Source organism: Camellia sinensis, chromosome 5 (assembly GCF_055761805.1).
Source record: "Camellia sinensis isolate YWXY chromosome 5, ASM5576180v1, whole genome shotgun sequence".
In the NCBI taxonomy this organism is placed as follows: Eukaryota; Viridiplantae; Streptophyta; class Magnoliopsida; order Ericales; family Theaceae; genus Camellia; species Camellia sinensis.
In genome coordinates, this window is record NC_138965.1 from 30,590,017 (window position 1) to 30,662,105 (window position 72,089).

General features: G+C 35.6%; 1 protein-coding gene and 1 long non-coding RNA gene across 3 annotated transcripts; both read right to left on the reverse strand.

The window, feature by feature from the left end:
• Positions 1–34,598: 34,598 nt before the first annotated feature.
• LOC114300498 (pectin acetylesterase 10) lies at positions 34,599–44,379 on the reverse strand. 2 transcript variants are annotated; one of them, XR_014329302.1, is made up of 13 exons: positions 43,838–44,370; positions 41,933–42,015; positions 41,115–41,244; positions 40,842–40,915; positions 38,207–38,293; positions 37,990–38,114; positions 37,812–37,872; positions 37,108–37,161; positions 36,904–36,981; positions 36,645–36,750; positions 36,375–36,520; positions 34,979–35,246; positions 34,599–34,862 (listed from the first exon to the last, which is right to left on the reverse strand). XR_014329302.1 is itself a non-coding variant. In XM_082868490.1 (12 exons), exons 1-12 carry the CDS (start codon positions 44,025–44,027, stop codon positions 34,755–34,757), a joined length of 1,242 nt encoding a protein of 413 aa, XP_082724616.1. In that variant the 5' UTR covers positions 44,028–44,379; the 3' UTR covers positions 34,599–34,754. The 2 variants fall into 2 exon arrangements, 1 of the variants encoding a protein (XP_082724616.1); XM_082868490.1 differs by lacking the exon at positions 34,979–35,246 and having other exon boundaries at positions 43,838–44,379.
• Positions 44,380–52,257: 7,878 nt separating this feature from the next.
• LOC145790066 (uncharacterized) lies at positions 52,258–53,958 on the reverse strand. The gene is made up of 2 exons (XR_014328708.1): positions 53,862–53,958; positions 52,258–52,426 (listed from the first exon to the last, which is right to left on the reverse strand). It is a non-coding gene; the product is annotated as an uncharacterized LOC145790066 (long non-coding RNA).
• Between the last annotated feature and the right edge of the window lie 18,131 nt (positions 53,959–72,089).

Below are 72,089 nucleotides of genomic sequence, written 5' to 3' on the forward strand. Positions count from 1 at the left end.
AATGCAATGCAAAATAAGGCTCAAAAGAGGCTATAACATGAGGTATGCAAAATATTCCACAAATGGCCAAAGACCCTTAATGAAACATGTTAAGAAGGTCAAAATAAGACTATCTCTAGGCCTGTAAATCGACCAAAAACAAAAGCATGGTGGGCTAACAAAACATGCAAGAAAACGGTATTTACGAAGGGTATTGAAGCAAGTGGCATATGGAGGGCTCAAAAAGGGTTGAGCCCTTAATGAGACATGAAAATGAGCTCAAAATAAGGCCACTTTCAGTTATGGCCGGAGCTCAAAGCAAAAAGCATGGATGACTTGCAAAAGATCCAAGAAAAGGGCCAAAAAGGGGAAATTGCAACTTACCCTTGAAGACCAATTCTTTTGTTGCTTCTTGGGCCAAATTTGTTGCCTCTTAGCTGCTGGAATTCCTCTCCTTGCTCTTGGAATGGAGTGGTGGTGGTAGAGCTTGGTGTTGTAGTGTAAATGGTGGTGTAGGACTTGAAGCTTTTTAGGAAAATGAGAGAGATGGAGGAGGATTTGTCTCTTGAGACTTGAAGAACCAATTTTCTAACTTCCTAAAGGGGAGGAGAGGTTCTCTTTATATAGAGAAACCAAAGGGGCAAAGCTTCTCTTGGAAGCTTTGACCAAAAGGGCCAAGCTTCTCTTAGAAGCTTGGAGCAAAAGGGCTAAGCTTCTTGGAGAAGCTAGGCAAAAAGGGTCAAGAGGTTCAAGCTTCTTGGAGAAGCTAGCCAAAAGGGTCAAAAGGTTCAAGCTTCTTGGAGAAGCTAAACAAAAAGGTTCAAAATGGTCAAGCTTCTTGGAGAAGTTTTAAAAAAGGGGTCAAAAGGTTCAAGCTTCTTGGAGAAGCTAAACAAAAAGGTCAAGCTTCTTGGAGAAGCTAAAAAAAGGGGTCAAGCTTCTTGGAGAAGCTAAAAGAGGTTAAGCTTCTTGGAGAAGCTAAAAAAAAGGTCCAAAAGGGTCAAGCTCCCTCAAAAAAAGGTCTCGGTTAGGAGAAGTGGCCGATTGATCAAAAATAGTGGCCGGCCATGAACTTTTAGGGTCCTCCCAAGTGTGTAGATCACAGATATGTGGTCGAAAGTTGGCAACACTAACTCCAAGGTGTTCAACATTAGCCCGGAAGTTGGGAAAACGGGCGCCGGGAGGCTCCGGAGGAGAGATAACTGGTTGCTGCAACAATTGCTGGCCTCCTACCCTTCAGTGACCTTCCCTGTGATAAAACAGAGGTACCTGCCAAAAATGAACGAAAACCATTGCAAAACGAATGTTCCGGGGCCAAAACACGCAGTTCGAGGTCCCGAAAATGGGCTGTTAAGCACCGAAAGTGGCATTCGACCTCGAAGTGGGTTTCTCAGCCCCCAGTGTCCCTCAAAAGGGAGCAAATAGGAAGTATGCCAAAAATCAGAGCAATAGGAGATGGTTAAGCGGTCCCGAACCGAGGCACACGGCCTGACGGCTCCGAAAACCGGGAACCGGACTCCGAAATGGGAAAAATGGCCTACGGCCACCAAATGTAGCCTACGGACATTGAGAGATGGTCTACAGGACCTCTCCCTCCCCTCAGGAAAAGAAACAGAGAAAACCGAGTCTGGTTCGCAAACCGAGACAAGGCACAGAAAAGGGTTCGGGAGTCCGGAGGCAGGGCTCACAACTCCGAAACTTCTGAACGAGCACATCATGCAACATCACCAAGCGCTCAATTGGTGACGTCTGAGTCTTAAGGTCGGTCAAAAATGGGGTGTCTACAGTTGCCCCTCTTTGACAGAACTCGGAAGTCACAAGTGACGGGAGTGAATGTCAAAGCCCAGAGACGACCCATTTTTGACAAGGCCGAAGACTTAGACAAACATACAGGATAAACAGAGATGCGCCCACAGGCATGCCCGCAGGCAGGGGGCAAAATGCAAAATGATACGCAGAAATATTTTGAAAGTTGGACTTATACGCTACGCGAAGCCGATTTGAAAGTTGGACTTATACGCTAAGCGAAGCCGGTTTGACGAGTGGACTTATACGCTATGCGAAGCCAATTTGAAAGTTGAGGATTCATGCAATGCACTGTAATGTAATAACTGAAATGCAATGTAATAGCTAGGAAATGAAGGTACCTCACAGGGGCAATTGGTAATGACTTACCTCATGCTGTTGGGGATCTCTCGCTTATTCTTGGTTGAACCGCAGGTACTACTTTTCTCCCTGACTATGGTCGCAGCTTTCCCTATTCTCCAACAGGGTGACAGACTAGGTTGGATCAGTATCCAGAATTGAGGTGCATACAGATGCTATCTCAATCTATGGGGCTGCCATACAGATTTCAAGCCGAGGATATACCCCTGGGTATTTAAACCAGACTTTAGTCTCGGAAATCCCGAACCTTTGCGTTCTAGGCATAAGCCATTCGAACTCTAGTTTCCACCGTCTCAGTTGGTCTCCTAGGAACTCACCGCAAACACAGGCAGGTGGCTATACCAGACCATGACGAGTCGTTCGGGCACGACTAACACCAAAGGAATTGGACCTTTAGAGAATTTAAGGTCTCCTAGACCGGAAAGTGCACGAAGCGGCGCGAATAAAGATGCAGGATTTAAGGTCTCCGCATACCGGAGGATTTAAGGTCTCCTAGACCGGGGAGTGCACAAGACAGTGCGATGCAGAGTGAATGCACAAAACAGTGCTAAACAGATGCACAAAATAGTGCGATGCCAAAGGTGTACAAAACAGTACGAGCAAGGTGAATGCACAAAACAGTGCGATACAAATAAGGTGCGCAAGATAGCGCGATACAATGCACTAACAAGTACAGGTGAGATGCGCAAGATAGCGCGATGGAATGCATGCAAAATGCAAGTAAGGTGCACAAAACAGTGCAATGCGCAAGAAAGCGCGAGTGATCTGAAATGCACAGGACAGTGCGATACGCTAAACAGCGCGATTGATTTTGAAATGCACAAGACAGTGCGATACACTAAACAGCGCGATTGATTTGAAATGCACAAGACAGTGCGATACGCTAAACAGCGCGATTGATTTGAAATGCACTAAACAGTGCGATACGCTAAACAGCGCGATTGATTTTGAAATGCACAAGACAGTGCGATGCGCTAAACAGCGCGATTGATTTGAAATGCACTAAACAGTGCGATACGCTAAACAGCGCGATTGATTTTGAAATGCACAAGACAGTGCGATGCGCTAAACAGCGCGATTGATTTTGAAATGCACAAGACAGTGCGATACGCTAAACAGCGCGATTGATTTGAAATGCACAAGACAGTGCGATACGCTAAATAGCGCGATTGATTTGAAATGCACTAAACAGTGCGATACGCTAAACAGCGCGATTGATTTTGAAATGCACAAGACAGCGCGATGCGCTAAACAGCGCGATTGATTTGAAATGCACTAAACAGTGCGATACGCTAAACAGCGCGATTGATTTTGAAATGCACAAGACAGTGCGATGCGCTAAACAGCGCGATTGATTTTGAAATGCACAAGACAGTGCGATACGCTAAACAGCGCGATTGATTTGAAATGCACAAGACAGTGCGATACGGTAAATAGCGCGATTGATTTGAAATGCACTAAACAGTGCGATACGCTAAACAGCGCGATTGATTTTGAAATGCACAAGACAGTGCGATGCGCTAAACAGCGCGATTGATTTGAAATGCACTAAACAGTGCGAGTGAGATACAACCACAAGATGCACAAGACAGTGCTAGTGAGATACAAAGTGTAAGTGCACAAGATAGTGCGAGTGAATGCATGTTCTATGCAAATGAGGTGCATTTTCTATGCAAGTATGGAAGAGTGCATTTTCTATGCAAAAGATACGAGCATTTTCTATGCAAGAAACATGAGCATATTCTATGCAATATTGAAAGCAAATTCTATGCAGGATCGAAAGCAAACATATTCTATGCATGAATCATAACGATGTGCGGCACGCATGCGACAACAGTGTATATGAAAATGCACATTCTATGTAGTAGAGGAGCATCAAATATGTACTCTGGTGCCTCTGATTTACCTCTTAGAGGACTTTGCAACACACTCAGCTCAAAAGGGGCACACCCTGTTCATATTGGCGGGAGATAACATCTGCTGCTGCTGCTTTAATTGCCGTTCTGGCTTGAAGCATGCTAAGCTTGGAGTAGAGGCACACTCATTCTTCAGGGCACTGGCAAGGCCTGAAGAGGTACATATGGAATGCAATCTCAGAATTTTCTGAAGGTGAAACACACTCAGATGCTCAAAATTTTCCTTATTTTCTTTTGCTTCGTAGTCCGGAACTTATATAGCTTCAGATAGGTCCTTGTTTTGCTGTTCTGACATAACCTGGGTTGAACCCTGCAGTTTTATGAAAGAATGAATCTCGTTTTGCACAGATGTGGAGAACGACACGGCACTCGGAGCGCAAAACGATTTTATTTTGGAATTGATAAATGAGCTCTCGACCGGGTATCGAGCCTACGACTGAACACAGTAAACGACTCAACAAGGAAATAAAAGGCACACAACCTAGACACATCGAGTAACACTTGAAACGACTCAAAACAAGAATCGAGATAAAAACAAAAAAGACACGACACTCAGACGTGCACGGGGAGCCTGTTTCACCGGGTAGTGTTTCCCACCCTTTTTTATTTGTGGTTCTCACATCACTTGGCCCTCAAGCTTTGTTTTTCTGAAAAAGCCCTCTTCTCACTTTTCCTCTCATCGCACATCTCTCTATTCTTCATTCTCTCATTTTTCATCCCTCCCCTGGGTGGTTGATGGACGAACAGCAAACTGTGGGCTCGTGCCCCTAGCATTCTGCTAGATTCTCTTTCTTCCGCTCACAGCTAGTGAATTCCTCCCACGGAAGGGTTGCGCTACAACTGGGTGTGTGGCAAATCCGCAGCTAACATCAGTTGATGATGCTTTGCTGGGGAGCTTGGACGTGATAAGATCTGCCCAGATAAGGGAGTGGAATATCTTGTCCCAGTCCGGTTCGTGCTTCACACTTGGCTTGATACCTCGTTGCTTGGAGGATGAAAGAGCTTTCAGCCCTTTGTTGTTAACTTCAGTTGTGCCCTATTCTGGCAGGTAGAGTGCCCTTCTTGGCAAGTATGTTGACAATGGGGAAAAGACAGGAAGCCTGACTCAACTGTGCCCGTAGTTCATCATTTTGACCATTTTTTAGTTTTAGTTTTCTCCTAAAAAAAAATTGACCAAAATGAGAGTTAGATTAACATGCTTGTTCAATTTTCTGATTTAAAATCATGCAAGTTAGGCTATAAGCACTGAAAATTTTCCTCTTTTGGGTCCAAGAAATGGTCCAGTTTTGAAAATGGAATACTTTTCGAGAAGATTAGTCAACCTCAGTAAAAAATTCTCAAAAACTATTTCGCAAACGGCCACTGCTGAACGAGCACGGAACCTACTCTTGAGATGCACAACCTTGGATCCATAGCAATGAAAAATTGCCCCTTGTCTGAAGGACACTGCATGGCAACGGAAAGTTGCCCCTTGTTTGAAATGACACTGCGGCGTTTTGAATGGCAACGGAAAGTTGCCCCTTGTTTGGACGGCGCCACGGCGCATTGAATGGCAACGGGAAGCTGCCCCTTGTCTGAATGGCCTTGCAACGCATCGAGTGGCAACAGAAAGTTGCCCCTTGTTTGGATGGCACCGCAGCCCATTGCAGTCAGTCCTCAGAGTGACGAACACAACCAGACTCTCAGATACAGAGAAAACGAAGATGATCAAAACCATTACATGGGCACAAACGAATTGGAAGTGTTTATGGCTGGACTTCAGAATGAAGTTGCCTACGTATCCCAAAGATGGGAATCAAGCCTTACGTAGTTCGGGGTTAAGGTACACTCGGGTATTAACCTCTCATTTTTAGGCTCTAACTTTTGCCAAGGCGCCCGTTGCGGGTTTTCGACCTTGCGAGCTTTGTTCTTCTTTTCTTTTCAATTCTTTTCATTTCTTTTTCCTTTTTTGATTTTTTTGTTCTTTTCTTTGCATCTTTCTTTTTTTGTTCTCTTTTTTTCTTTTTGCATTTTTTGCTTCTTCTTTTTTTGTATTTTTTTCCTCTTGCTCTAACTTTTGCCTGGGTCGCCCTTCCGGGTTTTCGGCCCAGCGAGCCTCTCAAGGGTAAAAGTGTAACGAGTCCATGCCAAATGGTTTTGAGATCCTGGAGTCATCTGAATCCAGGAGAATGGCTGCTGCTTTGCTTTGTAAGCTTCTTCTGATGAGATCTGATCTTCTTGACCTGACTTTCTTGGCCTCTTGTTCGAGAGCTGCTTCAAATCTGGCCACACAGGCCTCACGTCGTAGTTGACCGTTGAACCTTCTGAATTCAAGTTTAAGGTTTGGAAGCAAAGGGGTTGAGTCTCGAGGCTGAGAGCGATCCTAGGCTGCACGATCTCAAGAGCGATTCCACACAGGTCTTCGCAAGACCGCGCAAAACATTTTGTTTTTGAAAGTTTTTAAGAAAGCGACAAATCGCTCGCGCTGAAGGTAGTGTGAAACCATTCTGGATCAAGCCAGGGTCCTTCTCAGTACTCACGCTAACAAGCATGATTTCATTCATTAAGGGCTTAGCACGCCTCTCTTTCTCTCAAATGATCAAAGTTTTGCAAATCCCGAGGAATTCCTTCCTCTTCGTTTTCACCGCAGTGTTCAAAAAAAAAGTTTTGAAAAACTTAGGTCGATACAATGATTTTGGGGTGCAGAAGAGTAGGCGAAAAGTACTGCCATTTCATTCAAACTTTCTGGCACAACTGGCGCACGGCAGAAGCGAACATAGAAGTGCAAAAATTACTGCTGTTTCATTCAAATCTGTTGGTACAACTGGCTCCCTGGCAGAAACATACTCAAAACAAAACGAAAAAGACAAACACAAAACAAAATGGTGACGCCCTAGGTAACACCCCCCGGAATCACCCGACTCCTGTACAACAGGACTGACTCGATACAACAAGACAGATCCAAAATAAAAAAGAGACTGACTCAAAACAAAAAGACAGACTCAAAACAAAACAACAAGACTGACCCAATACCCGAGTCGGAAACCGGCATTCGCCAATGCTCAAAATAGTGCATGCCATCCACCATATCTGGAGTAAACTGAGCGCTGCCCGCAGGTGGTTCATCCCTCCAATCGCATCACATTATCCCCTACAAGTTCACTGATCAAGTGCCGATAGACTTTGCAGGACCTGGTGCGGGGATGACCCCATTGTCAAATAGATCCTGTACTTCATGGCGAAGACGGAAGCAGGCGTTGGTAGTATGGCCAGTTTGTTGATGGTACGCGCAGTACTGGGTAGTATCATGTGTAGCCGGAAGAGGGTTCGGGAGAGGCTGAGGCTCAAGGGGTTTGAGATGGCCTTGTCCAACAAGGATTTGGAGAGCTTTGGACAAAGGCATAGAGAGGGCATGGAAGACCCTCCGACCTCGGGGTTGGTATTTCAAGGTTTGTGGATTTTTGCTGGACGCACCAGCAGGGGGATTAGCAGATACTGGCCTAGTTTGCTGATCTCTTCCGAGTGGAGGATTAGAGATAGCAGGATCGTCTCTGGTATGATAGCCCTTCCCCCGATGTTCCTTCTGATTCGGACTGTCTCCAACCTGAGTAGCGAAAGTGTCATCCACAGCTTTTGCAACAACTGCGAGGACTTGCTCTTTGTTCAGCCCCTCGGCTTTCAAAGCCTCAATATCCCACCGAAGGTGTTCATGGGGACCAATGCCTGCCCCTACTTTGCTCCTACTAGTCGCTTCCACTTTGTCAAGAGATTGGCTTTCCTCAAACGCAGCCCGTCCCAACATCGGGGAGTCTTTCGACATGAGGTTCCCGGTATGTGGTGTGGTCGATGATGGAGCCAATGTCCCGGAGGCCAGATCCGTCACGGTTCTTTGAAGATCTTTAATTATTCCCATCAACTCAGAAGTAGTGGGTTCACGGGTTTGAAATGGTTGAGGTTCGGGTGTACCCATCATGCATAAGTCCATGCTTTCTGGGATAAACACCTCGGGCTTGGGTAGATGGGCCGGGGTGATGTATATGCTGGGGTCAAAGGTGGTTGGCAGTATGTGGATGTGATTGAGATAGGCAGGAGATGTTTGGTCATTAGGGTCTGAAGGTGGAGCTATCGTCCGGTTGTCGATGAGATTTTGGACCTCATGACGAAGGCGGTAGCAACGGTCGGTGCCATGACCGCGTTGCTGATGGTACATACAATACTTGGCGGGGTTATGTCTGGCAGGGAGTGGATTTGGCAAAGGTTGAGGACTAAGGGGTTTGAGATGCCCTTTTTCCATCAAGGCTTTTAGTGTGCTAGTCAGGCTCATATAGAGGGGGGTGAAAGTTCTACCCTGAGTTCGGGCTGGGCCAGCTGTTTGTAGGCTCGGTTTGGCAAAAGGGTCGGCTGTGGCGACCGTATTGATTTCGGTGGGTTTGGGAATAGCGCTACTACCAGCGTTGGTACTCCTTGAAATCACCTTCCTTGTCAGTTCCCTTGTCCTGGGAATGATCCCGCTGTTGAACGCATTCTCGACTTGAACCCCTAGTTCATGCAAACTTTTGAAAGTGAATAGTGGAGCGACTATCAACTTTTGCAACATATCATGCTCGAGGTTTCGGACCATCATCTGCACTTGATCCTTCTCAGAAGGGCGACGATCTGTCATTTGTGCTGCCTTTGCTCTCCACCTTGCAATGAATTCCACAAAAGGCTTTGTTGGGTTTTGGCGAGTTGCTTCAAGCTCTTGGATGGTCATTTCAACTTGGGTATTGTAGGAATACTGATCGACAAAGGCCTCAGCCAGTTCTTCCCAGTTTTGCTTCACTGTATCCTCCAATTTGGTATACCAAGTGGCTGCCACACCCGACAGGGTTCTTCCATACAAAGAGAGTTTCTGTGGCTTAGTCAGACCCATCGGCTTCAGGACATCTAAGAAAACTCGGATATGTACCATTGGATCTCCAGACCCGTCGAAACGGTCGATATATGGCATTTTGAATCTGTCTGGGAGCCGGATGGAAGCCTCGGTGTGCCCATCCTCAATGCCAGGAATGGAGTTAAGGCCCTGTGCCCTTTTGAATTGCTTCTCAAGGTTTGCAATTTTCACTGCAGTCGGATTGAACTCATCAACATGAAAGGGTTGAGTTTTCTCATTAGGCTGCACCAGGGGTCTGAGCACCTGAGCTTGAGTCAACCCTTCTCGAGGATTCAGACACTGCAAGTCTTCAACTGGCGGAATTGGGTCAAAGTTCGGCTGGGGTCCCAAAGCTGGATGTGAGGCAGATGCCCCAGATGGGCGCTGCGTTTCAATACTGGTCTCAGCTTGCATGGCAGTTCCCCGATTTAGCGCTGCTGTCACGGCCGCAAACTCTTCCGAACCTTGTGCCATCACGGTCTGCTGAGTCCGAACAAAGGTGATGCGACTGGCGACTGACGGATTAGATGAACAGATGAGCCCTGACCGGCTTTTCTTTACCTTGCCTCAGCGAAAGAACACTGGTTGCCCTTGAATTGAATTTCTGACCTAACAAAGTCTATCAACACGGATCCAATGTACCCGGGGGATATCGGAGCCTTCTGAAGCTATAGTTCCAGGATTACCCTAACAAAAGAGAAAACGTGCAGCATCTCAGCCTGATTTCACCTGAACAGATATGAGCATAGTTGAATGAGTGTGCTCTCTATTGAATTCTGCCCAAAATTCTGCCGGTGAATTGATACCCTCAGGCAAAACTGATTCCCAGATACTGATTGATGCCCGCAGGCCTGATGCCCAAACTCATACACTGATACATGCATTCCTGTAGAGACGCACTCTAAAGCACATAACAGATAAGTGAGAGCCAAAACACCCCTATGTTGGGGTAGGGTTTCCCTGTCCTATTTTGTCAGGAGCTAGGGTTTCATTACGCACGCAGCGGTTTCAAACAACCTATAAACGGGTACGCAACCTGTCCTAGTTTGGAATGGTCACTATGGATCCGAATATGCACTAGGTCGAATGGTCAAAAAGGGTGCCCCGGTAAAACCGGGGTTTGTGTTCCCATACTGGCAGAGCCCATAACCGGTCAGCCTTATGGTCATGCCTTGACAAGACAACCCTCCGACAAATCGTTCAGGAATAGCAGATGGCAAACACGGTGTCCTAGGCGCACCAATGCAAATGCAATGCAAAGAAGCACACAAGTGTAGTCAAAAACAGATATCATGAGTTCGAGTCAAGTTCTCTAAATCCCCAGCGGAGTCGCCAGAAACTGTAACAAGCCCGCGGGGGACCTCGCTACAGCTCGGACTCGACTTTCGCAGTCACGGTTCTAAATCTGAACCAAAGAGTCCAAATCCGGCAAATCGTTTTAGGAAAACTGATTTTTGAAAGAAGTGCCAAACATGGACTGCTTTGCCAGATACAGAGTCGCCACCTAAATATTTTATTTTGGGAAATTTAGGAAACCCTGACTCGGTGCCAAAAGGCCACGTGTCCGTCATCACCAAAGTTGCCTCGGCTTGGGAACTTGGGTACGATTGGGGAAGGTCACTTCGTGAGCACCCCCGCTCGCCCGGTCATAGACCGGCCTCTACTAACCATGATATCAATTTTTGAAAACATTGTGAGTTCTTATACCGGTTATTAGCCTAGGTTACTATGTGATGCGCACAGCATATAAGTATAGACCGGGTCGCCCGAATTGGAACAAAACATTTCATGTTTGCCTTTTTTGAAAGAGGTTTTGCTACCCGCAGGTAGGCTTGAAACATTTGATGATTTACTCCAATTCAGATAACCCGACCTTCACCCACAGGCATTCAGGCAGTTATATCATATAAGCACATAGCCTCATGGTAAGCATGCTATCATGGCATTCACTCACACGCATGCAAGGATGCTAAAGCATAAAACTCACCGAGTACTCCAAGCCAAAATAGAAACTATATTAGAAATCATGCATGATCCTAAGTGTACAGAAATGCCTAATGCAACACATGCAAAATGCAACTATAGCAGGCTCGGTTATTCTAAGATGACATATGGAATGCTATAACTACCATGTATTCAATTTGGAATTGAAAGTACAATGCAGTTAGTATGATGCGCCGAGCCCGATGCATGCAATACAGATGAATGATGCAAACATGCTGTCATATTGTATGCTAATTGAAATATGCCCTAATCTAACCATCAAAAGCGGATAAATAAAAGGGAGAAAGACGTGGGGTTGGAAGACATACATCACACTCACCCACACTTATTACAGTTGTGCCCTCACTCGGAGGGTCCAAATAAATAATACAGTCCAAATATTACAGTCCCGAAAATATTACAAGATTCTTAATTAATTAATGAATTAACTAAGAAAACAAGTAAAACTGGCGTGCAAGCCAGGGGCTGCCTTGCTTCTGATGGATGATGCATGTCCGGATTGTCTTGCGCGGAAATCCACCGGAATGCCCCGATTAGCCTTTGTTTACACCTGTTCTTGAAATGCGTGCCAAGTTCCAAAAAGTTGCTGATTCCTCGTTTTGCTGCAACAGAGAGCAGAAAAGGGGCATAGCAATGTATTTGCACAAATATATGCATGTCTCGATCCTCGTGCCACCAATCACGCATACCGAGGCATGATGGCCGAGGAGTCGAAATGCACAACTCAATATAGGATGAATGCACATGAAACTACAGCTAAACCCTAACACCATCATGGGTAATCTGGAGTGTCGGTGACTGGGGAATTGAGACACATTCCGTCACTCGGAGTACGAAATGTACCTCGTTTCCCGCGCCCAGGCTAACTCATATTCCGAGCACGATGCAATATGCATGATATGCATGAAATGCAACTAAGATGCAATCCTAACATACACAATGCTATGAAAATGAGATGCCTCGAAATGCGTGCACGCGGGCACGCAAACCGAGGCGATGATATGTGTCTCGAAATGCGTGCACGCGGGCACGCAAACCGAGGCGATGATATGTGTCTCGAAATGCGTGCACGCGGGCACGCAAACCGAGGCGATGATATGATGTGATGAAAATGAGATGCCTCGAAATGCGTGCACACGGGCACGCGAACCGAGGCAATGACAGAATGCTATGAAATGACATGGAAACATGATATGGACTTATACCAACATGAGTGAGCCTCAGCCACACTCATATAAGATGCCGGTTGATGAAAATGAAGTGCCTCGAAATGCGTGCACACGGGCACGCAAACCGAGGCGATGATAAGATGTGATGAAATGACATGAAAATGACAAATGGGCTTATACCAACATGAATGAGCCTCAGCCACACTCACATAGGATGCCGGCGGATAAAAATGAGGTGCCTCGAAATGCGTGCACACGGGCACGCAAACCGAGGCGATGATAAAATGCGATGAAATGACATGAAAATGACAAATGGGCTTATACCAACATGAATGAGCCTCAGCCACACTCACATAGGATGCCAGCGGATAAAAATGAGGTGCCTCGAAATGCGTGCACACGGGCACGCAAACCGAGGCAATGATAAAATGCGATGAAATGACATGAAAATGACAAATGGGCTTATACCAACATGAATGAGCCTCAGCCACACTCACATAGGATGCCGGCGGATAAAAATGAGGTGCCTCGAAATGCGTGCACACGGGCACGCAAACCGAGGCAATGATAAAATGCGATGAAACATGGCAAAAATGATATGCAAGCATGCTAATTGAATTTCAGCAACAAAATAAGGGGGAAAACAGTCCCGAAATGAAGCGAAATGACATGAAATGCAAGGAAATGTCCCGAAATGCGAATTTAGGCACCCGAAATGGCCTATAGCTATGCAATGCGTGCACAATATGGACATGGAATGTAAAGACAGAAGCAAGGCAGCCCCAAAATTAGCATTTTACTAGTTTATAGCATGGCCAAACAGTGGACAAAAACAGGGCAAAACAAGCATGCAAAAATGGGGAATAAACATGAGATTAAGAAGCAACTCATAGCTAATGTCCTCGAACAGGTTCGGGCCCTTCTACAATATTGAAGAGGGGCCAAAAATATGCACATTTACAGAACTGTAAAATCCTCAAAAACAAACATAGATAAGGCTAAGCTTTTATGCAAGAAAACGGACCAAAAGGTGGCCAAAGAGGCAAGTGGTATATACAATGCTCAAACTGAAAAATTCCCTTCTACAACATTGAAGAGGGACCAAAAATAAGCATATTTCCAGAACTGTAAAATGGCCAAAACAGTATAAAAACATGCTAGAAATGCAATGCAAAATAAGGCTCAAAAGAGGCTATAACATGAGGTATGCAAAATATTCCACAAATGGCCAAAGACCCTTAATGAAACATGTTAAGAAGGTCAAAATAAGACTATCTCTAGGCCTGTAAATCGACCAAAAACAAAAGCATGGTGGGCTAACAAAACATGCAAGAAAACGGTATTTACGAAGGGTATTGAAGCAAGTGGCATATGGAGGGCTCAAAAAGGGTTGAGCCCTTAATGAGACATGAAAATGAGCTCAAAATAAGGCCACTTTCTGTTATGGCCGGAGCTCATAGCAAAAAGCATGGATGACTTGCAAAAGATCCAAGAAAAGGGCCAAAAAGGGGAAATTGCAACTTACCCTTGAAGACCAATTCTTTTGTTGCTTCTTGGGCCAAATTTGTTGCCTCTTAGCTGCTGGAATTCCTCTCCTTGCTCTTGGAATGGAGTGGTGGTGGTAGAGCTTGGTGTTGTAGTGTAAATGGTGGTGTAGGACTTGAAGCTTTTTAGGAAAATGAGAGAGATGGAGGAGGATTTGTCTCTTGAGGCTTGAAGAACCAATTTTCTAACTTCCTAAAGGGGAGGAGAGGTTCTCTTTATATAGAGAAACCAAAGGGGCAAAGCTTCTCTTGGAAGCTTTGACTAAAAGGGCCAAGCTTCTCTTAGAAGCTTGGAGCAAAAGGGCTAAGCTTCTTGGAGAAGCTAGGCAAAAAGGGTCAAGAGGTTCAAGCTTCTTGGAGAAGCTAGCCAAAAGGGTCAAAAGGTTCAAGCTTCTTGGAGAAGCTAAACAAAAAGGTTCAAAATGGTCAAGCTTCTTGGAGAAGTTTTAAAAAAGGGGTCAAAAGGTTCAAGCTTCTTGGAGAAGCTAAACAAAAAGGTCAAGCTTCTTGGAGAAGCTAAAAAAAGGGGTCAAGCTTCTTGGAGAAGCTAAAAGAGGTTAAGCTTCTTGGAGAAGCTAAAAAAAAGGTCCAAAAGGGTCAAGCTCCCTCAAAAAAAGGTCTCGGTTAGGAGAAGTGGCCGATTGATCAAAAATAGTGGCCGGCCATGAACTTTTAGGGTCCTCCCAAGTGTGTAGATCACAGATATGTGGTCGAAAGTTGGCAACACTAACTCCAAGGTGTTCAACATTAGCCCGGAAGTTGGGAAAACGGGCGCCGGGAGGCTCCGGAGGAGAGATAACTGGTTGCTGCAACAATTGCTGGCCTCCTACCCTTCAGTGACCTTCCTTGTGATAAAACAGAGGTACCTGCCAAAAATGAACGAAAACCATTGCAAAACGAATGTTCCGGGGCCAAAACACGCAGTTCGAGGTCCCGAAAATGGGCTGTTAAGCACCGAAAGTGGCATTCGACCTCGAAGTGGGTTTCTCAGCCCCCAGTGTCCCTCAAAAGGGAGCAAATAGGAAGTATGCCAAAAATCAGAGCAATAGGAGATGGTTAAGCGGTCCCGAACCGAGGCACACGGCCTGACGGCTCCGAAAACCGGGAACCGGACTCCGAAATGGGAAAAATGGCCTACGGCCACCAAATGTAGCCTACAGACATTGAGAGATGGTCTACAGGACCTCTCCCTCCCCTCAGGAAAAGAAACAGAGAAAACCGAGTCTGGTTCGCAAACCGAGACAAGGCACAGAAAAGGGTTCGGGAGTCCGGAGGCAGGGCTCACAACTCCGAAACTTCTGAACGAGCACATCATGCAACATCACCAAGCGCTCAATTGGTGACGTCTGAGTCTTAAGGTCGGTCAAAAATGGGGTGTCTACACAACCCAACCTAGTTGACTGGAGATCTCAAGTTCTAGATTCAAAGGGACAGCCGAGTTATGTATGACTCACAAGGATCACTGGGGAGTTAAACTCCTACCCATTTCTATGATGAAATAGTGATGTCGGTAGCGTTTTAGATTAAGTAATACTTTTAATGATTCTTATATCTAGGAATACCTGGTGGAGTATGGCAGGATACTCTTTACAAGAATCACCTATATGAGTATGAACTGGGCCGGTTCTATGAGATTTGTGAAGGGCTACAATTCCCTAGAGCACTCATGAAACACTAGATTGTTTAGGGCCAAAATGAACACAATAGTGAGAACTAAACTGTATCTGGTAATATACTGTGTGAGTTCTATTGTCTTGGTTTACACAAAGGGCTAAACAGTTCAACATATCATGTTTACTAGTTCGCTAGAAAATTTGATAGTGTCTTACAAGGGAAGATTTAAAACCAAAAGCTACCTATCTTTTACAGAATATTTCCAATTTCTGTATTCTTTGTAATTAGATCATGTTGTTACATTTTCTCTCCATCAAATTTCATTCATGTGGGGGATTGATGGAAAAATATAGTTTTTATAGGCTAATTTTGGGCAAACTTTGAGCCCAAATTTGAGTGGGGCCCGCACATCTTTTGTGATGGATCCAAAGAGGTGATGTGTTCCTTGTTGCATGGCAAGTCACACGGTGCAAACGGTTTGTCAAAACCATTTGTGAGTGAATGGGAAGTTGATTTCGTTTTTAAGTTCGTGGAATGGACAATTAAAGAAGTAAAATGTATGTTTCCTTGAAATGGTTGTTCCATATTGAACTTAAAGAGAACTTGTGTGTGTATATAAGTTCTAGGTGAGAATACTTGGGTTGGGCACCAAGAGGCACCCTAAGTTTGTAGAAGGGAGGAGTTATGGACAAAGTAGGCTTTGGCCTAAACCATCACATAAGCGCGCGCGCCGCCACTGCAGTCCCACTGAGTTGAGCCGGGTGCGGGTTATGGGTTGGGTCCTAGCTTTAATTTTTTGGACAAACTTTATTTGAATTTTTCCAAAAATTGTTACAGGAAAAATTTGAATTTTGCACCAATTTGAATTCAATTTTTTTTGCTTCCAACCAGTGTGTCTTTTCCAAACCAGTCCAAGCAAATTTAGACTATTTTTTAACTTGTTTTAACAGATTGCACCGAGACAGATTTTATTATTCTTAGACAGATTTAAAACTACCTAGCAGTTTCCAACCAATCAAACTAGTTTTAAACAGATTTTTGCAGCCGTTCAGTTTGAATTTGCACCTGTTCGGATCGATCCAACATTTACTAGTTTGCCTATAAATTCATAATCATTTCAACAGATTTGCACATCCAGAAAATTCATTTCTCTTCTCGGTTTTGCTCTCTTTTTGCATTATTCTTCATATTAGCTTTTAGAGAAAAATTCTGAGAGTATAGAACACAGGTTCTAGTTTGCCGTACAGATTGTTTGGAGTGCTACTATAATCTGTGTAAGATTATTGAATCCTGAGAAATAGACGCCATTTATCCGTAAGCTCTGGAGCGGGGCGAATTTGTCTTAAGGACACAGTGTCACACACTCGACTTAATCAAATTCGTACTTATTGGTTTTGGTAAATAAATTTTGTAAGTAATTTATTTTTATTTGTTTGATTTGGTTTCAAGCTATTTATTTTACATAGAAGATTGTTCTAAAAAAGTCTTGGTGCTCGAATTTTTTTAGGGCCTCCTATGCAAAAAATCTCAACTTGCTCTGAGATCGGATCTAACAGTTACGCTTCATGTACCGTTGAGACGGGGGCTTGCTGTTTCGACAGAGCAATATCTTTAACCTATTGTGATTGTGGCTCAAGGACACTCGGGTGATGTTCATTAGGTTGCACTTCAACATTAGGATCTTTAACCATGTCAACTGGTACATCTGATAAGGGTAACTCTTTTGTTTGCACTTGGACAACCGACAAGCTTTGGCGATGAAGGAATCCGAATGTACCACCATCATTAAGGCTGTGACACAGATTATGATCAATAAAAATAACATTTCTACCCAAGATCAATTTTTTCTTTCGCTTTAGAGGCTTTTTTAGAAAGGCTCCACTTGTGTCCTCTCCTATCCCCACTACTATTATGTTCATACGGACTTGTGCTTCCTGATGGACCCCACTTACGAGAATCAACTCCTATGCCACACTTAATTAGAAAATCTGATGGAAACCTAGGAGGAAATTTAGAAAAAGCACTGCCATTCATACTAATATCTTTATCCATAGCTGCAAAATCCCTATTCTGAAAAGTTTGCTCGACCTTTTCCCAATCAAAACGGAAATCATCATCTAGCGTATCATTGATAAGAGCAATTTCAAAGGGGTCCAAAAACAAAACCCTATAATCTTGCAACGAAATTGCGAATTGTCATGAGTTGAATCGCTTTCTATCACAATACCTTTACCTTTTTCTGTCCTTGATAGCCTTTTAATGATCGGAATAGACTTGAGCAAAAAAAAAAAAATTCACAATAGTAACAAACCTTCCAGAAGCACCAAGAAAGACCCAAAAATCGACCAGCAAAAGAGGCCTCAAATAGTAAAGAAACTACACAACAACTTGAAAAACACCAAACAAATAGAACCCTAAGTGCAGAGAAGAACCACAACCCACAAACTTCTTGAATGTTGCAAGTTAACAGAGATTTCAAAAAAACCAAAGCATAAACCAGGACTAAATTTGGACTAAGAACAAAGAAGGGGAAGACTGGTTCTTCGCTAGAAAATGAGGTCGAATACGGCTCATAGCACAGCTAATAGATAGATCATACCTTTGCAACTCCCCTTTCCTGGAGAGAGACGCGATCTGATGAAAATGAGTGATGAGTGGTTCTAGAACTCCCTAGAAGTCGCTGGAGATAGCGCCGAAAATTGCCCAGACCTCATGCATTTTCTTTTTGACCCGTAAACCTTTGTGATTCTATATTTCTATAACAACACAATCACATTAGCGGCAACGACAATCTCTAAAAAAATAAAAATAAAAAACTTCACTTTGTCTCACGTTTTCACATAATCTGAGTTTTTTATCACGATTTTTGCTACGGGTTCTCACAAGAACATCATCTCCGATCACAAAGGTTTGAAAATATAGTGGCTCTGTCATAGCAGTATGAAGATTTAGGCAGTTGGTTTGTTAAGTGGCTCTGTTTTTTCTCTAATGGTTGTTGTTGTATTGTGGTTTTGTTGTTGAGTCGTTGGTGTTGGATTAATTTTGAGTGGTGTTTTGCTTTTATCTTGGTGGTTTGGTTGGTGCCTTACCAACCTTGGCTTTGTGCTAGCAAATGATTAGGTGTATATGGGAGTGCCAACCTAGTTCAGATTGTCATTGGGTGTTGTGATGCTTGAGCACTTACCTTTCTTGATTTATCACTTTGTAATTCATTTGTATTCATCAATAAAATTTGTTTTGCAGATCAAAAAAATATATATATTATGAAAATATGGGTCTTGTTTGTTTCATATACTTTATTTTTAATTTCTTTGTGCATATTTGGAATGTCCTTTTATCAAACCTAGAATTTTAAAAAATTTGGGACTTTTGTTAATTTGGAGCTTTTGTGATGAATTATTCATGAATTGTTTACTGTAGATGTAGTTCTCTTTCAATCATATTTTTGGATGCTTGTTTGAAGGCTAAATTATGAAAATAAATTTTGTTCAATTTTTGGGGTGTTTGTTTGAAAGCTAAGTAAATGAGAAAATTAGTTTGTTGATTTTTGGAGTGTTTGCTTGAAGGCTAAGTTAATGAAAAAATAATATTTATTAAGAGTGTAGATGCAGTTCACAATTTTACTCAATTTGATTCACATGCATTATTGAAAAAAGGCCAAACTAAAGAAGAAGAAAATTTGATTTATAATCAGTTACAGTCGATATTTGTTTGAATTTGTGAAATTTACTAATGTATGAATTTATAAAAGTTGAGAAATACTAAAGATTGATTCTCATGAATTTATAAAAGTTGAAAAATACTAGACTATTGATTCTCATGGAGCATGACCTCATAATGTTCATAATTGTTATGAGATAACAATGGTTTAATTTGATTCTGAATTTTCTGCTTGATTTTTTTTTTTCTTTCCAGATGTTCAACATCAACATCTACTGGTATTGATGGAGATAGGGGCGAGACCATTGAGATGAGATTTAAAAGCAAAAAATATAATTGCAGTGTAATTGCAGTAATTTGGGTGAAAGAGTCCGAGACACCAAATAAAGGAAGACTTTATTAGGCATGGTGTAATCCTGTAACAATCAAACATATTAAACATGAAACTGAAAGAAGAGCAAGACAGTCAGAGGTTTATAGCTACCAACACTCATGAAGTAGAGAACAATCCATTGAGTTTGAATATTGAGGGAACTGAATGTAATATTAATATCCTAAAAATGTTGATTCAGCCCACTCTTGTATTTTGTGTTGCAATGGTAACAAAATGAGTAGTGAAGATTATGATTAATTTCATTTCATATTCGTGTTTGTATTGTAATGGAATGTCTTGTATTTTGAATTGTAATGATCATCGAAGAATATGAAATTCCTTATTTTTGTCAAGCTCTTATTGATATTGTTACTAGCAACTCTTTATTGACTTTTTATTTATTTTTAATGACAAACATAACCTGTTAATGGGCTTGGTTGATATCAGAAATTAAAGAACCAAAGAAATTTATTCATAATAAAGAAAAAAAACATTCTTCATGGTAATTTACTCATAATGTGAAGGAAAAAAAAATTCACATTTCATAATGAAAAAAAACTTCAACGTTTTATAATAAACTGTAATAATTGATAATGCTTCAATGTAATAGTTCAACTATATAAGCCAACACCAAAATCATAGTGCTTTAACAAAACAAGTCTCTCAAATGTAATATAAACATTCTCAATGAACTCTAAAAAAAAAAAAAAATCAACAAATGTCTAAGCAACCCTGTCATGTAGACATTTTCAACTTTTACCATTTTTGTCATTTTCTGGATTGTTAGCCTGTGATTGTGCTATGTCTCATTCAACATTTTTGTGAAACTTAAATGTTTGAATATTAAAGATGGAGATGGATGATGATGCCCCTATCAAAAAAATAAAACATATTAATTTTTCATAAAACCATGTAAATAAATACACACTAGAATATTATGTATTTGGTATGACAAGTTTTCTTGAAATATGTTTTGTTGCTTCAAACCTGGACCCAATATTTCAGATTCCTGCAGTATAAGAAGCAATTAGACAATCCAACTATAAATAAATCATATAACTATAAAGTTAATGAATAAAATAAACTTCTTACATTCAGTTGAATACTCTCTTGTGTACCAAGATCAACAAATCCTATATTTGAAGGTGCACCAAACTCGGATTGCTGCAGAATATAAAATTTGAAAGTTAACAAAATAATAGCTTCTTTTTTTTTTAATAGTAAATTAACTTATTCAAATAATTTTCACACCTCTATACTTCATTGGATGTTGATGGTCTTTGTCTTGGTCTTTGCTCCTTTCTTCTTGTTAACAACTTTTTCAACTGTAGACTGTTTCCTTTTACATGGTGGCCTCCTTTTTTGATGTAAAATGACTGGATCAAATATGGTTCTACTCTCCTTTGACTTTGAAACACCATTTCCATAGGTGGTTGAATCATGATGATTATTTACAAAACTAGACTTATTATTTCCACAATCAATTTCAACTTCTTCTTCGAATTTCCCTTTTTGTTCAAGTAATTGTTCGACCACCATATCACACCTATTTTCACAATTATTAGTTGCCAAATCAGCCACATCATTGAAGACATTGAACATTTTATTGTACCGGCGTCTTTCAGGCAACATTGAAGAGTTATTATAATTGATAATCACTTTACTATGGCACCTTTTCACATTTTTGTTACATCTTAAAATGTACTTGTCTGATATCTTATGAACTCTTTCTTTCATCAACACCACAATTTGATGCATGCACACTATTCCCTTAAACTTAAACAGCTAACAACTACAATTTGTGTCAAAGTTTTCTTTATCAAAATAGACAATGAAAGTTGCTAATCGAAGGTTCTCTCCAAATAGAACATCTTCACTTCATATATAGAAAAATCAGAACCTTGTGTATACAAAGATAAATTGCAATGAAACTGTCCTACAACCTCATGTTGGAACTTTTTAAATTTTGCAATAGTGTAAGCTTTTTGAAATTGCTTCTCAAATGGATATTGAGTTATGCATGTGATGTATGAATTGAGAGAATTAAATTCTACACCATTTTCATTTTCCACCTTCTTCGCCAAAGCATTCTCATATATCTCCACAAATTGTTTCAAAATTGTTTTCGAGTTGATATACCCATCAAAGAATGCGTTTATGCTTTTACTTTCGCTGTGTGGTTGACATATGCATGCAAACCAAGACTTAAATAACCATATAAGTGTCTCTATGTTTTCATGTGAAATGAGTCCACAACCTAAGAATGTCGACTGTCCATAATGTTGATCCCAATAAATGGGGTAAAGGGCATATCATACTTATTTAGCAAGTATGTCATGTCAAATGTGATCACATCACCAAACTCTTTAAATGCAGCCCTACTCCTTGCATTAGCCCAAACACATTTAGTAATCTGCCCTCTTCATCCAAATCCAGGACATAAAATAATTCTGAATTATCAGCTTGTATTTTCACAAAATAAGTGTACATTGCAGTGGCATCTCATTTCTCGAGTTTCAAATGATGAACTTTGTCCATATGATTCCTACAATCTTTCTCTAAATATGACAACTTCTTATGCCCTCCAGCTTCAAGCACAAGTGAAGTAAAATTTTTGTTCATCCTAATCTATGCAGTATTATTTAATTTGAGTCTCCTTTTCAGGTTCAACAATCCTAATTTGCTTGAAAAAACGAGAATTGCTTGGACTCATTTCATAGTTATGCTCAAGTCTTAAGGATCGCAGTATCCACATTCCATCGCCTTGTAAATTTGTGGGCGTAGTTTAACTATATTGTTTGTTTTGATTTTTTTCCTTTCCAGCACAAGTACAAGCAATAGTTATATATTCTTTTCTCTCCATCACTTCCCTTGTACAATATTTCTTAAACACTGCAAATCCATTTCTCTTCCCATATCTTGAATAATATTTATAAATTTCATCACTTAACTTAAATGTCATTGTAACATCCCGTATTTTGAGGTATTAATATTTAGTGAGTGGTATTGATGGTTTATTATAATAATTTAGTGGTGAGATTTTTAGATAGAAATCTAAAAATAAAATTATTTATTTGTATTTATCACATTTCTTTTATATCTATCTCATTGTTATTTATTCTCATTTGATAATGAATTTATCAAAAAATATTTTTAAAATTTCCCCATCACATGGAGAAAATAAATAAATAATTAATTAATTATAAAAAAAAAAAACAAACAAACCATAGGCAACAACCCACGGTTCCTGACTTGTTACACCAAACCCACCATTCTATCATTTCATCATTTCATTTACTTTTAATTTTTTTAATTTTTTTTTCTCTCCTTTATTCCTTTATAAACGAACAGAGTGAGGGGGCTCCTCACATTCCCTTCTTCTTCTTCATTCATTCTCTCCATCGGCTCTTCCCCTCTCATAAATTGTGTAGAGTAGAAATATTAAGTTTAGATATGAGAATGTTTAGAGTGAAAATGAGTATTTTATAAAATAAATAAATTAATTAAAAGTTGTAGATTTTATTAAATTATACATACTTTATGTCTTAGAAGTTTGATCAAAGCTAGTTTTGGAGATCCATGGAGCAATTTCAAATTTGATAAATCTAGAAATCCCCTAGATGTTGATTTGTGATTATGTATCAATTTTAAGCAGAGTATAACAATCTCAATCAAACAATCAAACAATCAAGACAAAGAGACACAACGATTTAACGTGGAAAAAACCACAATTGGACACCTCCAACTGTGATAAAAAAAACCACGGGCAACAGCCACAAGAACAATCCACTAAGAATATTTAAAGGAATTACACAGGTATACTCTCAATTACCTAGCGAATCCACAACGCCTAATTGAACCAACCTTTATGTGCCTCTTCCAACCCCATCTTCACCACGGAATTGTCTTTCTGATGAGCCACTCTGGATTCCACCACAGCTTCAGGCTCGAATTCTTCAGAATACACAACTGAAGAACAACACTCTCTTTTGTAGAACAAAACACAACCTTTGATGTATCTCTTTAGACCATGAGTTTGAATACTCAATAAAACATCAAAGAAACTAGCAAAATCTCTCCAGATATAAACCTTAAGATCCAAAAATAAGATCTGGAGAAGTCCCTCTAGTGTTGGGAGAAATCCAACTATTTATAGAAAACCAAAGCAATCCTAGTTTCAGAAGAAAAACAACTCCTTTAACAAATCTGGAAATCTGGGATCGCGCGGTCCGCTCGAGCGCCCTTTTCCCCGCTCGAGCGGAGACTTCAAATTCTGTGACTTCATACAGGCTCCACGCTCGAGCGTCGGTTTTGACGCTCGAGCGGCAAATCACACTATCCAGTACTTTTGCAGGCGACTGCAGAGATGCTGAGAGCTTTCAATCCCCGCTCGAGCGGGAAGGCCAAAACTGGAAAAACTGAAAAAATATAACATGATCGGACAGGCAACTTTTAATGCAGTCATAATCAGCGAAGTGGCAATCTTGAACGCTTTATCATCACAAACTTCTCTGAATGGCACAATTCGGGTTGGATTCGCATCTAAACACTCATAGCCTCACTGAAATAAAAGGTACGAAAATAAATACAACTGAAAGGAGTTTTGTCAAACGGAATTGCCAAGAAATAAAACCTAACAATCTCCCCTTTTGGCAATGCCGTGACAAAACACACCTAACAAATAAAATCCTAAACACCCCAACCCATTACAGCCAACAAAAGCCAACTTCTTTCTCAAGGTCATGATCTGCAAAACAGCTATTAGTGCCACAATCTCCAAAACAACTATTAGTCCCACAAGAGTATATGAAAGAGTATATGACACGATTAACTTGAAACATGAGATGGAAAACATGAATAGATGAAAATTAAGACTCATGAAAAACAACTCTCAAACAACAAAAGCAAGATCATAAACCACACAAGCAATGATATGACGATGTAAAAATCAGGAACATACAAGAAGGGCAACTAGTGCATAGCAACATGCAAAACATATAGCCAATCTCCCTTATCAAACATATCAAAGTGTTCATGCTAAACAACTTTTGCAATGCAAAACCAAATTCCCTTACCAACCCAAATCAAGATGAACCAAACTCCTCCTCACTAAAAGCAACCACAAACACTGAAAACAGTGAACAAGAAGAAAACGACAAAAAATATAATATGGTGGAGCAAGCAAGGAATTTCAGATTTGTACCTTAAAACACACAAGATTATCCAAGAAGCGCAATTACTAGTAAACACAATGTGCACAGTCTGTAGAAAATTCCTCATGAAAGAAAGTGATGCATTATGTGAAAAGCATAGATCCCATGATAAAAGTGTGTGTGTGACTCTTGGAGTTCGACAAACACTAGATTCAATCCTAGTAGTGATATGAAAGCTGGACCTCCGACAAGAGAATCTAAGCACAACAAAGGAAAGTCAAACCACTAGGAATCAAGGGGTATTTGGTGAGTAAAGGCGGAGGCTCCCCCTCAATCAATGAATCTTTTTTTTTTTTTTTTCTTTTGCACATTTTTTTTTTCTTTTGCATATTTTGTCTTCTTCTCTTTCTCTTTCTTTTTCTTTTTCTTTTTCTTTTTCTTTTGCACAATCATTGGTGGCTGACACGCTCAAGAGTATGGAAACCGAACCAGAGAAGCATGGATATAATAAGGATGGCCTGGTTGGTGACTCTGAGGTAGCCTTTTCCTCATGGCTAGACTGCAAAGAATTAAGGGGAAAGCCATGGAGATGCAAAAGGATGGTAGGTGGTTAAGAGACTCAACATCACCCATGATATGCTAGTATAGGTCAATTCCTCTAGAAAAGCAAAAGATACAATGACAGAAGTCCATAGAGAAAAAATAATCACTAAGGCGGAAGACTCCAAAATTTGCTAATCCAAGAGTGTGTACAGAATGAGACATACTAATCAAAGAACACACACTCCAAAATGAGTAATGACCACAGAAAGCACACACATATTAACAGGTAATAGGTTTTCTCATCAATTCCAATATGTACCAAGGACCACTCAAAAATTTCAACCTTGCAAAACCATACTAAGAAATTTTTTTTTTCTTTTTTTTTTTAACACACACAAAAAAAAAAAAACCTAAAGCTAAAACAAATAAACAAATTAACACAAGTCAAGTTTTCTCACCCAAATCTTTTTGATCTTAACAAAATTAGGTCTAGCGGTCTTGGTAAATGTCGCGGTGTTGTGAACACCCTCATGAATCTTGGTATTCCGCTTAGACATGTAAGGCTGTCTCCTAACCCAAAAAGTATTCGAATTTCTACCCTTTTGAGACACTTTCCCATGCAACTTATAACAATAAGGGCGAATATGACCATGCATACCACAATGATGACAAACAAAAACAGGGTGTACCTTCTTTTCTTTTACCTTACCAACTCTAGGCAGTTTGAGAAGTCTTTCCTCTTGTTGAATTTTTTGTTCTACCTTTCCTTGAGTCCTTGTATCATGAGATGTTGAAGCATTCTGTTTTTGCTCTTTCTTACCACCAAAGCCAATGCCACTCTTGTCACAACTCATTTGTTGAGACCCAATGATATCCTCCAAAGTCTTTGATCCTTTGTTCCAAAGACCAATGGTAGCCATAGCACACTTGAGCTCTTCCTCTTTCTTGACCATTAGTTCTTCCAAAGCAACTTGTGACATCTCAAGAGATTTAATCTTTTCTTCATACATAGCATGGGTCTGCAGTAGCTCATTCCTCTCCGTCTCACAAGTCAACAGTTTTGCACAAAGAACTTGTTGATCATCAGCTATCTTGATGGCATTGATCCTAGCCTCGGAAATCTCCTCCTTAAGTTTGACATTCTCACATTCACATGCTTTGAGTTTCTTTGTGAGTTTGTCATTCAATTTGAATAACTTAAGAGACTCCTGATACAACTTTTCATAAGCTTGCTCAAGCTTTTCATGATCACTTTCTGAGGATTCATCATCAGTGATATTCTCAACCGACATCTTCGGAGAATCTGTTTGTCCTTCAGCTTCGGAAGCCGCCATGAAAGCCAGAAATTGTTTATGACCCTCTTCACCGTGATCTTCATTGTCACTTTCATCTTTATCAGACTCTGATTCATCATCCCAAGTGATAGCGAGGGCTTTCTTCTTCCTCAAACGAGTAGGGCATTCTGAAGCAAAGTGGCCAAATCCTTAGCATTCATAGCATTGGAGTCTTTCAGAGTTCTCTTGTATCTTTCCTTTCTCCTTCTTGGCTATAGGATTAATTTTGAGTTTATCTTTGCCTTTAGATTTATGAGAATGAGTAGATTCCAAAAGATTAGGATTCTTTTTCAAAAAAGATTTTTTAAATTGTTTAACAAAAGCAGCCATAATCTTGGAATCTATATCACAATCCTCATCAGAATCCTCTCTAACTTTATGAGCACTACTAAAAGCAATATCTTTTTGTTTCTGTTTGAAATTCCTGTGTGCCTCATAAGTTTGGAGATTTCCAACCAACTGATCCAGCTTGAGGTTGTCAACATCTTGAGCCTCCTCAATAGCCGTAACTTTTGGTTGGAACCGATCGGGCAAGGATCTCAAAATTTTTCCCACAACTTTGGATTCTGGAATTTTTTCACCTAAATTGAAGCTGGAATTTACAATGTCACTCAACTTCGCATAAAATTCATCAAAGGTCTCACTATCTTTCATTGAAAGGTTTTCGAAACTAGATGTGAGCCTTTGAAGTTTTGAACGTTTCACAGAAGGAGTGCCCTCATGAATAGTTTGTAAGATATCCCAAGCCTCTTTTGCGACTTCACAATTACAAATACGACTAAATTCTTCAGGTGTGACAGCGCAAAAGAGAGAATTGATAGCTTTACTATTCCAGCTACTATTTTGGTAATCAGTTGTGTCCCACTTATCAATTGGTTTGGGGATTGTAACTCCATCAACGATAATTGTTGGTTCAGTCCACCCATTCATGACGGATTGCCAAACTTTTTCATCAATAGATTTTAAAAAAGATCTCATCCGAGCTTTCCAAAAAGAATAATTGGATCCGTCAAGTAGGGGTGGTCGAACCATAGAGTTTCCTTCACGAATTGTATCCATTATCACAAATCAAACAAGATCTCGTTCTAAAAGAAATTTTTTTAAAAAAAAAAAAAAAAATAGAACGACCTGCTCTGATACCAATTGATAAATCTAGAAATCCCCTAGATGTTGATTTGTGATTATGTATCAATTTTAAGCAGAGTATAACAATCTCAATCAAACAATCAAACAATCAAGACAAAGAGACACAACGATTTAACGTGGAAAAAACCACAATTGGACACCTCCAACTGTGATCAAAAAACCACGGGCAACAGCCACAAGAACAATCCACTAATAAGATTTAAAGGAATTACACAGGTATACTCTCAATTACCTAGCGAATCCACAACGCCTAATTGAACCAACCTTTATGTGCCTCTTCCAACCCCATCTTCACCACGGAATTGTCTTTCTGATGAGCCACTCTGGATTCCACCACAGCTTCAGGCTCGAATTCTTCAGAATACACAACTGAAGAACAACACTCTCTTTTGTAGAACAAAACACAACCTTTGATGTATCTCTTTAGACCATGAGTTTGAATACTCAATAAAACATCAAAGAAACTAGCAAAATCTCTCCAGATATAAACCTTAAGATCCAAAAATAAGATCTGGAGAAGTCCCTCTAGTGTTGGGAGAAATCCAACTATTTATAGAAAACCAAAGCAATCCTAGTTTCAGAAGAAAAACAACTCCTTTAACAAATCTGGAAATCTGGGATCGCGCGGTCCGCTCGAGCGCCCTTTTCCCCGCTCGAGCGGAGACTTCAAATTCTGTGATTTCATACAAGCTCCACGCTCGAGCGTCGGTTTTGCCGCTCGAGCGGCAAATCACACTATCCAGTACTTTTGCAGGCGACTGCAGAGATGCTGAGAGCTTCCAATCCCCGCTCGAGCGTCCCTTTCCCCGCTCGAGCGGGAAGGCCAAAACTGGAAAAACTGGAAAAATATAACATGATCGGACAGGCAACTTTTAATGCAGTCATAATCAGCGAAGTGGCAATCTTGAACGCTTTATCATCACAAACTTCTCTGAATGGCACAATTCGGGTTGGATTCGCATCTAAACACTCATAGCCTCGCTGAAATAAAAGGTACGAAAATAAATACAACTGAAAGGAGTTTTGTCAAACGGGATTGCCAAGAAATAAAACCTAACAAAATTTATGGTGATGGAATTAATTATTTTAAGGTAAATTCGGGTTGTATACAATATGCTCTATCTAAATCTCTTTGCAAAGAGTTCTCTATTTTTAATTATTCTCAATTTGTAATCCATTTAATTATTGTGGTTATTAATAGATTTTGTAAAATCATTTGTTATCGAATCGTTGATATTCTGATCATTTGTTAAAATTCTCTACAAATATTTATGTGTTAAAATAGTGATTTGTTTGACTGAATGACATGGAAATACTCTGTACATAGATCGAGTGAATCTTACTAATTTGTTTACACCGCCCGGATAAGCGTGGAGCTTGGGTGAGGTGGGTGAATAAATGAATTTGTTCACTGGTCATGTACTGAATAGGATCGGGTAATTGGTCCTAGATAAATTATCATATATCTGCTTGATTTGTTGTGCAATTTGGTAAATTGCTTGATTATCGTATCGTTGATTTAATGTCATAAATTGTTGGATTCCTATTAATTTATTCTGTACCCGAGCCTTGTATTCCTGTCGTATTGTATACTTCCCGAATTAATTTATTTTTCAAGCGCGAAGAAGATTTTAGTGGAGATCAAAATTGAGATTAGAATGATTTATTAATATAGAGATTTGGAACCTACCACTGCAATTATTAAATTGTGAGATAGTTGTAATATTGTTTATTTCAAAGATAAATGTATTGTAGAATATTTTAGAGAATACGGTACAATTTGGAAACAATTTTTTAGTTATTATTTTTGGGAGCAAAACTTGTATATATATTTTTTTAGGCTATTTAACGACCAAGAGTGGGGCGTTACAGTCATTCCCATTTTAGGATCCTCAATTTAGGTTTGGGGATAGTGCTGTGCGAGGTGGGCAACAGTATCTATTGTGCGCCAAAAACTAAGGGTGGGTAAGAGTCGATTACAGCGATGAAACCTCTAATTCGTCATCCGTCCGCCGGATTGGCAAATTGGAGAAAATCAATCCGCATCCGTCTGCCAATCCAGCAGATGTGGATTAAGCGGATTAGCAGATTGGCAGATGGATATAATTCAGTTTGGCAATTTAAAATTTTATAAATTTTCAACATAATTCAACTTATGCACTTCCTAAAAAAAAAAAAAAATAATAAATAAATAAATAAAAATTTACAATCAATGACTTAAATTTATAAGTTGTTAGGTTTTATTCTTGGCAATCCCGTTTGACAAAACTCCTTGAGTTGTAATTTTATTCGCATTTTTATTTTAGTGAGGCTATGAGTTGTTAGATGCGAATCCAACCCGAATCGTGCTTTGCAGAGAAGTTTATGGTGTTTAATTCTTTCAAGATTGTTATTTCGCTGATTATAACGGGGATCGAGCTGTCCGGTCAGCTCGCGGGGGTCCAGGGGGCAGCGCCCCTTGGCTTGTCCGCTTGAGCGGACATTTCCCCGCTCGAGCGAAGAATGCTGAGTTCTAGAAGTTTAGTTCGCCTGCAAAAATACTGGATGTTGTTTTTTCCTGCTCAAGCAAAACTTTCCGCGCTCGAGCGTAGGTTCGCTTGAGCGGCCAATCTGACGCTCAAGTGGAGATCGCAGGACAATTTTCTATAAATACGTGTTTCAATCCAAATCTAGGATTACTTCTCCAGATCTTCTTCTTGGGTTCTAGGGTTTATATCTGGGGATATTTTGCTAATTTTCTTTGATGTTTTGATTGAGTATTTAACTCATGGTTTAAAGAGTATACATCAAAAGATTATTTATTTGTTCTACACAAAAGAAAGAGTTGTTCTTCGGTGGATTCTGAAGAATTCGAGCCTGAAGCTTTGGTGGATTCATTTAGTGGCTCATCGTCAAGACAATTCCGAGGTGAAGACGGGGTTGGAAGAGGCACATAGGGGTTGGTTCAATTTGGGCGTGGATTCGCTAGGTAATTGAGAGTATACCTGTGTAATTCCTTTTATGTCTTTTTAGTGGATTATTTTGTGGCTTTTGCCGTGGTTTTTTATTACAATTGGAGGTGTCCAATTGTGGTTTTTTCACGTAAAATCGTTGTGTCGATTGGTCTTGATTGTTTGATTGAGATTGTTATATTCTGCTTAAAATTGATACATAATCACAAATCAACATCTAGGGGATTTTTAAATTTTTCATAAGTGAAAGTCCAAAAGAACAGGAGGTCTAAAATAATTGATAAGGGTACTAATAGCAGCACTCTTTTTTTTAATCATGTTCACCAGACCAGTAATATGAACACTGATTTTTTAAAAAAGCAAAGACAAAAACAACTAATAATAATAATAAGGGCAAATTGCATTAAAGCTCCCTATAGTCTGGAATTTATGTCATTTTGATCTATGGCTTTTTAATTATGACACATTTGATTATGAATCTTGAATCTTGTTTCAAATAAGAATAATTGAATATACCATTACTCAATTTTAAGGCAAACTTGTCAATTTAATAAAATATAGACTAATTTGACAAAAATAAATGTTAAAAAACATATTTTTAAAATTTTAAAATTATTTCTACACACCAAAGATAAAATTATATAAAAATTTTACACATTTATTTATTTTTTTTACCATCTTAATTTTTATTATGTGTTTAAATGATAATCATATAATGGGTGGTTGTTAGGATTTTAATGTGTAATCGATATATTTAATATATGAAATATTTTTAGTTTTGGATTTCTTGATTTAATGGATTGGTTTAATAATGATATCAAAGTTGTCGCCATATTTGACTTTTGAAAAATTAAAGGTAGCGTTTGGTAGAGTTTTAGAATTATTATTTGAGAATAGAGTTGTATTTTGAGTATGTGAGTTTTGAAATTATGATTTGCGTGTAAATGAGTTTTAAAAAGAGTTTTGAATTGAGTTTCAAATTTTTGATGTGATATATGATATTTGATTTAAAAACTTACGACTCATAACAAAATACACAATTCAAAATTATATTCAAAGCTCATAAAAAATTAAAAAATATTTTTTATTTCAAATATAAAAATAACGATTGTCAAAAAATAAAAAAAATATATATAAAAAAAAAAAAACAACAACATTGTTCCGAACGACCGGGGGACGTCTGGGAGGATGATCAGGTAAGTGAGTGTGGAATCAATTTTCAAAAACTCTAAACAAACACCACACTCAAACCAAGGGGTGAAATTGTGTTTTGAAAGCCTTACCAAACATATCCAAAAACTAATTTAATGAAAATAAAAACAACCACTCCATTATATAGTCATCATCCAAACACATAATAAAAAATAATTTGATAAAATAAATAAATATGTAAAAGATTTATCAATTTTACATAATTTTATCTTTGGTATATAGAAATAATTTTTAAAAATTTAAAAACATTTTTTGACATTTATTTTTGTAAAATTAGATTATATTTTTATCAAATTGATGACTTTACCTTTAAAATTGAACAATGATATATTTAATTGTTCTTATTTTGAACAAGATTCAAAATTTAGAGTCAAATGTGTCACAATTAAAAAATCAAGGACTAAAGTGACACAAATCCCAAACTATAGGAACATTTAGTGTAATTCGCCCTAATAATAATAATAATAATAATAATAATAGCAACATGATTAGTATGAAATTAAAAAAAATCAACGTCTTGACAAATTAAAAATAAATAAAACCTATCAAAGACGACCATAATTAGAATAATACATGTGGTGTGGTAAGTGATTTTCAAAGCCCTGCAGGCTCTACTATAATTATTTTGTTTGATCACAAATTTTTTTATAAAAAATCATAAAAAATGTTGTGTTCTTCTCTGTTCATTTCATTTCAACCCAGAACATTTACAATTGTTACTATGAATGACAAAAAAAAAAAAAAAAATGATATTGTCAAGTTATTTTGTATGGGTTTTATGTAGAGAAATTGAATATAACTCGTCTTTGGTTCATAAGTTGTGCCAGTGGACTAACTAGAGACCTCACTCCAATAATTCAATCGTTCATTTGTGAGACCTTATGTTTAAATTTTTATGAAAAAATAAAATAAAATAAAATCAAAAGATAAGATAGTCTAAAGATTGGGTTTGTTTAAGGGATTGAATTAGGAGATGATTGGACAGACTGAATAAGAGGGGATTAGAATTCATCGGACGTGAATCCTGAGACTGTGAATTCTCGGACTATTTGGTTGGATTGCATATGTATCCCATGTTTATTTTCTCATGGGATTATCTGGAAATGACTATTTTTACTGAATCCAATGTTTGGTTGGACGGATTAGATAAGATAAATGAGCAAAAAATTATTTTACCCATTTTCAATTGTTTATTAAGAAATAGCAATATTAAACATAACTTTAATATTTTAATTATTTTTAGCTAGATTAAATAAAAATTTATTTTATTTTATTTTTTACACAATTAAATAAATTTAATTTTTAAAAATTAAATAAATAAAATATCAATAAAAATATATGTTATTTTTTAATTAAATTTTTAAATAAATTTATTTTAAAAAATAATAATAATTAAATAATGAAATTAAATAAAACATCTATTGAAGTTTAAATAATGAAATTAAATAAAATATAAACAAAATTTTAAAATAAAACATCAATAAAATATCTATAAAAAAAATTATTTTAAAAAAATTAAATAAATAAAACATCAATAAAAAGTTGAATAAAATAAATTTATTTTTAAATTGAGACATTTAAATTTTATTGAATTTTATTAAATATAATATATAATTAAATAGTAAAAGATTAAAATGATCATTTTATCACCTAATCTCAACAGTAAATAATCCCACGGTAACCTCACTCTATCAATACTAACCCAGTAATAACTCTTTTCCTCATTACAACTTCACTCACCCATTAGTATTCAACACCTTTGTTGTCTTAACCTAGCCTACACGTCACCTCCTCCATATAGCGTAAGTGTGTTCAATCACATAGTCGATGTAATAACTAACTCTCATATCAAATGATATGAATCTCTTAAACAAAACTCACTCTTAAAAATTGATCAATTTCTAAGGTTGAATTTTATGTGTCACATACATATAGACATATGTATGTATCCATGTCTCTGAATGTGTGTTTGACAGTAATTGTAATATGCTTGCTTGATAAAAATATGGCCAATTGACTAGCTAATCCAATTTTTTTCAACAATGATTTTGTTAATTAAATACATTATGTTATATTAAAATTATTTGGTGACATACAATTTATTTAATAAATATATAATATTTATAATAATAAATTAAACACAGTATCAAAAAAATTATCAACAACACGCCACCGTATCAATAAAAAACAAGTACAGTGACTGGAAACAAGTACGCCAACCTTGCTCCTTAGTGGTTGCAAATTAGATGCCTTTGTTCCTAATTGGGTCAAGAATTTAAAAAGATTTGGACACTTCCTTCAACGTTCTTTGCCAACAAAACAGCAACAAATTAAATAAATTTAGAAATAATTTTTGAATTTTTTATTTTTTATATTTTTGTGTTTTTAGTGAATTTTTAAAATATTTTACTCAAATTTATTTACTTTTTAGATGTATATGAATCTAACTCTCCCAATCATATACGATCTCATCTTGCACACGCATTAGGAGAAAACATAACTCGCAAAAGGTGCAAGAGATAAACCTCTTGAAATAGAGCTCAGATACAATGCCAAGACAATTGTAGTAACAAAAGTTTAAACTACTATGAAATGAAACCAACAATATATACATCAAGCTAATACACCAAATCATAATTGTAGCCACTGAAACAACTTTGTTATTACAAAGTCATTACTACATAGATAAATATATAGACTAGCAGGAATGCTTATGTAAGTTCCACAAGCATAACACATGCTTATCAGAGATTCAGAATTACACTACTCTGGAGTTGTTTGGGATGACCCAAATAAGTGTACTTTTTATCTTTTTACGAAAAGATGTGCAGAAAAGTAGAGAGGTGATGTGATAAAAAAAAGATAAAAAGATGAATTATTTTGCAATTGCCAAGCTTGGCCTAAAATAGAAGAAAGAAAATTAAGTATATAAATCATGTGCACTTACTCGCCGAATTGCAATTTTATTGTCTTTAATGAAGATTAAAAATTGCTAGCTTTCTGAATGGGAGATGAGATAACTCACTAAGATGACAACATAAATGTGCCAATGAAATTAAAAATAATAATAATAATAATAAATACATATATGTTGCTGCCTTATTTGAAAATCAGATTGTGACAAGTTTTGTCACAGGGGTACGCACAGTCGATGGCCTTAACGCTTGATCGATCAAAATACCAATCTCCAACAGATAGCGCGATCCCCTGCCATCGTTAAACATCCCATATTAGATAGTTCACAATTCTTTTGCTCAACGATAACAAGTATGCAAAAGGAGCACACAAATGTAGATACCCAACAAGTGATCAAAAGTACTTACATTCCATCTTTGAATTGTTTTTAAGTCCAATGAGGTATGTTTATGTGGGATTAAATCTTCAATTCTTGATTATTTGTATTCTTTGCTGTCTCTTAAAAGATTAAAAAGGGGAGAACAAACAAACACACACTAACAATAACTAAATCACAAATCTCAAGGACCAATAATTTCAAGTTGAGTTCTAGTTTTACTAGATCTCCAAAAAACTAGAGCCTAGCTCAGTGGACATTTGGAAGCATCTCCTCGAGTTTTCTTCAAGCTGGGCCTCCTGACAAAATTTCCTCGCATTTGGTTAGAGTTGCTACACCTTGAGGTAATATGTGTTTCATGATTCGTGTAGATTTTATAGAGGTCATTAGTAATGCTAGTGTTACCAAAAAAATGCTAGCAAATTACATTTTGGAACACACATTTTGAAACATAGTATATTTTCATTCCAAAAGGTAAATTTAGCATATCAAAAGTGATCTGTGTTAGGATAATAGATTTGGGTAAGGATTTGAAAAGAGAAAGAGGAAGAGAAAATGTGATAATAATGTGAATGGAATATTTGTGAGTCAAGTTTTAACAGGAAAAAGTGTGAGTCAAGTTTCCATCTAAATTCATGATCTAAACACAACATAAAGGCTTCTTAGAAGTAAAATATAATGAATAATTGTGAGTCAAGTTTTAACAGGAAAAAGTGTCTGAGTCATGATGATAGAAATGTGTTACAGTCACTACATGATTAATTCGAGACAAAAAATTAAAAAAAAAAAGCCCTTCATTTCATTGGATGTCTAAATGTTAAAAGAAAAATACTCTAAAAGTAGTATAATACAAGTTTGCTTCTATCACACAACATTTTAGAGCGTGTGGCATAGGACTGCAAAGCTCGAGTTCGAGTTTTGTTTTAGTCCAACGAGTCGAGCTCAAGCCAAGCTCAAACACTTGAAAATTTACTTGAGCCGAGTTCAAACAAAGTTGATATTCGGCTCAGCTCGTTTGCAGCCTAGTGTGGCATACCACATACGTGTTCCTGTTACACGAACCAGAACGATCCGCATTCCAGCTAACATAGAGTGATGCAAATGTACAAGTATGAGACCTAGGCCTACTTGACGTGTGTATGAGCATAGGTGTTAATTTTTCTTTATGTTTTCTTCATATGCATGCGTGTTTATTTCTATCAACAGGACTTGAGTATGAGTTAATTGTGATAAGTAAAACCAAACATTGAGCATGAGATTGACATTAACTGACTTGAAAAGTATGGGTGATTGACTTAAATTGAAGGCTAGGTCAAGAGAAATCAAAATATGACATAGCTCGAGGCAGAAAGGAAAACCATGATTGACTACAAATCTATACTAGTATTCAATAGAACTAATACATAGTAACCACACATCAGCTGTACCTTATTGCCAACAAGAGGTGAATCATCAGCAAACCATGTATCCTGCCTCTCTGTTTGGCAGTGAGCAAAACATGAATTTATGAATAACCCATTTTCTTCGGACGTTGAGAATCCCTCTATTGCATTCAGCATATGATTTCTGAAGTCTGCTCCAAAGAATATACAAAATCTTTAATCAATTGATAAAATTTCTATACTACATTTTTAACAAAGCTGATTAAATTTATTAATAGTCATGCCAGTTGAGTAATTTCTGTTATATGAAACCACCTTGCAGAAACTGGATCTGTGATTCTGAACAACTTGCGTGATTCATTTTGCAGTCACGCCAACTGCCATTAGGATCAGCTGATGCAGGAGCTAAACTGGCCTGGACCTGAATTGCGAAATGAAGAGACCTAATTTATCAAGTTTTTCATTTAACACACTTAAAAGCAGTGACAAAGCAACCCATTGTCAGTTGTTTTGCTGCATGAGTGAAACTCCAGGTGAACTAAATTTAGCAAACTCTACAGAAACAAGATATTACCTGCCATGAATCATAGGCTGCATTGAGAATAAATAGAGGGGTTTTGACATTGGCAATTAAGTTCTCGGGGAAGAAGCACTGTAATGGAAGAATGATATGAAAGTCAATGTGAGTTTGAGAATGATGGGATTGAACAGAATTTGGTATTTTCTTATGCAATTAAATCTCTTGCATTTGCCAAGAAAATTGAAGGAACAGACTCACCGAAGTGGGATCAAGATTCTCAGTACAAGTGCTTGGAAGATTCTTTTGCACCCCCTAGTAGTTAAAACATATTTCAAATAATCAAGAATGTATAGGATGTTAGATGACCATGCTCAATGAGAAATATTCAAGAAATAAGAACTAGTAAGTTACTAGACAGGCATGTGCACAACTTCTTTAAATTGCTCAAGTCATATATCAAGTTTTTGGATATAAAAATTAAACAATTATGGCAGGATTCACTTTTAAAATATATTACAAAATAAGTAAACGATTGTAAGACATGTTTGAACATGTGTCCACCAAGTGTCAAATGAGATTTGTGTGGTATCGGTGTCCGACAAGATAAGCCACCTTCTAAGAAGTGCCCGTGCTTATTACCAACAAATGTTGCAAGGAAGAGGGACAGTATTGTGATAGATACAGAGACATAAAATAATAATAAAATAAAATCAACTTCCATATTCCCTTTCTAGCTGGCCAATCAGAGGCAGCATATGCATGGTTTGAAAGTAACAAATTTTAATGAAATTACAAGAATCATTACATATAATATAACTTTGATTATATATATGTGTGTTACAGCTTACTTCCAGTTCCCACAGTAACTAGTGTGCATGCAGGAGATGATAGACATGTAGATTATATGGACAACGGGAAAAGGGGGGGGGGGGGGGGGGGTTGTGGCGGTTCTGTTAATGTACCTGCAAGCTAACCACACCACTAAAAAAATTCCTAAGGGTGTGCCCACCAGATACATCAACCCTGCAATGCCAGAAAGGTCGACCATAAAAATGTTAACTACTAACAACCAAGCTTAGGAGGATACACAAGTATAAGTTTTACAGGATATAATCAAACTACTAGAGTTTTAGTAGTTACGCGTCAAGGAATAATCCAGCATCACTCAAGCACTTCACTTTAGTACTTGCAGGAAATAAATTTCGGAACTCATCACAATGTAATATAGAAGCCAAGCCCCCAGCAGAACACCCTGAAAGAAGAGCCTGAAACAAAATGGATTCGTATTATCAAAAGAAGAATCAAAATAATGGCAAAAAGGCATGGACAGAATTGAATGATTTGGTAGACATAAAACCTGGTCAGCATTGCTCATCCCCCTTGACATTAAATCTTCCATAGCAGCTGACCATATGCGTTGCCCTCTAAATTCCAGTTGTGCAGCCTAGAAATGAAATAATATTCCTTAAAGAAGTGTACACAAACCAATGATCAAAACCAGGCCTAGACTCAATAAATGAATGGAATCAAACCGAGTAGTGGATTGCTTAACTCATTTATCTTACGAACGACCTCAAGCAAGCTTCTACATGAGCCAATCTTGATGTGAGCTTGAGTAGCTCACTTCGTTATATAGTTCTAGGAAGCCCACTACCTTATGAAACAAAATTCAAGTCAAGCTACTACTTGAAGCTTGGCTTATTTGTTAGTTGATTTAGGGCAAGCCTCTAACCCAGATACTCACAAGCCAAGCTCAAGTACCTTTGATTCACTTCACAACTTTAGGTGCATGATCAAATATAGTCAACCAATTCATATAACCGATGTTGTGAATTAATTTCTTGAAGGATAGTGGAATAGATTTTCACAAACTATTAAACAAGCACCATTTCTCATCTCATCTACAGTCTCGGATCGATTATTATTTTGTTACTGTTGCGCCTTGGACCAATTTAATGTGATGAAGGAAATAGGATCCACTAACAGAGAGGCATCAAAAATTGCATTACTAGAATAATTTTTACAAGATAAGGTCATTGGAGTTTGTTTTGTCAAAATTAACACCAAAATACCTATTAGCACTAAAATGCCTACCAGTTTTCCATTACTGACAAAGCACACCTTATATCACTTGATCTATAATTACTACTCCCTCCATCCCATTTTATTTGTCCACCTTTCCATTTTGATCTATCCCAAAATGTTAATTTTGTTAGATTCCCAAAACTACCCACTACAAATCAGTATACACCCATTTAAAAATTCAATAGAAGGGTACTGGTGGTAAAAATATTTCATAATTTGAATTAAAGTGTCATGATTGCATATCTCCTTATAAGTTGGATTCCCTACAATGGACAAACAAGTAGTGACGGAGGGAGTGATTAGTTAGTCTTCTTTGCAAGTGCTTAATTATTATATACTACACATTTTATGGGTTGCAAATAAAGTTGGAGACAAAACACTAACTAGTGCCTCTGGGAATAACTCAACTAAGTGTACAACATTAATCATCTCTTCTTTGAAATGACTTGGAAGAAGTATGAAAAGTAATGTGGTCCAAAGAAGTAATAAATGTCAAGCAACTTGTGCAGGAGCCTTATCTGTAATGTAGGCCCTGCGTACTTCAATTGGGCACATGGCCCATGGACAGTGGTGCCTGACCACATGATTAGATCAGCAGGTTTATTTTACATAGGTATATGTTAGCCTCAGAAATATTACTTTCTCCCTCGGGTGAAGCCCATGGACCCATTGCATGGAAATAAGACTTTTTGGTCCAATAAGTGTAATTAGTAGATTTTATTATTAATATTTACTTAGAATTATAAGTAATTATTTGCTAGGATATTTGGTTATATTTTCTAAAATTGTTAGGGTTTAATTAGGGTTAATGCCTCACAAATCAATGTTTTAAAAACTAGATTGATGAGCGAACCAGAAAAGGAATCTGGTGAATAGATCACCGGTTCAACTGTCAAGTTGAATTGAAATTGAACCGTGACATCATAATTATTTTATAAATATAAAAAAGTTACTTAATAATAATATAAAAATTAAGATATATTAATTTAAATTATTTTTATATTTTAAGATAAATATAATTTCATAAATATATCTATATTTATTTTTTTGTAAAATACTAATTATATATAATGTTTGAAAGAAAATATTATAATAATATATATTTAGCAAATATAAACTAAAGTTAAAGGTGACATAGTGGTTATACTATTATTCCACTTTCACGTGGATTTTTTTTTTTTTGCTGTGGTACTTTTATGTGAAAGTGGAACTTCGTTTTGTAAAATTGTTAAATATATGTTTGTTTGGAATAAGATATAATAAATACCATAAATAATATTTTTTTACTATATATAAGCAAGGAGGTATGGTGGCTCAATGGAAATAAGCTGCCTTTTCAACCAAAGGTGCTATGTTCGACTCTCACAAGCTTCAACACTGGAATAAGCGCGCATGAGACCGGCCGGTTTACTTCAATCGGTGCCGGTTCGTCCAATATACTGGTTCAACCGCGGATTTATCCGGTCATCTAAAATAGCCAGTTTTGAAGCTTAGAGGGTAGACCAATCGATGGGTCAACCGGTTGAACCGGCCGATTCGGTCTCGTTTCAAAACATTGCTATAAATATTAAGTTGCATTTTATTATTCAGAGTTGATCAATAAAATTGAGTGCTAAGGCTGTGACTAAATCCAACAAGTGATTTTTGGTAGAGAACTGTTTCAAATTTCAAATAAACCCCATGCCTCTATGTGCCACATGGCAGGCAATGACATAGGAGGAAATATCCTCAATATACCTTATTACATTTACCTGTGGTAAGAATTAGGGCCGCAATACCCACCAACAAAAAGGACAAGCGTCATAAGGTAGCAATTTCGTTCATTTTGTTCAGGTTTTTTGTAGCCAAATAGAGCATCAATATTGGTTGTACAAGAAAATAAAAATACCACATACTCTCCCACTAACCTTATCTTCACTATCCCCAGCAAAGGAGGCACCATCACAATAACGAACCTTTACTCTATTCCAATTGAAAAAATCTGCAATGAAACAAGACCTTTAGTCAGCAAAATGCTCATACACACACATCCAGAACATAGCCACAAAAAGGAAAATAATAATAATAATAACAAAGAAGATAGAAGAAGGAAGTTGTATTGATGATTTAACTATATGTAGTTTTATGTTAAATAAAAAAAAAAAATAGGAACTAGATGTACTTTGAGATTGAGAGAATACCTGGATTTTCTTCGGCCTTATTGCTAAGTATTCCTGTAAATGGTATCTGCTTTTCCATGTAAGTTGATGATCCACGCCGAGTCGTTTTGCGGTAAACACAAGATCGTATGGCATTACACCATCCTCCACCCTGTCACAAGATGTCCCACAAAGTCACGTTCTCAATCAATACCAAGAAGCATAGTTGAAAAATCTGTAGCATGAAGCATCCTGCCAAGATATTGTCAGCCCACAGATTCAAATAATGATAAGCACACAAAAAATACGAAACAAAACTTTTCTCTAGCTTGATAACTGCATAACATGTCATCAACAGACTATCAAACATCTTGCATTGAAAACAGGAGGAAACATTTTTCTAGAAGTAATCCTCAGATGTACGGAGCAATTTATGTGAGCTAAAGGAAATTCTAACTCATAATAACATAGTGCTTGAAAATCTCGCATTTCAGTTCATTTTTCTTTGAACTCCAAATTATTAATAATTTTTCTTTGTTTTGTCGATCACATAGAACCTGTTAGAATTGTGTGCTCTGGTTGACACTAGAAATAACATAATCTTCCCAATCAATATACTTGTGTTTTAAGGATTAGAGGAGCAACGGGTATCTGGAACTACAGATTTATCAGACTCACAGTTTGGTACTTGAAACAGTGGAACATCAGCGTGTGTGTGTGTGCGCGTGTGTGTGTGTGTGTGTTTTCTTTGGGATAATGAAAAACACCACAGAAGAAAACATAGACAAGCATGTACACTTTAAAGTGTAAAAGTAAAAATGTAAGAAAAAGGACAAGTATTTTCAAGCTGTCTCACATACCTCCAATTGAATGAGCCAACTGTTTGCTCCTGAATCATATCCGCGGTGGAAATGATAACCAGGTAATGTTCCGTCCAAACATACTGTAAAAGTAAACCACACCACAAGGTAAATGGGGGAGGGGGAAGTTAGGTAGATTTCATAACAAGGAAAAGTAAGTATCCAATATCGCAATCATTAAAACTTCAAATAAGATGAGATATATAACTCTGAAGCTATGTTATCTTGAATGCAGATTGTTCCAATACAAGGAATGGGAACATAAATGTAGTACATCACATACTCTAGAATGTGGTGTATGATGAAGGCAGGGTCATTTAGATCACACTAATAAAATTTAAGAGAGTACTAAATGATGATAGCAATTATATTTTAATAATTAGACATCCAATAAAGTATAGGTATGAAACATTAGGGCCCAATTGTTTTACATTTGGTCATGCAAAAACTGCATTCTCTCTAGTTCATATATTTTGATTTTCTTTACCTCCTACAGGAAACTTTCAAGCAAATATTTAGGAAAAATTTTGGAATTGTCAATTTTTTTTGTTTTGGGACAAAATTGTAACACATTAAGGCATTTTTTTACTTTTTTAAAGACCAAGAACTCCAACCAGCCCAACCTATCATCCAATACAAAATCTTATCAATAAACTCCGGATACGCACAATCACCCACAAATCATGTGTCAATTAAACCCGAGTGTTTTATTGCCTCATGAGACTCAATTCGAGAAGTATCCATAGCAGACCTTTCATATTTAAGCCCTTAGCCACTGGGCCACCCATAGGAATTGTCACAAAGTAATGATGATTACGCTAACTCTACTACTTTACGGGTTGAGTTTTTTTCAAGTTCAAAACTAAATTTGAAACAATTTAAGAGGCTTACAAAATGAACAATTTGGATCATTAAAACAGAACCGTTTTATTCGATTCAGATTTAAATTTGAGAAGCCCAATCCTTTTACTAAAAGGGCATGTTGATGCATCATTAATATGAGAAAGTGATAGTTGTGAAGACCTAAATTTAACCAACCAAATCCACTAATTACTATCAGTACTACCAAACAACACTAATTGATAGCAACAGGCTAACAAATTGATAGCAACAGGCTAACCAACTAGACCTAGCCTAATTAGTCACCATGACTCTCTTGTGTTTGGTTGGGAGATTTGGAAAGGGATTTGGAAATAAAAAGAAAAAATATGTGTGAAACAAGGTGAAATGTAGGTATATTTTATTCACATTTCACCTATTTTTTCTCTTTCGCGTTCCCTTTCCATTTTCAAATCCCTTCCCAAATCTCCCAACCAAACACAACATTAAGGGCTTAGTCCCAAGGAGAGGTCATGGGTTCAACTCTTCCTAAGGTCGTGTTTGGTTCAATGATTTGAGGAGGGATTTGGAAAGAAAAATGGAGAACTATATGAAACTAGATAAAATGTAAGTATATTTTATTCAAATTTCACCATTATTTTCCCTTTGCCTTTATATTTCTAAATCCCTCCCCAAACATTTGAACCAAACACGGCCAAAGGGCAGTTGAATAAGGAGGAAAATACTGGATGATTTGTAAGGATGGGAGGCTAACTCTATAATCTAACGATTATCAACAAACTTTTTAGCAGATAAAAAAACACAAAGCAAACAGGCTAACAAATTGATATAATTATGCGATTAATATCATGCCATGACACAAAAGCACCTCAATCAGATCACTCACCCAATAAAAGTAAACCAAGAAAAAAGGAAAACATGGAAACGCGTAACAAAATCAATCAATAATTAGAAATCAGTTTTAAAAAAGCAAAAAACTTGCTTTACCAAATAAAGAAAACAGTGAAAAGTAACATCAATCAATATAGAATTATATATATATATATAGAGAGAGAGAGAGAGTACCAGCGCCTTTGGCAGCAGCACCTTGAATGAGGGTAAGACCGACGGTGAGAGGATTATTACCGTCGGAAGCAGAGACTCCATAGAAAGATTCAAATCGAAGCTCTGTCAGATTGAAATACTCAAACCCATCTACACATTTGCTAACAAACCCAACAACAAATAGAACCCATAAACCCATAAGCTTCCTCATAGCTGTGTCAATCAATCCCACCCAAAAAATCTCAAAAACCAATCACTAGCCTACAACACTGAAAATCTATATATAGAACCAAATATGGGAACAATGTTAAGAATTTTAGAGAGAGAGAAAGAGAGGAAAGTGAGAGAAAACGAGGAGCAGAGATCTTTGAAACTGTTAAAGCAGTCACGCCATTGATAAGGGAGAGCGGAGAACTAAGCGAAGTATAATAGTGTGCTTTTTGCAGGAGGGCATTGGTAATAATTGTGTTAATCGCACGTTTGGAATCTAGTAGAGAAAGCTAAAGTCACCATAAGTGGAGAACACGGACGATTCGGCAAGGTTTGACACGGTGGAGGACCCAAACATTTTTGTTATATTAATAGTCCTTATAGTTCGGGGTTTGTATCACTTTAGTCTATGACATTTTAATTGTAATACATTTGATTCTAAATTTTGAATCTCGTTTTAAAAAATGACAATTGAAAATATTGTTGCTACATTTTAAAGGTAAAATCATCAATTTGATAAAATATAAACTAGTTTGATAAAAATAAATGTCAAAAAATTATTTTTAAATTTTTAAAAATTATTTATAATCACTAAAGATAAAATTATATAAAAATGATAAATCTTTTACATTTTTATTTTTTTATCAAATTAATTTTTAGTATATGCTTGGATGATCATGTAATAGGTGGTTATTTTTGTTGATATTTTTAAATGGTTATTATGTAATAAATTATTGTATTTGTTGTTAACAAATATTTTTTTATAGTTATCATATAATTGATGGTTGTTAGGCTTTTAATGTATAATCAATACGTTTAATATATGAAATATTTTTAGTTTTGAATTTTTTTGATTAAATAGATTGGTTTAATAATGACATCAAAATTGTTACCATGTTTTACTTTTGAAAAATAAAAACTAATTTAACGAAAATAAATATCAAAAAATATATATTTTTACCCTATCAGAAGATAAAATCATATAAAAATTATGTATTGTTTTTCACCAATTTAATTTTTAGTTTCTTAGAAAAAAAAAATTAAAAATAGATTTTGAAAATCAAACAAAATGGAACTTTATAACCAAAAAAGTTTCAACATTATTCATTAAATAAAACGCCATTATATTTCAAACAATATAAGTTAACCAATACAAAATAAATTGTATGACAATTTTGCCCTTCAAATATAGCAATAATGTCTTCAATTGTCCTTATTTGAAACGAGATTCAAAATTCATGATCAAATGTATCACAATTGAAAAGTCAGGGACCAAAATGACACAAATCTCAACCTATAGGGACTTTTACTGTAATTCATTCAAAGATAAAATAGATTAAAATAGCTAATAAGATAAATGTCACATCAAATTCATAATCATTTCAATTTTTCTCTCACAAACATTACATTCAATTATAAAAAAATCTAATCATCTTCCCAAATACAAATATTTTAGCCTACTAAAATAGTTAACTTCTCAAATAATACTATTATATTTGGATAAAAAAAAAAAAGAAAAGAAAAGATAAGGTTGGATAGAGTAGATAAAATAAGAGAAATGAAAGTATTTTATTTTATTTTATTTTACTAAAATAACCTTTCATATTAATAACTTATGTTTTTTCATAATTTTAAAAAACTTTCATTAATCCCAATTAATTTCTCACAAAATCTCACCACTTTTTGTGAGAAATAAAACATAAGTTTGGTGAGAATCATTTTCTTATTATCTCTCATCATTTGCCACTTACTTAACCATCCAAACAAGTGAAGGGGTGTCTTATTCTTACTATTTTTTTTTTTTTTTTTCTCATAAGACCTCTTCACATCCAAATGGAGTGTACAAGTTTTATCAAATTTTTTACTAAATGTCTTGTATAGGTGTGCAATCTACACCATGTAAGTCACATATGCATCACACTTATATGAGATATTTGATAAAAAATTGAATAAAATTTTTGGAATATCCAGTATTACTATTTTTGTTTTGCTTTTTGGATTTTCATTTATTATTGTATAAAAAATGACATTTTGCCTTTCAAACTATGGATTAAAAAATTAATTCAATTCTTTTTCTTTTAGTAAAATTAATTTTATACTTAGAACTATTTGATTTTAAAGTAATTTTATCTCGCCGTTAGTTGAGGTTTATAATCAAACAAAATTGTTGACATTTTACTAAAATTTCATTTAAAATTTTATTTTACCCTAAATTATCTTTAAAATATCAATTGATCCCAAAATTAGTTTTATTTAAGAATCTAATTTATGTTTTGGCATAATTTGATAGTAAAATAAAATTTTAAATGAAATTTGGGTGTGATATCAGTCATTTCTATCTGATTATAGACATTAATTAGTGATGGAGTAAAATTAACGTAAAATTAAATAATTTAATTATAAAATTAATATTGTTAAAAGAATAATTGAATTGAACTTTGAGTGCTAATTTAAAAGACAAAATGATATTTTTTGCTTTATTTATTGTATGCGCTCCGCTTTACAGTTGAATCGGTGGAACAGCTACCTGGCTTTGTAATTTATCGGGATCTATTTGGCACCCGTGACACACGGTGCAAAACACGTGGCGTTGGATTTGATTTCGCGGTTTTTGATACGGTAAAACAGTGGTCGTCAATGTAGGTGATTACATTAGGCCCGTGAGATCAATGGGTTGACTCGAATCCTTTTCGTTTGCCCCATTGCTTGTGGTTTGGTTTGGTATTCTTTCTGCCCAATTTGCGGGTGTGGGTGATATTGATAACAATAATATTACAAATTAAGATTTAACTATTTAAAAATTATTTAAAATTATGATTTTGTGGTCTTGCTTTTTTTTGACACAGATAATACATTACACAAATTTAATCTCAACTATACATTCTTATTTTAGGCAAATTTGGGATTCTTACATTTAGGTCAATAGACTTATTTTATTGATAATCATGACAAATAGAGTTTTTAAGGACAAAATGAATTACTACAAAATAGTCTATATTATGGTTTGAGTGAGAATTTGACATGCAACTCGTTAATTTAACTTAAATTGTATATGTAATTAGAGAGTTAGGATGGATCATTTTTTGATACAAGCATGAATAGTTATATTGATGTAGGAGAATTCAGTTGCGCAAAAATAAAAAATAAGCAAAATAATGAAAACGCATGACACAAAACACCACACCAAGGGAGAGATCCCAAGCAAAAACCTTGTGCGATCTTCCCCAAAAATCAAAAATAAATAAATTTATAAAGCTTTGTGACTGGCGATGCAAGCGCACTTGTCATGGAAAAAGTCGAATGACAAAGAACAGTCAAGACTTTAGAAATTGCTATGTGGGATCGGATCGTATGACCACTATTGTGGAACTCCTTCAACCCCATGACCAGGATCAAGGCAAACGTAAGAAAGAGTCTCGGATTGAAGATTGTATCAACAACTTGTTGGCACCACATTTAAACCATCCAATGCAAAAGTGACACGTGGCAAGCAAGGGATACCTTGTGGGATACATCAAGATAATAAAGAGTCCCACATTTAAAGATACCCGCGTGAGCTTCAAATGCAAGTCTGCAATAGGCAAACATTATGAGCAACGTGTGAGAGGTACATGAAGAGGGAGTTAACAAAGAGCAGGTGCTAATAGTTACACACGTACAAAGAAAATATTATGGTCCTAAGAAATAGTTAGAAGGAAGGAAATCATGGTAAGAGGGATCAGCCTAACTGCTTTAAAGGCGCCACGAAAAGACTATAAATAAATGGAAGCAAAGATTGAAGAGACCCCCGACCAGATTCAGACTCCACGTCTTTGTTAATTTTATTTTTCTTTAAATTTTTGCATTTGCACTTATTTTTCATAAGAGTGTATTAGCCTTGTAATTCTAGAACTTGATCGGTCTAAGGTTTCGAAATTGCCCTTACTAAAGGTAACATATCGTAATTGTTTATTCAATTAATCAATTGCAATTTTCTGCCCAGTCTCTTCCTCTCATTCTGTTACAAATTTAAATTACAAGCTTTTGTTCATCTTTTCAACAAAACACAGTAAAGTCCTCTTCATTGAGGCTAAAAAAACATTAACACAATCGCTTGATGTGAATTGGCGTTTATTATCTATAGGCATTTTTCAAATTCTTACTAGCATGCTTCAATTACATTTTTAACCTTCAAAGTGTCGAAATAGCCAACACAACCCAAGTCTTTTCCAGCCACCTTGACGCAGAGCTCTCTGACTCAGTCGCTTCAATCTTATGCTTATCTTTTTCCGTTGGAATATGTGTGTATTATGCTCTCTTTTGCAATGTGTTGCTACTAAAGCTATTGGTAATACGAGTGTTGATTATTGTAATTTGTTTGCCTTGCTAGTTGCTGTTAGTTTATTTTGTTGTGGTGTTGAACTTGATGTATTTATGATTCTATCTATTATTTTCTTTATAATTTCCTCAAAAAAAAAAAGATACAAGCATGAATATGACGCAATCTGTCAACATGAATATTAAATGAGTTTTGTTGTGGTAGAACACGCATAATTCAAATACAACCTCTTTGACCTTCATGTTGACACATAGACATGAACTTGCTACTATCCAGCAAGTATGGACGGACACAAAATTCTAACATACAAGACAAACATATATATTAACAAATTTTTGTAAAAGAAAGTATAGACTACAACATTAATCTTTACTGAAATAAAATGTGAAAAATGACAAAAATATATATAAATAAACATAATTTCCTATATTCATGTTGAGTTATAAAAAATAGCAATTGTAAGACATTTTATTGGGCCTAGAGAAATCAATTTTTTTGTTATATTTTATCAAAATTATTAAATTTTATACTTTGAAGCCCATACTTCATAAATATAAGCGAATCTGTATTATTTAAAAATAATTAATCATTAATATTAGTATGTAAAGGGGGATTTTAAATCGCTCTCTTTTATCCTCCAACTCTATGTCTAATAAGTGCAATTAAATATGAATAACTCAAAATAATTGTATTTTCAAGAAATTGCTAGTGAGCAAGTGTCTTGTGCAAGTAAAATTCATGACAGAGGACATAACTATCACTTATTTCGATTTGCACCCCTATTTAAGTACAATCATTTTGATTTTCTTGTATATATTATCATTGTGAGTATTAATGTTTAAACATGTCAACATTATACATATAATGTAAAATAATTTTGCTTGAAATATGTTGTATAATTTGTTTATAATCTAAAATAAACTTAGGATATCTGTGTTAGAAGTGTCATGTTCAAGTTGACACGATTATAAGTAGATCAAGTTAGTGTCAAAATAATGGGAAGTGTTTGAAATATGTTGTATAATTTGTTTATAATCTAAAATAAACTTAGGATATCTGTGTTAGAAGTGTCATGTTCAAGTTGACACGATTATAAATAGGTCAAGTTAGTGTCAAAATAATGGGAAGTGTGTTTGGGTGTGCTAACGTATTATGGTGAAATCCACATTCAAAATAAAATGAACTTTTTATGATTCATACATGTGAGTGCTGAATTAAAGTGGTGTTGGGGCAATGAAAAGTTTTTCTAATTATGACACCTTAATACAAACATGCAAATTGATTTGAATGTGCTTTTTTAAAAATAAATTATAGTATAATAATACTATATGCATCAATTAGTGTACTAATTAGTGTATCAATTGATGATGTGATATAATTTAAGAGATTTTTTATATTTGTAATGTAATTAATGAGTGGGGTTAATAATAATGTCATAATTACTGTTGGTACAATAGTTAGTACACTAATTAATGCATGTAGTACCACCGAATACTATGAATAATGATATATGCATCAATTAGTGTACTAATTAGTATATCATGATGTGACAGAATTTAAGAGATTTTCGATATTTGTAATGTAATTAATGAGTGGGGTCAATAATAATGTCATTACTAGTGTTGGTACACTAGTTAGTACACTAATTGGTGCATGTAGCACCACCGAATACTATGAATAATGCTATATGCACCAATTAGTATACTAATTAGAGTACTAATTGATGATGCGACATAATTTAAGAGATTTTTAGTATTTGTAATGTAATTAATGAGTGGGGTCAATAATAATGTCATAACTAATGTTGATACACTAGCTAGTACACTAATTGGTGCATGTTACACCACTGAATACTATGAATAATGTTATATGCACCAATTAGTGTACTAATTAGTGTATCAATTGATGATGTGGCGTAATTTAAGAGGTTTTTGGCATTTGTAATATAATTAGTAAGTATGGTTAATAATAATGTCGTAATTAGTGTTGGTACACTAGTTAGTACTCTAATTAGTGCATGTAACACCGCTGAATACTATGAATAATGCTATATGCACCAATTAGTATACTAATTAGTATACCAATTGATGATGTGGCATAATTTAAGAGATTTTTGGTATTTATAATGTAATTAACGAGTAGGATCAATAATAATGTCATAACTAGGCCCCGTTTGGTAGAGTTGTGGGAAAGTGATTATGGCCCTGTTTGGTTGGGCTTATTTCCAGATTGTTTTAGCTTTTAGCTGAATTTAAGTTATTTTGATGTGTTTGGTTCAGCTTAACAATACAGCTTATAGCTTTTTGTAAGTCAAAAATCAACTTATTCTTTGAGTGTGGGAGGAGAAGCTTAATTTATAAATCAAAAATCAGCTTATATTCATAGCTATAAGCTATAAGCTGTTAAGGTATAAGTTATAATCACTGTCCCACAGCTCTAGCAAACGGGTCTTATAGCTTATAGCTTAACAGCTTATAGTTTATAACTGTGAACATAAACTGATTTTTGACTTATAAATTAAGCTTTTCCTCTCTCACTCAAAGAATAAGTTGATTTTTGACTTACAAAAAGCTATAAGTTGTATTGTTAAGCTGAACCAAACACATCAATATAGCTTAAATTAAGCTAAAAGTTGAAATAAGATGAAAATAAATCCTACCAAACAGGGCCCTAGTGTTGGCACACTAGCTAGTACATTAATTGATGCTTATAGCACCACTGAATACTATGAATAATGCTATATGCACTAATTAGTGTATTAATTAGTGTACCAATTGATGATGGGACATAATTTAAGAGGTTTTCAGTATTTGTAATGTAATTAATGAGTGGGGTCAATAATAATGTTGGTACATTATTTAGTACATTAATTGGTACATTTAGCACTACCAAATATTATGAATAATGCTATATGCACCAATTAGTATACTAATTAGTGTACCAATTGATAATATGACATAATTTAAGAAATTTTTTGTATTTGTAATGTAATTAATGAGTAGGGACAATAATAATGTCATAAGTAATGTTGGTACATTATTTAGTACATTAATTGGTGCATTTAGCACTATCAAATATTATGAATAATGCTATATGCATCGATTAGTATACTAATTAGTGTACCAATTGATGATATGACATAATTTAAGAAGTTTTTGGTATTTGTAATATAATTAATGAGTGGGGTTAATAATAATGTCATAACTAATGTTGGTACAATAGTTAGTACACTAATTGGTGCATGTAGTACCACCGAATACTATGAATAATGATATATGCACTAATTAGTGTACTTATTAGTGTACCATGATGTGACATAATTTAAGAGATTTTTGATATTTGTATTGTAATTAATGAGTGGAGTCAATAATATTGTCATTACTAGTGTTGGTACACTAATTGGTGCATTTGGCACCACCGAATACTATGAATAATGCTATATTCACCGATTAGTATACTAATTAGAGTACTAATTGATGATGTGACCTAATTTAAGAGGCTTTAGTATTTGTAATGTAATTAATGAGTGAGGTCAATAATAATGTCATAACTAATGTTGGTACGCTAGCTAATACACTAATTGGTGCATGTAACACTACCGAATACTATGAATAATGTTATATATATGCACCAATTAGTGTACTAATTAGTGTACCAATTAATGATGTGATATATGTGACGCCATGATTCTACACTATAGGTTGCAGTCAAGGGAGAGTCACTAGTGAGTCCTATGGTCAATAACCAAGTAAGATTCCAGATCGCCGGAGGAGTCAAAATAGTCTCCCTTCTAAGTCCAGCTTTCTTAGGCAGCGCACTACCTTTTTGACAGATCTTACATGGCATTGACACAAGGTCTCATAAGCAACGATAAGGTTCGTACATCGAATATAATTACATAATAACCACAATATACTTGATTAAAAAGATTGTTCCATTACATTACATCTCAAAAAGAAAGTTTTAAACCTCACATGAGTCTTACAAAAATATCAAAAAGAAACTTCTAATATTCTAGGATAGCCAAAAGTCTTCAAATGTTTCAGGTTCGACATCTCCAGCTATGAGTTCCTCTTCGTCACCTGGCATGATACGCCGTGAGCTTTGAATGCCTAGTAAACACACGCACACACCCTACCCCTTTTTCCCAGTCCAATACACAATCACAAAATATAACATCAAGTAGTAAAGCATAATATTCCAATAAATAAATCAATCAATAAATAAATAGTTAAGTTAGATGTCAGTAAACTAGAAATCCCCCAAAGAGATTCCGTCCTCCCAACCACAAGAATCGGATGCGGATTATTCGGTATGCCCCATTTTTTGCTGCTTTGTTGCAGAACTAACCTCGGATGCCTACCAACGGTTATATACCGTGTAGCGCCAACCGCAGGGCCTCAAAAGAGACGGTAAAAATAGGGCCTTGCCCGAATCCCTCCTTACACCAAACTACCTAGGGTCCGAATACAACTGCTCCGTTCAAGGGTTCCGAAAACCACTTGCGCAAGACTTTAACTTTTAAATAGGGAACGCATCCCAACATACCATATACCACATATTCTCATCTTTTCATTACTCAAATGTTCGAAAAACCCAATACCCACCCAATTAGGTTTCCCGTTGAATTAAGTGTTTTAAAACAAGGTTAGTTCAATATATAAAACATTAATATCCATATAAGCATGCATTCTTAAGACGAGAAAGGTAAATAACATAACCACAACACATATATTATCAGGTCAAGACATGATTATAAGCTAAAACAATCTCATGAACTCAAAGGTACAAAACATCCATACCTAACAAAATTTCCAAATTTAGCATCGCATAAAGATTAAAATGGAAGAGCTATTTTAGATCCTTTATCGGGCTTGGCCTTCCTATGATTTGTAGAGGATTCAATCTAGTTTCTAGAATATTTTTTGGAATTGGGGTTGCTCTTCCAGATTCTAAGTTATTTAGAAGATACTTCAGCGCTGTCCGGGGTCTGTCCAGAATCTGCCCAGATCTGTCGACTGTTACGAAAACTTGATTTTCTTGCAAACCGCTCAATGTTTTTCGATGAAACCAATTTTATTTGAAAGATAACTTCTAAAGGAAGGTTTTTACATAAAATGGAGGTTCAGAATATTTTTGTACATTTGTCTGGAATTTTCGAAAGTTGGCTGCAAAAACAGGTTCTAAGGTAGAATGCCCAAATTAAGAAGATTTATGAAAAGGGGGTTCCACCAAGGGAAAATTTCATTTCTTTTGTGAAGAAACTATGCTAAATATCACATGTTTAACTCAGAAAATTTGTTTGAAAGAGTGCCCTTGAAAAGTTGAGAGATTTGTACAAAAAGAAGATGGTTTGTACCAAAATGAGGAAAATACAATAGAGATTGAAACAATACTCAAATCTTGGTATTTTTAACATAAGAACATGATAATAACAGATCTGAAACATCACTTAAAATCTTTAAAAGAACATGCATTAGAAAAGAAAATGAAGAAAAGGTTGTGTTGGTGGCTTACCTTCTAGCTTTGCACAAGAAACTCTCTTCTTCTTCCCTCTCCTCCTCTAGACTTCTCTTCCTTGCTCTCCTCCCTCTCTCTAACCAAAATGTGTGTGTGAGTGAGTGTGTTGTGTGTATGTTTGCAAGCTAGGGAGGGTGTGGTATATATAGGCAAATTTGGGATAAAAGGACATAAAAGCCCTTTAGTTGGAATTGGATGGAAGGGTTAGGGTTTGATTGAATTCTAAAGGAATAGAAGGGGCTTAGGAGGCTTGTTCCATTGGTTAAGGCCACATCTAGTTGTAATAAAACTAATTCTTAGATTTTGCATCCTAGGTAGGTCACTAGGTTGTGTTTCTCTAGAATCTCATAATCATGGTCTTAGAAAATTGGCTTCTCTCTCCCTTCCCTAGGAGGGCTAGCCTTGGGGGAGTGTGATGGGGCAATTTTTTTTATTAATTTTGGTCCTAGGCACATCCCTCAAGGTGTTTACACACACACATATATATATATATATATATATATATTGCAAGATTGATGGTATACCAAGGTACAAGCTACAAGTACTATTTTGGGGCAAGTTTAAAAAAAAAAATGAGGGCTTGAAGTTAAATACATGTTACCTAGGTAGAATTGAATAAGGTTAGGGAATTTCTATTTTGATAAAAAAAAAAAAATAGTAATTGCTAATCGACAAGATTCGAATTAATTCAAGTAAACGAGGACTTTAAGAAAATAATTCATCATTAGGGTCTTAAAAATAAATACATATTTCAGGGGCTTTACAATATAATTTAAGATATTTTTGGCATTTATAATATATTTAATAAGTAGGGTCAATAATAATGTCGTAATTAGTATTAATACACTTGTTAATACTCTAATTAGGACATGTAGCACTTTCGAATACTATGAATAATGCTATATGACACGGTGGAGGACCCTGGTTCTGCCTTTTTATTTAGTTTTATACATTTTTTTTATTTTTCTTTTTAAAGTTCTTTCTAAATTTTTTGATTAAATTTTTTAATCAAACGTAAGACTTGGTCGTGTCGTGAGATGAGGTGGGGTCAGAAAATAAATAATTATGATTTGATAAGTTAAAATTTGTTTTTTTTTTTGTTAAAATTTAAAAAAAAAATGGCGAATTATATTAACAACAATGATCGAGATTTCTTTTTTTTGGAATCTCACAACCTCTTTGGATCTCAACCATTGATGGTATGGGTCCCACACATATATCAATGGTAAACCATTGATAGGTTAAAGGATAATCCTCCTCCTTGGTCTTCTGTTCATACTTCTATTGTTCAACACGTCAAACAATATGTTAACTCTCTTCCTTGTCTTGGTATCCCCACTGAGAATTCATTCAAAATTATTCAAACTGATGCCTCTGATATTGGTTATGGCGGCATTCTTCTCCAGAAGGTCACTCCTCAATCCTCTGAACAAATTGTTCGTTATCATTGATGGTATGGGTCCCACACATACATCAATGGTAGAGATACAAAGGGATCTCCAAAAAAAGGGGTCCAAACATTTTTCTTATATTAATAATTCTTATAGTTGAGGATTTGTATCACTTTAATCTATGACTTTTTAATTGTAATATATTTTATTCTGAATTTTAAATCTCGTTCTAAATAAGGAGAATTGAAAATATTATTGTTATATTTTAAAGGCTAAATCATCAATTTGATAAAATATAAATTAGTTTGATAAAATTAATGTCAAAAAAATATTTTTTAATTTTTAAAAATTATTTCTAATTACTAAAGATAAAATTATATAAAAATGATAAATCTTTTATATTTTATTTTTTGATCAAATTAATTTTTAGTATATGTTTGGATAATGATCATGTAATGAGTGATTATTTTTGCTGATATTTTTAGATGGTTATTATGCAATAAATTATTATATTTGTTGTTAACAGATATTTTTTGATAGTTATCATATAATAGATGGTTATTAGGCTTTTAATGTATAATCGATACGTTTAATATATGAAATATTTTTAACTTTGAATTTTTTGATTAAATGGATTGGTTTAATAATGACGTCAAAATTGTTTCCATGTTTTACTTTGAAAAACTAAAAACTAATTTAATGAAAGTAAATATCAAAAAATATATATTTTTACCCTATCAAAAGATAAAATTATATAAAAATGATGTATAGTTTTTCACCAATTTAATTTTTAGTTTCTTAGAAAAAAAATTTGAAAATAGATTTTGAAAATCAAACAAAATAGAACTTTATAACCAAAAAAAGTTTCAACATTATTTATTAAATAAAATGTCATTATATTTCAAACAACATATAAGTTAACCAACACAAAATAAATTGTATGACAATTTTGCCCTTCAAATACAACAATAATGTCTTCAATTGTTCTTATTTGGAATGAGATTCAAAATTCATGATCAAATGTATTACAATTAAAAGGTCAGGGACCAAAGTGACACAAATCTTAACCTATAGGGACTGTTAATGTAATTCACCCAAAGATAAAATAGACTAAAATAGCTAATAAGATAAAATGTCACATCAAATTCATAATCATTTCACTTTTTTTCTCACAAACATTACATTTAATTAGAAAAAAAAAAAAATTAACTTTCTTCCCAAATACAAATATTTTAATCTACTAAAATAGTCAACTTCCCAAATAATACTATTATATTTGAATGAAAAAAATAAAAGAGAAGGTTGGATAGAGTAAATAAAATAAAAGAAATGAAAGTATTTTATTTTATCTTACTGAAATAACCTTTCATATTAGTAACTTATGTTTTTTTTTATAATTTTAAAAAAGTTTCATTAATCCCAATTAATTTCTCACAAAATCTCACCACTTTTGGTGAAAAGTAAAACATAAGTTTGGAATCATTTTCTCACTATCTTTCATCATTTGTCACCTACTTAACCATCCAAACAAGTGAAGGGGTGTCTTACTATTTCTTTTATTTTCTCACCAAACCTCTCTATCCAAATGGAGTATAAAAGATTTACCAAATTTTCTATTAAATGTCTTACATAGATATACAGTTCACACCATGTAAGTCACATGTGCATCCCACACTTATATGAGACATTTGATAAAAAATTTAATACAATTTTTGAAATCTCCAGCATTACTATTTTTGTTTTCTTTTTTGGCTTTTTCATTTATTATTGTAGAGAAAATAGCATTTTGCCTTTCAAACTATGGCTTAAAAAATTATTTCAATTCTTATTCTTTTAATAATATTAATTTTATATTTAAAACTATTTGATTTTAAACTAATTTTATCTCGCCGTTAGTTAAGGTTTATAATCAAACAAAATTGTTGACATTTTACTGAAATTTCATTTAAAATTTTATTTTACCCTAAATTATCTTTAAAATATCCATTTGATCCCAAAATTAATTTTATTTAAGAATCTAATTTATGTTTTGGCATAATTTGATAGTAAAATAAAATTTTAAATGAAATTTGGGTGTGATATCAGTCATTTCTATTTGATTATAGACATTAATTAGTGATGGAGTAAAATTAATGTAAAATTAATAATTTAATTATAAAATTAATATTGTTAAAAGAATAATTGAATTGAATTTTGAGTGCTAATTTAAAAGACAAAATGATATTTTTTTTCTTTATTTATTGTATGCGCTCCGCTTTACGGTTGTATCGGTGGAACAGCTGCCGGGCTTTGTAATTTATGGGGATCTGTTTGTCACCCGTGACATACAGCGCAAAACACGTGACGTTGGTAGGGATGGCAATCTGAAACCGGCCCGATGGGGACCCGACTCCCTGATCCCGAATATAACAGTTATTCCCCGAAAAATACCCCTGACGGGCCAAGGATGGTGATAAAAAAAAAAAATCCCTGATGATATTCGGGTCGGGGACGGGGATACATGTTTCAGTCCCGGCCCGCTCCGGCCCAAGCCCCGAGCCTCGCCCCGTTTGTCGCCCAAATGATATATATATTATATATATACTTTTTTTGATTTTCATCTCTACCTTTTATTCATTTACATCTACTCTCTCTCTCTCTCTCTCATTCATATAGATCTACTCTCTCTCTCTCCATTCCTCACATCTCTCTTTCTCTCCACCATCTCTGGTCTCTCTCTCTTCTTCACCATCTCTCACCGCCACCTCCTCCTCCACCAATACTCTCACCACTCCCCTCCTCTCTCCTCCTCCTCCACGGATCACATCGCTATCGATCATTTCTCCCTCTCTGTTTGACCATGTCTTTCGTCTCTCTCTCCCCCACTCACGGGATCGTGGTTCGATCTGAAACTTTTTTTCACTTATATCGTGGTTCGATCATTTCTTCTTCACCATCTTTCATCCGTACACAGGACCAGGATCGTGGTTCGATCTGGACAAACCATGGTTCGATCTGAAGCTACCGATTTGGATCGTGGTTCGATCTGAAGCTACCGATCCCTCTCTCTCTGGTTGATAAACAAATTTTTTTGAAGCTGAAGCTGCAGAAGCCCTTTCTCTCTCTCTGTTTGTGTTGATGAACAAATTTTTTTTTTAAGTTGTTATATATATATATATATATATATATGTATCTGTTGTTGTTGTTGTTGATGATGATGGTTGTTGATCTGTACAGTTCTTTTGTGTGTGTGTGTGTGTGTTGAGAACTATCGGGGATATTTCAGGGTCGGGAAAACCCAATCCCTGTTAGGGGATGGGGGCGGAGGTGGTGATGGGTTCCCCGTTGGGGATCGGGATCGGGGACGGGGAGGGTGATCCGACCCCACCCCGCCCCGTTGCCATTCCTAGACATTGGATTTGATTTCGCGGTTTTTGATATGGTAAAACAGTGGTCGTCAATGTAGGCGATTATATTAGGCCCGCGACGTCAACGGGTTGACTCGAATCTGTTTCGTTTGCCCCATTGCTTGCGATTTGGTTTGGGATTCTTTTTGCCCAATTTGCGGGTTTGTGTGATATTGATAACAATAATATTATAAATTAGATTTAGACTTGGCTTGGGGTGTTTTAAAAAATTCAAAAAGTCAAAAAGTTATAAAAAAAAAGTCAAAAAGTCATTACTATTCACAAATTGAAAATATAAAAAAATTAATATACATAATATTTTAATACAAACTAACTTTACACGATTTTCAGGATTGAGGCCTGGTTTGGGGTGTATCAAAAAAGCCAAAACGTCAAAAAGTTACAAAAAAAGCAAAAAAGTTATCACTATTCACAAATTAAAAATATTAAAAAATTAAAATATATAATATTTTGATCAAACAAAATTTACATAGCTGAAATGACCCTGTACTACTGTAAGAGGGGAAAAAAAAAGAATTACATATATAAAATCACTAAGTTTGATGGAAATGTTGGGCCCGTAAGGGCCCACCACGGGTCTTGTTTTGATAATGCGAACCGTTAAATATGTAGAACTTGTCTAGAACTATATGTCTATTAAAAATCACATTGATCGAAAATCAGCAACTACATGATCAAATCAATTTTGTATAAAAAATGAATGGTGTTGTAGTTAACAATTGACAAGAAAAACTAACATGATCAGAGAGCTATTGATATCCAATCAATATGATTTTTTATAAGCATATAGTACTCGACGAGTTCTACACATTGAACGGTTTCGATTAGTAAAACGGGACCCGTGATAGGCCCCCATGGGCCAAACAATACCGTCTAATTTATGTCCGAAAAGGAGAGAATCAATCTCCTACACTATACCCTCTGCCGCGCTGCCCTTTATGCTTCCGACCGTACGGGCTATTCCATCTATAACTTTCCCTATACACTTATTTATATAATTTTTTAATACATATTTTTCTATAAAAAGTCAAAAAGTTAACCCAAACATTCATATTTTTTTCCTTATTTTTTAGTCTAAAAAGATAAAAAGTACACTTATTTAGGACACCCGAAACAACTCCTGAATTGATGGCTTTAGTACGTGTAAGGAATAAAAAAAATTACATAAATATTTACTAAGTTGAATGATAATGTTGGGCCCGTGGGAGCCCACCACAGGTCCCGTTTTGATAATCCGAACCGTTTTAATGTATACAACTTGTCCAGTACTATATGACTGTAAAAAATCACGTTGATCAGATATCACTAACTACATGATCAAATAATTTTATATAAAAAATGGATGGTGTTATAGTTAATGGTTGAAAAAAAACTAATCCGATCAGATAGTTATAGATATTCGATCAACGTGATTTTTTATAAACATATAATACTCGACGAGTTGTACACATTGAACGGTTCTGATTAGCAAAATAGGACCCGTGGTGGCCCCCACTGGCCAAAGAACACCGTCCAAATGGTTGCCTGAAAAGGAGGCAACAATTTCATATTACACCACTCATCAAACCAAACTTGCCATCGTACAGTTAAAAAGTCAAAACTTTTCCTACTCACTAATTTATAGAATTTTTTAATACATATTTTTTCGTAAAAAGTCAAAAAGTTAACCCAAATATCCATCTTTTCTTCCTCAACTTTTTAATCTAAAAATATAAAAAGTACACTTATTTAGGACACCCAAACAACCCCTTATTTACTAAAAAATTATTTAAAATTATGATTTTGTAGTCTTGATTTTTTTGACACCCGGATAATATATTACACAAATTTTCACACATTCTCATTCTAGGCGAGTTCATACATTTAGGGCAATGGACTATTCTATTGATAATCATGACAAATAGAGTTTTTAAGGATACAAAATGAATTACTACAAAATAGTCCATATTATGGTTTGAGTGGGAATTTGACACACAACTCGTTAATATAACTTAAATTGTATATGTAATTAGAGAGTTAGGATCAATCATTTTTTGATACAAGCATGAAAAGTCATGTTGATGATGGAGAATTCAATCACGCAAACATAAAAATAAGTAAAAAAATGAAAATGCATGACACAAAACACCACACCAAGGGAGAGATCTCGAGCAAAAACCTCGTGCGATCTCCTCCAAAAACCAATATATATATATATATATATAGTAAGCTTTGTGACTTGCCATGCGAGCGCACCTGTCATGGAAAAAGCCAGATGACAAAGAACAGTCAAGACATTAGAAATTGCTATGTGGGATCAGATGGTATGACTGTTATTGTGGAACTCCTTCAATCCCATGACCAGGATCAAGTCAAACGTAAGAAAGAGTCTTGGATTGAAGATAGTATGAACAACTAGTTGGCATCACATTTAAACCATCCAATGCAAAAGTGACACGTGGCAAGCAAGGGGTACCTTGAGGAATACATCAAGATAATAAAGAGTCTCACCTTCAAAGATGCCCATGTGAGCTTCAAATGCAAGTCTTCAATAGGCAAACATTATAAGTAACGTGTGAGAGATGCATGAAGAGGGAGTTAATAAAGAATAGTTGCTAACAGTTACAAACGTACAAAGAAAATATTATGGTCCTAAGAAATAGCTAGAAGGAAGGAGATCATGGTAAGAGAGATCAGCCTAACTGCTTCGAACGCACCACGAAAAGACTATAAATAAATGGAAGCAAAAAACTGAAGAGACTCCCGACCAAATTCAGACTCTATGTCTTTGTCAATTTTATTTTTCTTTAAATTTTGCACTTTACATTTTTGCATTACACTTATTTTTCATAGGAGTATATTAGCCTTGTAATTCCAGAACTCGGTCGGTGAAATTGCCCTTACTAAATGTAACATATTGTAATTGTTTATTCAATTAAGCAATTGCAATTTTCCGCCTAGTCTCTTCCTCTCATTCTATTACAAATTTAAATTACAAGCTTTGGTTCATCTTTTCAACAAAACATAGTAAAGTTCTCTTCATTGAGGCAAAGAAAACTTTAACACAATCGCATGATATGAATTGGCATTTATTATCTGTAAGGATTTGATGCTTCAATTACATTTTTAACCTTCAAAGTGTCAAAATAGCCAACACCACCCAAGTCTTTTCTGGCCACTTTGACGCAGAGCTCTTTGACTTAGTCGCTTCAATCTTGTGCTTATCTTTTTCCATCTTTTGGAATATGTGCATATTTTGCTCTCTTTTGCAGTGTGTTGCTGCTGAAGTTGCTGGTATTGTGGGTGTTGATTCTTGTAATTTGTTTGCCTTATTAGTTGCTGTTAGTTTATTTTGTTGTGGTGTGTTGAACTTGATGTATTTATGCATCTATCTATTATTTGCTTTATTATTTCCTCAAGAAAAAAGATACAAGCATAGATATGACGCAATTTGTCAACATGAATATTAAATAAGTTTTGTTAGGGTTGAACACACATAGTTCAAATACAACCTCTTTGACCTTCATGTTGACACGTAAACATGAACTTGCTACTATCCCGCAAGCATGAACGAACACATAATTCTAATATACAGGACAAACACATATATTAACAAAAATTTTAAAAGAAAGTATAGACTACAACATTAATCTTCACTAAAATAAAATGTGAAAATGACAATATATTTATATATATATAAACATAATTTCCTATATTCAGAACTAATTTGTCAGGAGGCTTCATAAATGAGTTGATAGTGACCAACACCTAATATATTATTAAAAAAAGAAAAGAAAAAGAAAAAAAAAAGGACAAGAATATATGAATATATTTTACTTAGAGTTAGAAAGTTCTGTGATTCTATATTTTTTTTTTCTTTTTTTGAGAATAATTAAAACTGCATATATATAAGGATATAAGAACATAGATAGTCCTCGTACAAAGAATTGAACAAACATAAAAAAAAAAAAATCAAAAACTAATTCTAAAAATGCAAGAGCTAGCATCATCAGCACGTCCAAACGAAGATCAAGAAGTTTTTACCAGCAACCTCACATCGCAAGCTTCACAACAAATCCTACAAAGATATTAGAACACATCCAATATAAACATAAGCATAAGAATAAAAACAAATTACAAGATTAGATAGTTCTATGCCAAGGAGGTCGACAAAAGATAGGGGTTGTTGAAGCTATCTTCAATTTGTGCTCGCTAAAATCAAGATCATAGGGCTGAATCTTGGTGCTCAAATTCTCTTTGGGCTACATACACGGAATTCCCAACATGCTCAAGAACTGGTGCTAGCAACTAAGGTCTGTTGGAAAAATATGATTTTTATAGGCTTATTTTGGGCTAATTTTAAGCCCAAATATGAGTGGGGCACACATGTCTTTTGTGGTGGGTCCAAAGAGGTAACGCGTTCCTTGCCGCATGGTAAGTCACGTGGTGCAAATGGTTCGTCAAAATCATTTATGAGTGAATCGAAAGTTAACGTCGTTTTCGGATTCGTGGATTGGACAATTAAAGAAGTAAAATGTATGTTTCCTTGAAATGGTTGTCTCACATTGAAACTTAAAGAGAACTTATGTGTATATATAAGTTCTAGGTGAGAATACTTGGGTTGGGTCCCAAGGAGCACCCCAAGTTTATAGAAGGGAGGGGTTATGGACAAAGTAGGCTTTGGCCTAAACCACCAAATGCGCGCGTGGCACCGCACCAGGTGGGGGTTGTGAGTTGGGTCCTAACTTTAATTTTTGGACAAATGTTATTTGATTTTTCCCAAAATTCTTGCAGGAAAAATTTGAATTTTGCACCAATTTGAATTCAAATTTTTTTGCTCCCAACTATTGTGTCTTTTCTAAACTGTCCAAGCAGATTTAGATTTTTTTTTTTAATTTGATTTAACAGATTGCGCCCGGACAAATTTTATTCTTCCTAGACAGATTTAAAACTGCCCAATAGTTTCCAACAGATCAAACTGGTTTCAAACAAATTTTTGCTTCTGTTCAGTTTGAATTTGTACCTGTTCGGATGAATAGTTACCATTTTGCCTATAAATTCATAATCATTTCAGCAGATTTGCACATCCAGAAAATTCATTTCTCTTCCCAATTTTGCTTTCTCTTTGCATTATTCTTCATACTAGTTTTAGAGAAAAATTCTAAGAGTATAGAACACAGGTTCTAGTTCGCCGTACAGATTGTTTAAAGTGCTGCTACAATTTGTGTAAGATCATTGTATCCTTGAAGATAGACGCCATTTATCCATAAGCACCAGAGCGGGACGAATCTGTCTTATGGACAGAGTGTCACACACTCGACTTGATCAAATTTGTACTTATTCATTTCGGTAAATAAATTCTATAAGTAATTTATTTTTATTTATTTGATTTGGTTTCAAGTTATTTATTTTACACAGAAGATTGTTCCAACAATTTTAAGACAGATTCGAATTATTTTGTTTATACAGAATTTTTCGTTTGTTTCCTTTTCTTTCTTTCTTCTTCTTATAGAAATTATTTTCTATGGCTTTACAAAGTAATATTCTGGTTGAAAAATACAAATAGTAGTAATATACTGTTTGACAAATAATAGTAATATACTGTTTATTTTCTTCGACAACTAGTAGTAATACACTGGTTATCATTAACAATTTCATAATATTCATTAGTGTAGTCAGAAATTAATTTTGGTTTTCAGAAATAATTTCTGAGTTTTCATTAATTAAAATTTTGTTTTCAGTATGTTAATTTTTGAAGTGTTAAAGAACTTTTTTTCTGTGTGGAATTAATTTATTTAAATAAATATTTTATTTTCAAATTAATTGGAAATAAAAGTTACAATTCTTATTTCTTTTATTTTTATAGAATTAAATTCTGTGTTTTGGTTTAATTTTCTGTGTAGTATAAAATTATAATTCTAATTTTGTAATGCCCTCAAAATAATAACATTAAACCCATCAAATAAGACATTCACTGACATATGAAATAACCATAACCTTCTATTCATCAGAGTTTCATTACAAATGAATTACATGTTAACAACAAAAGCAAAATGCCCTACGGGCTTACAGCTTTCCAAGTTAACACTTGGTTACAACAAAAGAGTGCTAACTCATCTACACATTAAGCCCTTGGCTTGAATATACATGTAATACAACAAAGAACTAAACAGCAAAAAATCAGCTCGCATCTAGCCTCCCAAGCTATATCCTTGGAGGTGGCATGCTACCTGTACCTGAAAATGATATTCCCATATAGGGTGAGCCACAACCCAGTAGAAATACACTAAACCCACCATGAACAATGACTAAAAGATTAGCACTTGATAGATGGTCAACACTGATACATCCACATAAATCACATTTTATGTCATCCGACTTATAAGTCCAAGTTACTTTTCATTTTCCCTTTTTTAGCAGACAAGCATATTAGCTCTATCATCATTTCAACAGATATGTATAAAAACTATATCCCACACTCACAGATAAGCATATAAGCTATATCCCCATTCTCAACAGATATGTATAACAACAATATCCCACATTCACAGATAAGCATATAAGCTATATCCCCATTCTCAACAGATATGTATAACAACAATATCCCACATTCACAGATAAGTATATAAGCTGTATCCACACTTCACAAAGATAAGCGTATTAGCTCTATCTTCACTTCTCTAGACAAGCATATGAGCTGTATCTACGGAGTTCATCCCCTATCTTCTCCCAATACTATCCGGTTTAGAGGTACATCCCCCATCTTCCCCTAAACTGCAGAGTACATCCCCCATCTCCCCCTTTACACATAACGTATACAAACACATTGGTTCCATATACAATCACTCAATACATACAGTTAATGTATTCTATCAACCGTCAAATTCCATGACACATTCCATTGATTAGTTTTCGTTTGCCTAATCATCATGCATTGTCTACAACAATCACGACTATCCTCCACCGATAGCCCAAAGCAGTTATTTCTAAACAGAAAATAAATGCACAAATGGATATTCAATCAACATTTCAATTCGGTGTGTGATAAACAATTCAACTACACCCTTTAACCCCATGCACTCCCAATCTCAACAATTCCATTTCATTTCCTCATTTCTCACAATTAATTACCTCAATTAATCAATCAATGTAATTAGGTCATTTTCCATAATTAACATTACAACCCTTAGGTCCCATTTTCATCAATGATTCAACATTTATTCCATTCCTCTATACCAAACATGCATCTAGGTTTATTATAAATAAAACCCCAACTTTTGTAAAATAACACAAAAGCCCCAAACTTTCACAAATTACCAAACCAACCCCAACATCTCAAAATACCAAAATTTAAAGACAAAATCCATAGAGAGGAGTAGGATATCCCTACCTCAAATTCGGAGCCCCAAGGGAGAAGATGACAAAACCCAACGTGCTCCAAATCCCGAAATTTTCAGATTAAAATGTAGCCCTCGACGATCAACAACTTTTTTGTAAAGGCCAAAGATGAGCAAATCACTCCTACTAGATCAAAACCTAGAGAGAAGGTAGAGTTCTAGAGTGAGAGGCTCAACAATGGTGTTTTTGGAAAAGTAGGAGAGAGAAGAGAAAGTGAAAAAGTGATTTGAAAAGTCAAAACACAGAACTTAAACTCAGTCACCCCGCTCGAGCGTCAAACACCCCGCTTGAGCGTCACTCACAGACTCCCGCTCGAGCGTCAACCATCCCGCTCGAGCGGCGGATGCACACTCCCAGAACTTTTTACAGAACTAGGTCTCCGCACGAGCTTCCAACTCCCCGCTCGAGCGGCCAATCCCACGCTCGAGCGTCCAACACTGCACAGAAAATACTGGATGGGTGCAATTCCCGCTCGAGCGCCAAAACCCCCGCTTGAGCGTACAGGTCAAAATCTGGGCAACTAGCTTTGGTTTCTAAACTCAACCAACCTGTAACAAACCTGCCCAACACATCCTATAACTCAAATACGAAGTAAAAAGGATGTAAACAAGATAATAATCAACTACCAACATCTACGGACACATGTTCGGATCACTGTACAACGAGGGTAAATCCGGGATCGCTATAAATTTTGTTTTATAATTTAGAATTTATGGCTACTGAAACCAATGCTCAAACCAGTACTGGTATGGTGACTACAATTGCTTCAACCCCTCATCTTGTTGTGATTGTGCCAGTCAATCACGGTAAAAAGTTAGAGAAGTTCTTAGGAACTGATTTTAAAAGATGGTAGCAGAAAATGTTGTTCTATCTTACTACTCTAAACATGACGTGTTTCCTCTGTGAGAATGCTCCTACTTTGAACGAGGTTGAAACAAACCGACAAGTGGTTGCTGCCGTCGATGCCTGGAAACATGTTGATTTCCTTTGCCGGAATTACATCCTGAACAGACTTGATAACATATTGTACAACGTCTGTAGCCCTATTAAAATGACAAAGGAACTTTGGAGGCTTTGGAGAAAAAATGCAAGACAGAAGATGCTGGCTCAAAAAAATTCGTGGTTGGCAAATTCCTAGATTTTGTGATGGTTGATTCTAAGACTATGATAAACCAAGTTCAAGATCTCCAACTTATTTTGTATGACATTCATGCAGAAGACATGTCTCTTAGTGAATCCTTCTAAGTTGCTACCTTAATTGAAAAATTACCACAAGGCTGGAAGGAATTCAAGAACTACCTCAAACACAAGTACAAAGAAATGACTTTGGAGGAATTGATTGTGTGTTTGAGGATTAAGGAGGACAATCGCAATTCAGAGAAGCGGGCTGGTAAGCATCCAATGAAGTCTAAGGCAAATATGGTGGAATATGCTTCAAAAGCAAAGAAACAGAAATTTTTTTGAGAAAGTTCCGCACAAGACTCTAAAGGAGGGGAAACTAAAAGGAACAAGTTCAATGGAAAATGTTACATTTGTGACAAAGAGGGACATCGGGTCAAAGATTGATGTAGCAAGCGCAAAGGCAAAGAAAGATCAAGCAAGAAGCCTGCTCAAGCCAATATGATCGAAGTGGATAAAATTTCCAATGGTGTAGATGACATAAATCTTTTTATAGTTGTTTCCGAGGTAAACCTTGTCGAAAATCCTAACGAAAGGTGGACGGACACCGGTGCTACTCACTACATCTGTGCCCACAAAAAGATGTTCACATTTTATTCTGTGGTGGACAATAGTGAACAACTTTTCATGGGCAACTTCTCGACTTCTAAAGTTGAAGTACAATGAAAGATTATTCTGAAGATGACATCTGGAAATGAACTCACTCTCAACAATATATTGCATGTACTGGATATTCGCAAGAATCTTGTTTTCGAATCTCTGTTGAGTAAAAATGGGTTTAGGTTAGTTTTTAAAAGTGACAAATTTGTACTTACTAAAAATGGAATGTATGTAGGGAAAGGTTACATGTCTGATGGCCTTTTCAAATTAAATGTAATGACTGTCGTCCTTTCTGTTATTAATAATAATGCATTTTCTTCTTACTTGCTTGAGTCTTTTAATTTGTGGCATGGTAGGCTAGGACATATTAATTATGGATCTTTGCGTAGATTAATTAGTATGGAATGTTTTCCTAAATTTGATATTGATTTAAATCATAAATGTGAAATTTGTGTTGAGGCAAAATTAACTAAAACTCCTTTTCATTCAATTGAACGAAGTACGGAGCCACTTGGATTCATTCATAGTGACATTTGTGATTTTAAATCAATACAAACTAGAGGTAAGAAAAAATAGTTTATCACTTTCATAGATGACTATACTAGATATAGTTATGTTTATTTAATTCGAACTAAGGATAAGGCTTTGGAAACTTTCATTCAATTTAAGAATGAAGTTGAAAATCAACTTGGTAAGAAAATTAAAAAACTGAGAAGTGATAGATGTGGTAAATATGAATCACCTTTTGGTGAGTTTTGTAAAGAATGTGGAATAATTCATCAAACCACCGTTCCTTACTTACCTCAGCAAAATGGGATTACTGAAAGGAAAAATAGGGCTTTAAAAGAAATGATGAATGCCATGTTAATAAGTTCTGAATTACCTCAGAACTTGTGGGGGGAAGCAATACTTTCTGCTAATTATATTCTTAATAAAGTACCCCCAAAAAAAGTAAATCAAACACCTTATGAAATATGGCATGGGAGAGTATCATCTTACAAATACTTAAAAGTGTGGAGGTGTTTGGCTAAAGTGGCTATTCCTAGTCCTAAAAAGACTAAGATAGGTCCTAAAATTGTTGATTGCATATTAATTGGTTATGCCAAGAATAGTAGTGCATATCAATTTTTGATTTATAAGTCAAAACATTTTGAAATGCATATAAATACTATTATTGAATCTCAGTATGCGTCATTCTTTGAACATGTGTTTCCTAATAAAATTGGACAAGAGACTAGTATTAATACAAAAAATCTTATGATGCTATTACAAGTAATGATGACGAACAAGATCAAGAACAAGAGTAAGAGATAGATCAAAATGATGAAAATGAACCTAGGCGTAGTAAACGTACTAGAACCTCAAAATCTTTTGGTCCAGATTTTCTAAACTTTTTGTTAGAAAATAAGCCTTTAACTTTCAAAGAATTTATGTCCAGTCCTAAAGTTCCTTTATAAAAAGAGGTTGTAAATAGTGAAGCTGAATCCATCTTACAAAATCACACTTGGGAATTGGTGGATTTGCCACCAGGTTGTAAACCTTTTGGGTACAAGTGGATTTTCAAGAGAAAAATGAAAGCAGATAGATCAATTGATAAATATAAAGCAAGACTTGTGGTCAAAGGTTTTAGACAAAGAGAAGGTCTTGATTACTTTGACACATACTCACCGGTTACTAGAATAACATCCATTAGAATGCTAATTGCCATTGCATCTTTCAACAATCTAGAAATTCATTAAATGGATGTGAAAACAGTTTTCTTAAATGGTGAGTTAAATGGAGAAATTTACATGGAACAACCAGAAGAATTTTCTATTCCAAGGAAAGAAAAGAAAGTATGTAAATTGGTTAAATCACTATATGGTTTAAAACAAGTGCTAAAGTAATGGCATAGAAAATTTGACAAGGCAATGATGTCAAATGGATTTAAAATTAATGAATGTGACAAATATATTTATATAAAAAACACAGACAAAAGTTATGTTATAGTATGTCTTTATGTAGATGATATGCTCATCATAGGTAGTAATAATGACATGATTAAAACTATCAAAAAAATGTTGAATAAATATTTTGACATGATAGACATGGGGATTGTTGATGTAATACTTGGTATAAAAATTATCAAAACATCAGAAGGTTATGCTTTGTCACAATCACATTACATTGAGAAAATACTTGACAAATTCAGCAAAGATAATGATCATCTTGCTAGAACACTTATGGATTTTAATTTGTTTCCTTTTAAAAATGTACATAGTATTTCTCAATTAGAGTACACCCAAATTATTGGAAGCTTAATGTATTTGATGAAGTGCACTGGTCCAGATATATCTTATACAGTAAGTAAATTAAGTAGCTATACGAGTAATCCAGGAGTAGAACACTGGAGAGCAATTATAAGGGTTCTAAGATATTTCCAATTTACTCGTAATATTAGGCTAAATTATACTAGATATCCAGCAGTACTTGAAGGATACTATGATGCAAACTGAATATTGGATACTAAAGACTCAAAATCCACCAGTGGATATATTTTTACTCTTGGTGATGTGGAGGTATCTTGGAAATTTTCCAAACAAACTTGCATCGTTAGGTCTACTATGGAATCAAAATTTATAGCTTTAAATAAAGCTGGGGAAGAAGCAAAATGGCTTCGTTACTTCCTTGAAGATATTCTAATATGGCCAAAATCGGTGCCTGCTATATGCACACATTGTGATAGTCAATCAGCAATAAGTAGAGCACAGAACCATATAATGGTAAGTCGCGACACATTCGTCGTCGACATAACATCGTGAAAGAACTACTCTTTAATGGAATTATTTTCATTGAATATATGAAATCTAAATACAACATAATGGATCCATGTAACAACCCTCATACTGTTTACCGACTTATGACTGATTGATTACCGATAACCATCGATTACCGTTAAACTGAATTGATTATGACTGATAATTGAACTGATTAAAGTACTGAACTGACTGACTGAAATTGGAAACTGAATTGATTGAGTATATGTTAGTTAAATTGCATTCTATCTGTTTGACTGTATGATTATCTGTTCATACTTATATGTTTAAACTGCTAATTGAAGGCCTTATCGGCGGCCGAATTAGAAACCGATTGATGTTCCATGACCCTCGTAATTAATGTGATTTTATGGTGTATTTACCTGAAAACTGATTAGGTATGATTAAATTAGATTAAAATAAGCTAATTAAAGAGTTTGACGTAATTACACTTTTGCCATCTAGTGGGGCCTTTGTTTACTCATATTTGGAGCCTTGTGTATGCTTTCTCAAAACATTTCATCAGCCATTTCTTCTTGTTCTAGCCGAATTTAGAGAGAGAGGAAGTGAGAGCCTTGAGTTCACTTGTAGAATTGTTTGGAAATTGAAGAAATTGTTGAGGAGATTGCATATTTGAGCTCCCTTCTTGAGCTACAAGACTAAAGGTAGCTCCATTGTCTTCTTGTTCATGTTTTGAGTTGATTGTTGCATGGTCCATGTTAGATTGTAGAGCTAAGTCATGATTTGGGTCATTAATGGTGAATTGAAGCTCATTTCATGCATGCATGTTTGAATTAATGAGTTTTGAGTTGAATTCATGGTATAATGGTGCATGCATGTTCATAATTTTGTGGTACCCCATGAGTTCATCTTGTTTTTGAAGGTTTAAGCTCTTTTGAAACAGCATTAAAGCTTTGAAAATGATTTAAAATCATGCATGTCATGTTTGAGGATTATTCTTGGAAAATGGGTTTGAATATGGTTTTAATTGACTCACCTTTGGGGCTTGAATTCATAAATTGAGCTTTGAAACTTGTTATACATTGAATTTAGCTATGTTTTCCAGAATTTGGGCCCAAGAGGTCGAGTTTGGAGTGGTAGAATGCTTGGTTTGAGCTTGGGAGGCAAATCTGGAAATTCCAGATTTGGCTTCCTCACTCGAGCGAAGGATTCCCCGCTCGAGCGAGCACCTTTGTCCAGGGCTCCGCTCGAGCGACCATCGAGCGACCATCGCGCGCAAAATCACAGCATCCAGTATTTTTACTGTTTCGACAGACCGCTCGAGCGAAGGATTACTCGCTCGAGCGAAGCCTTTGATTTTGGACTTCCGCTCGAGCGAAGAAAGTCTCGCTCGAGCGAGGCGCCTATTTTCAGCAAAGTTTGCAAAATGTTTTCTAAGTGTATTTTTGCATCCTCATCCCATCCTAGGCATTCTTAGGCCTAGTTTAAGACATCTTGATGAGGATATCGTTGTAG

Excerpts from the sequence above, each read along its gene's own strand:
- LOC114300498 (XM_082868490.1), bottom strand. The coding sequence starts at position 44,027 with ATGAGGAAGCTTATGGGTTTATGGGTTCTATTTGTTGTTGGGTTTGTT. Across the intron at positions 37,873-37,989 it reads GCTGGATTATTCCTTGACGC|GGTTGATGTATCTGGTGGGC; the intron begins GTAACTACTAAA and ends CTGGCATTGCAG. Across the intron at positions 37,162-37,811 it reads GTGGTGTGGTTAGCTTGCAG|GGGGTGCAAAAGAATCTTCC; the intron begins GTACATTAACAG and ends TTTAACTACTAG.